The sequence below is a fragment of the Syzygium oleosum genome, unplaced genomic scaffold, assembly GCF_021117445.2.
Source record: "Syzygium oleosum isolate NSW1041296 unplaced genomic scaffold, Sole_v2.1 Sole_v2.34, whole genome shotgun sequence".
Taxonomy (NCBI): domain Eukaryota; kingdom Viridiplantae; phylum Streptophyta; class Magnoliopsida; order Myrtales; family Myrtaceae; genus Syzygium; species Syzygium oleosum.
Genome location: NW_026607518.1, coordinates 1,880,246 through 1,952,334, shown reverse-complemented (window position 1 = coordinate 1,952,334; position 72,089 = coordinate 1,880,246). Strand labels below are relative to the sequence as shown.

The 72,089-nt window shown below is 40.8% G+C and overlaps 4 protein-coding genes across 4 annotated transcripts; 1 reads left to right on the top strand and 3 right to left on the bottom strand.

Annotated features, from left to right (window-relative positions):
- Positions 1-2,541: 2,541 nt before the first annotated feature.
- LOC115664755 (allene oxide synthase 3-like) lies at positions 2,542-4,064 on the bottom strand. The gene has a single exon (XM_030586641.2). The coding sequence runs from the start codon at positions 3,982-3,984 to the stop codon at positions 2,557-2,559; it is 1,428 nt and encodes a 475-aa protein (XP_030442501.2). The 5' UTR covers positions 3,985-4,064; the 3' UTR covers positions 2,542-2,556.
- Positions 4,065-17,287: 13,223 nt separating this feature from the next.
- LOC115669073 (uncharacterized) lies at positions 17,288-17,788 on the top strand. Its single transcript, XM_030590397.2, has one exon. The coding sequence runs from the start codon at positions 17,288-17,290 to the stop codon at positions 17,786-17,788; it is 501 nt and encodes a 166-aa protein (XP_030446257.2).
- Positions 17,789-32,201: 14,413 nt separating this feature from the next.
- Positions 32,202-33,937, bottom strand: LOC115665104 (allene oxide synthase 3-like). The gene has a single exon (XM_030586996.2). The coding sequence runs from the start codon at positions 33,798-33,800 to the stop codon at positions 32,361-32,363; it is 1,440 nt and encodes a 479-aa protein (XP_030442856.1). The 5' UTR covers positions 33,801-33,937; the 3' UTR covers positions 32,202-32,360.
- A 24,313-nt stretch (positions 33,938-58,250) lies between these two features.
- Positions 58,251-59,878, bottom strand: LOC115665275 (allene oxide synthase 3-like). The gene has a single exon (XM_030587145.2). The coding sequence runs from the start codon at positions 59,788-59,790 to the stop codon at positions 58,351-58,353; it is 1,440 nt and encodes a 479-aa protein (XP_030443005.1). The 5' UTR covers positions 59,791-59,878; the 3' UTR covers positions 58,251-58,350.
- Between the last annotated feature and the right edge of the window lie 12,211 nt (positions 59,879-72,089).

The following is a 72,089-nucleotide window of genomic DNA, read 5'->3' as shown; positions in this document are numbered from 1 at the left end:
CGAACTCAAACAACTTACCCAACTCGATCTTCAATATAGCATGCTGAGCAAGCATTTGTTTTACGGAAAATCTTAAGATTTCAAAAATATTTTCCAAAAAATAATTGATTATATCGTTGAGAAAAATTAGTCAATGAAAGTTGCTGCACCTCGAAAAACAAATTGATGTCGAAACTATAATTCGATAGTTGCTGCTCCTCATGAAGGTTGTCCAACCCACTTGTACTTTCTTTTCTTTTCTTTTTTAACATTTCCATTTCTCTCCATGGAAAAAGTTAGAAGGCCTAAATTTTGATTATCCAGAGTCGCCAATTGAAAACGGTGAATCTTGAGGCCAAAAAGCGAACTCAAACAACTTACCCAACTCGATCTTCAATATAGCACGCTAAACGAGCATTTGTTTCACGGAAAATCTAAGATTTGAAAAATATTTTTCAAAAAATAATTGGTTATACCGTTCGGAAAAATTAGTCAATGAAAAATGTTTTCATTATCAACAACAATCTATGACTAATTATTTTTTTGGGTGATGAAAGTATTTTTATTTATTCATTTTTTGTAAGCGATACATGCGATCATTTTTTGAAAAATATTTTTCGAATCTTGAACTTTCCACGAAACAAACGCAACTTACAAGTGTTGTAAAAGATGTTGAACAATTTCATGGGTTAGTACTGGTCCCTCATTGCCAAAAGGCGTGGCATAATTTCGCAATCTTATGGAGTTAGGACTGGTCCCTCATTGGCAAAACGTGCGCAACCCACCTTCTTCCTCCTTTTCACGTGGAATGACAGCAAATCGTTACAAGAATGTGGTCACGACCCTTGTTCACGGTACATTCCCAACATGGCATTTTCCGCAAGTCATTATCGACCTTTTAAATGTTAAATCACGTCTTCTCGATCGAAGTACGGTTCTGTCTTTCACACTACTTCGTGTCATTTAAGAACCTTTTTCTTCATTTCCGAAATCGAATAAGTCTCACAAGTATAGGGTAATTCTTTTTTTTTTCTTGGACCATGTCGGCTACTAACGGATAATTGCGGTCAAAACACATAATGCGGTTGTTGACTGCAAGGTAGCTCCTTTATTTTTTTTTTCGAAAGAAAATTTTATTCATTACTCAAAAAGATACATGAGAAGTAAAGCAAGCCCATAATACTACAAAATAAAGTCAAATTCGGTAAATAAGGAGGATCAACAGAGCACCAGCTAAGCACACACTTGTTTCATAAAAAAACAGATATGTCAAGCAAAATAATCGGTGACCGATAACTAGATTTCGTATCACTGTCAGTTATGAGCGCACGTCGAAATTTTCTTCTCCAATAAGTATAGCGTTTCCAGTTGGCGGTGTGCGCCTAGGTTTGGCTTCCTCTATACAATTGTCGTACAGAGACAACCAAAACAGATTGAATAAACACAATTTTAACTTTCGAAAGAGCGAATCTTCGTAGTTTAACGAGATGCCAGAGCTCCTGCGATCACCATTGAAACTTGAAGCAAAGAATGTGTACACAGACAGAGCATGGGGGTAGCGAATCCCTGTAAATATTATTAAACTCCCAAATCTAAATTAGCAGAGTTCAAACTCTCAGATCTAGAACTAAATCGAGATAAGAGAGCTCTATCTAGATCGAGAAGAACAAAAAAAAGAAAATAACAAAAAAATTCAAACAAAATCAACAAGAGAGAGAGGGGAGGGTTTGAGCTACTCTCCCCCATGGCTGAAGGTTGAAGAAGACGACGGAGAGAAAAGAGAGCGGGAGAGAAAAAGACTTTTTTTGTTATTATATGGCTGCGAGGTAGTTCATTGAGCATAAAATAGCTCTCCTCGGTTAGCATTTGTCATCGCGACGAGTCTAATAATTTTGAAAAGTGATTCCTCAATTGAATGTGGTACGGATACAAAATGTTTTGTCTTCGAATCTTTCCACATCCATTATTTGCCTTTTCGATAGTTGATTTTATGGATTTTTTTAAAGTTTTGTCTCATCTTCGTTTAAGGTAGCATTCTTTTACCTCCTCAAATTATGTATGCCTCTTGTTTCTTTCCCATGATCATCATATGCCCCTTTATCAATTACTTCATGAAGGTTATGTATAAAAATTTGGAAACGTTACCTTCTTCCCGTTGATATGATAATAATTTAAAAGTTCAATACTAGTGCCAATTCGAAAATTTAAGTGTATATATATACTTTCCACTTTACTTTTTTCAAAAAGCATGAAGTCAAGCCAAATTGTTACTTATTAAGCTCACGTCTTAATTACAATAGTTACAAGGAAGATAATGTATTTTGTAGATACATTGTACTATTCCAAAATAATAGATTGAGCTAATCACGACATAAAAAAAGAACATATTTAATCACAATGCTGACGCTTAGTTATCATCGAAAAAAATATCAAAAGACGGTCAATTTATTAAATGGTGACCCAAATTATGTAATTCGAAAAATTGGAAACACTTCCAACAGCTGCGATCTAGTTTTAAAAAAAAACACTGAAAATCACACGTCACAATCATACAATTAAATCATGCTAAGTTCTTTATCAGCAACTTGTGGCCTTGGTCAATGACTTGAACGTCACCGATGAACCCCCGGGCAAGCTCCCGCGCTCCAGGTCGAACGTGTCGTAACGGAGGAACAGCTCCACCAACGTTACCCTGCACACGAGCAGCACCAGATCCTTCCCCGCGCACTGCTTGTTCCCCACCGTCGGATCATCGGTCTCCCGGCCGTTGGACCAGTAGACGTACCTCAGCAGCTTCTCCCCTTCCCCGACGAACCTGTCGCCTACGAACTCCTCCGGGTCGTCGAAGACCCTCGGATCCTTGGTCGCGAACGGCTGGTACCCGAACACCATCTCGCCCTTCTTGATCTCGAAGGCCACGTCGTGGCTCTGGACCACCGTGTCCCGCTTCGCCCTCCCGTACTGGAACGGGACCGGAGGGTCGATCCTGAGGGCTTCGTACACGACCGACTTGGTCAGGCTCATCCTGTCCAGGGCGGCGAGGGTCACCCCGCCTTCCGACTCGACGGTCGACCGGATCTCCCTTGCGAGCCGGCGGTGCAGGTCCTCGCCTCCCGACCCGACCCACTTGATCAAGATGGGCAATGTGGCTTTCATGCCGCCGTAGGCGTTGAACCCGGCAAGGAACACTAGGTTGTGGCATGCCTCGTCTCTATCGATTCCTAGCCTCTCGGCTTCATCCAAAATGGAAGTCGCTTGCTCGCTAAATGCATGGTAAAGCTTCTTGTAAGAAGATTTAATAAGTAGTGGAGGAAGTGGGAAAGTGTGCAAAATGACATCTTCCAAGAAATTTAGGACCATGTTGTTAAACCGTAGGGACAGTAATGGGGCAAGTTGGAGAAATAGCCAGAGGTCGAACATGGTTGCCCCTTTGGCCCCTAGGATCGTGCTCGAGGGCTTTTGGTCACATAATAGCATAAACACAAAGTTGAAGGACATTTTGTCGTTGAGGGAGCTGAAGGAGGCTTTCCCTTTGCTCGACAGTTCGTCCTCTAGGTCGACAAAGAGATCCGACAAGCAGCTCCTGAGGGTCGGGATGAACATGTCGCGCCGAGCCGCGAGAAGGGACAAGAACCAGCGCTTGATGGCGGCGTGCTTGGGCTCGGACGGGTCGAGAAAGGCGCAGGCGCGGTGGCCGCCGGTGAAGGCAGTGGAGGGCATGTATGTGCCATCCAGCACGTTCCTCTTTTCAACCTTTGATGTGTCGAAGAGGACGGGGAAGCTGATCGCGTCGAGGAGGACGACGACATTGGGGTTCGAGGAGATGAACGGGCCGGGCGGCATGTTGGCCCTGAAGACCGTCAACCGGTACTTGCGCATCCGGTCTCGGAAGAACTCATCTCTTCCTTGGAAGTAGAAGTAATCGAGACGATCCCTAATCGCGCCAAAGAATGGGAAACCGTAATCTCCCTGGATTTCTTCCGGTGGAAGTTCCAAATCCGACATGATCGATGCCACGAATTGGAAGACGAATTAGACGAAGACGAAGACGAAGACGAGCAAGACGCAGATATGCACGACCAGACAACTTTAGAGGACTGGGTTTTGGTGAAATTGGGGATAATACGATGGTCCTTGCGAGGCGAAGTTATATAAAGATGTGGTGGTATAATCGACCACGACAACTTAGTGCATTGTACTGGGACAATGGCAAAAGGAACCTTGTTGACTGAAAAGGACAAGTAAACTCACTATGGTAACTATAGTTAATCCGTTTGGTTGTTATCTATAGCAATTTAAACTAATAAGAATCGAATCATGAAATGATACGCTGCAATTTCAGATGAGTCACCTAACGCAGTAATTTAAGAATTAAATACGATTAATTTGTTCATTTCTTGACCAACGATCTGACATGTCAGTTTAGTATCTGATTTTTGTAAGCTAATCTTAAGTTTCATATAGTTTACTCACGAGCGTGAACATCGCGCGGTCCACACCGCATGAAAATCGAGGGGGAAAAATACTGATAAAAAATGATTTCGAAAAGGTGTCTTCCAGTTGATAGATAAAAAAAATTTTCCCAAATTGCTTTCATGATTAAGCAAGAGCAAGCGTTGAACTCGCTTAAAAGATGCCCTAGAGTTGAATCGAATGCCTAGGCGATTGCGACATTGCATCTTATCTAGTGAATAAAGGAAGGATATAGCCATGAGTGATCAATTCATTGTCGAAAGCCTACAAGAGCAACACTTCACGATAAGTGAAGATTTTATGAAACCCCCACCCCATCAGGCCATCAACTCCGAAAGAGCCGACCAATATAGCTCTTTCACGAAAAATAAATGATTTGAAAAATAATTTCTGTAAAATAATTATTTATATCGTTCATAAAAATGAATAAACGAAAACCATTTTATTATTCACGAAAATGTTTAGACATAAATAGCTGTCGATAATGAAAACGCATTCTATTGATTAATTATTTCTAGCGATACAAGCGATCTTTTTAAGGAAAATATTTTTCAAATCATTCATTTTCCGTGAAACAAACAAAGCCTAAGTTTCTTTGCGGGCCATGTTTTACTCCGATCATAATTCATTCGTCGGTTACATGAAATAGTCATCACTCACACCAAACTTAGCTATAATTAAGTGTAAAGGATGTCAATATTTGTGACCTACCAATAAAAAGAAACGATGGACAAACTTAAAAAGTCCAATTCAAAAACTCAAGCCATTAGGTGGATAGAGACTTTATGAATGTAAGACCCATTGAAATCTCGTAGACAAGTGGTGTAGGATACTCTAATACCCCGTCTCACATGGAAACAAAATGGATAACACACATTGAATTAACAAACGAGAAGTCTCACAGCTAAAATAAACGTGAGTCAAAACTTACTTTAGTATCGTGTTAAAAAGTTCAACCCAAAAGTTAAATCCGTTGAGTAAATAGTATGAGATACAAGGCTCATTGAACCCTATACATGAGTAGTGTGAGATACTTTAGCACTCTCTCTTACATACAAACAGTATTGAGAACTAAAGAATCGAGGAGTGTGAGATACTTTAGGTAACTTTTAAAAGACAAACTTTTCTAAAAAAGTATGATTACATCAAAATAATATCGATTTTGCGACTATTATTTTAGTTTTCTAAAATATGTGAAATATAACTTCCGCAAGATTTGTATCGGTTTAGCACCAATGCATTGGTACGAGTCTTAAAGGCAATATAGCAACTTGAAACAAAAGTTCTATGTGGACAGGTAAAAAAAAAAACCAGGGGCCACAAAAATAAGGTATTGTAAAACTTTATATTTCGATTTTTCGTGTTTAAAAACTTTTTAGTGCTACATTCTAATAATATTATTTCATTATTCTAATTAACTTGTCCCCGTAACCGAGTAAATAGTAATGAGCACTAAGAACATGTTAGTTGTGTTTCTCGACTTGGATGAAACCTAAAGGCTAAATTTTTCAAGTTTTAATTGTGTTTCCTGTGAGCTCTTGTCCCTCTTTCAAGAAATTCTGAAAATATGGAACTCTGTATTTAGTCCGTGGACGCAAGAAAAATGTGTTGTCTGGTGAGGTGAAATCATGTGAAAGGAACATCAATCGATTCAATTTGGAAAGTGTTGACGACTACGATTGTACAAGCCCGACATCGTACCATACAGCGTAGATTACCAAAGAGATATTATACATTTTGGGACTTAATGCTAGTTGAGTGGTGAAAGGTGAATTCGTATCGCGCTTGGCAGAGTTTGTCAATCACTGAAGTTGGCTTTTAAGTCGTGCTTTACGTGGTTTATCATGCATAAGTTAATTGAAACAACGCATGAAAAATCAGAACGCAAATACAACATCATGATAAATCATGTAAAGTATTAAAATTTGGAGCAACCAATAAACATATATGAGAAAATGTCCGACACAAAGATGATCTATCATATTAAGATTTTGTCTCTCTAATAGTTTGACACGAGAGATCTGGCTTATGTCACTATATTAAAGCAAAGAAACTAATTTTTCAAATATAGAAAAGTCTTTTGACCAAAAAATAAATAAATATTGAGAAGTCATAATTAATTAATAGAATACTTAAACAATGATTTGGTGGGAGAGGGAGGGCTGATGTCGGGAACCAAGCAAAATGAAATAACAAATAGCCCTAAAACTCTAGAATTACTCAATTTGTAGTAGCTCATATACACACACTCACACACACACAAAGGTTGCTCCACTTTTAAATATATCATTATATATATAAGTAGATGGATTTTCTATTGAGGATATGTCTCGAATTTGAGCCCAAAAGGAAATCATACCCAAGTAAGTAGCCTAGTTTGTTGAGTAGGTTTTCCAGTTTGGATAGTTTCCTAATTTTAACTAGATTTCTTGGTTCAATAAGTTTCCAAAATGGGGTTTCCTACTTTAGATCCAAAGTATTTTATACTTAGGAGGTGGGTTTTGGTTTTTTGCCCATGAGAGAGTAGCAATTGTGCGGCATGCTCATTACATCCTCAAGGAATTGCAAGTGTTTAGAAGCTAATAAATAATTTGGTAAGGTTTGTGAATTCCTTTTTTTTTTTGGTCGAAAGGTTTGTGAATTCAGTAGTGCAACTGAAATGGTGTTTTGTGAGAAATTGTGACGGCTACACATTGTGTGAGTTATTGGATGTTAATTGGGATTTGAAAATACTGAGAGTGTTTGAATGTGGTTGTAATTTTTTATATCGCTTGATCTATTATGGAATTTCGTATTGCTTTCCTCGTGGATTATGTCCCATTGACCGAACCATTTAAATATTGTTGGGAAAACCTCCTATCATATTTTGAAGTTGACAAAATCATCTATTTCTCATTATTATTCGTTAAGTGTAGATTTTGTCTTATTTCACGTAATGTTGATATAAAGGATGCTCTAACGCCTATGATTGGATGGGAAGTACAAAGTGAGAAGATTAATAGAAGCTGGGAGGACCATTGTAGAGGGTGAACAAGCCAGAGAGAACATGAAGTTCATGAAAACTTGGAGGTATCGTGACAAGGTAAACAACTAAGTGAAGTCTTAATCACTACTACGCTAATGAAGACCAAATGGATAGCAGCTTATAAATAAACTATTAACATGAAGCTTGGATATGCTCACGAGAAACTAATAGAAGTAGCTCACTATATCAGCTATGAAGAACTTGTGTTTCTCGTGCTTACGCAATCTGGAGGAGAAGACCTAGATATCCCTTTGGCCAATATCCTTAGTCAAAAGAAAATTAACAGCTAGCTTCAATTCCAGAATGAATATTTAAAGGAAAATCTAATCGATTATTACTCACTTGGTAGAATGGACTATTACCAACTATAATCAACTCTTTTTGGGGAAACCTCACCATTACCAGGAAGATTTGATTATATTGGTAGCCAAACCTCCTGTGATTGAGTTCATCATCTTAAAAGAATAATTGATTCTCTTGACAAATTTTCAACTACTAGTTCGAACATCGAGACTATATATGAGAACCAACGCATGTTGTAGGGATGTACGATGAAAACAGAGCAAGCTACAAACTCGATGTAGTCACATTCTTATAGTGTTGTGAGCGTGAAGTATATTCACTTGTGAGACTTCACGGTTTTTTATACTAATCTGATTTGAAGAGTGTAAAAGAGTTACAACGGTGTTTGAGTATAAATAGAGTGATCTATCAGTTTCAAGTAGAAGCCGTACTTGCTAAGTTGTAACTATTCAAGGAATTACTAGTGGATGTCAGCTTGTTGGTGGTTAATATAGGAGATTGGGCGTAAGCTTGGTTTAAGTCAAACAACTATAAAAATCTGCGTGCATCATTATTTATATCTATAATATTTCTTTATTTTTCTTATAGAAGAATATAGCACATGATATTATCAACTTATTCGTGCATATATCAACCTTGACTTGAATAATTCCACAAAAATATATCAAGTTTCGGAAATAGATTATATTGTCAGTTCCAACAATTGTTATAAGAGCACGTTGCTCATTTTTTAGAGTCCCATATTTCCAGAACATAAAGATATTACATTGTTGCTACGCGCATGAACATCACACGGTCCACAACACATGAAAATCGAGGGGAAAAACATTGGTGGATGATTTCAAAAGGTCCCTTCCACTTGAACTAATAAATTTCGCAAAATGCTTTCATGATTGAGCCAAGAGCAACTATTGAGCGCGCATAAAAGATGCCCTAGAGTTGAATCAAATATTTAGACGATTGTGACACCAGTCTCTTTTCCAATTCTTAAAACACGAGAGAATGATATAGCCCATGAGGGATTTAGTTGAAAGTCTACACGAGCAACACTTTACTAATCAACCAAAACATCATAAAACAACCACCAGGCTACCAACTCCCAAAGAGCTGGCAGTGAATTTATCCAAAAAATTATCTAAAAAGTCATAAACCTATTACACTTTTATCAATTCGGTCTTAAATCATTTAATTGAGTCAATTGAGTTATAAACATTTTCATGTTTTGCTAATTGAGTCAATTCAGCCAATCTTGGCTAGAAATCGCTGATATAGGTGCCGACGGTCCTACATGACACGATTGGCAACCGGTGCTGACGTGAACATTTTTAATAATGTATTTATATTTTTTCAATTTTTTATTAATTCATTCTTTTCTTTTTCCTTTCTTTATTCCTTTTCTTCTCTTTTCCATCTTTCCTTTTTTTCTTTTTTCTCTTCTATCTTTTCTTTTTCTCTCTGTCGGGCATCACTGGGCCTCGTCGATGGCCGGCGGCCTCGCCTAAGGCTGTCCTCCTTGCCTTCTCCATTCCTCAACAGAGAGTAATGTACGCCAACTTCATTCAAATAACATCAAAAACATTCTCCACTCCACCATGACTCCGATGATTAATTTTGCCCGCCATAGGATCGTTGCCACCACTCACCAGCCACCACACACACAACCAAAGCATTGAGCATACAAAATACTATGGGTGAGCATATCGGACTAACCGAACCGGCAATCACCCGGACAAGACCGGACTGGTTGGTTCTAGGCAATTCCAAGGAGTCCCGGTTCAGTCCCAGGTTCCTATTTTTGGAATCGGTGACTGGTCGGTCCGGTTTCCGGTTCCAAGTGGGAATTGGGCCAATCTGATCAAACCGACTATATATATTTTTATTTTTTTATTTATGAAGAAACACCGATTTTATGTCAGATATGTCACTCCTCGGATAGTTTGAGTGTCAATGTTTTCGTTTGAAGCTTTTGGCAACTGCAAAATTCAGGCTTTGTGAGGAAGAGAAAGCATGCATGTCTCTTTTCCCCTCATAACCATCACTTAAATGTCTATATATACATGCGACAAATAAAAGACGAGACAGAATAGTGTCCTGCCTTTTAGTTGTCAAGAGGCTCTTTTATATTGTGGAAAAGGTGGACGCTGACAATGGGAAGAGTGAAAGATTTTCTACCTTGCATGTGCAATTGGGAATAGCTAGGCTTGTTTTGAACACAATTATTATAAAGCACTGCGGAAATGCAAGACAACCAAACTTTATTGATGTCTAGAAGGTGGAATGGTTTGCGGAAACCTATTGAATTTTGCAGTTGCAGAAAAAGCGGAAGGTCCAGTTCGATTCCCGATCCTAGGACCAGCCGGTCCGGTCCTCTATCCCAGAAACTGGGAACCGGTCCTCCCGATCTAGTTCCCGGTTTCGGGATGGGATCGGACCAGACCGGGAACCGATCACCCCTACAAATACAAAGATGGAAAGGAAAGCAAGGTAGAGAGAAAAAAAAGAAGCAGCAAAACTGAGTACACCAACACCAACTTGATTACTCGATTCTGCTCAAGTAGACTCACAAACTATGAGACGCAGTTTTCATGTCGCATATTATGCCAACAATCAGCATGGTTTATTAATTAATTCAAGCAAGACTGCCTGTAACAAGTCGCACACTATTTGTATTAGCATAACATGATTCTCAACTCAAGCATGGAAAAAGAAATATGACTGCCTAAAAGTGCAATGATCAGATCGCATGAGGTTAAGCATTGAACAAAGTAACTATTGAATTCGTTTCATCTATGATCGTGCACTGCGATATCATTCAATCATTTCATCGAACATGTCAAGTCCATTTCCACCAAGGTGTTTATATGCAGAATTAAACCATTGATTCTTCTCAAATCATCACAATATGAAATCATATTATCGAAGCAACCTCAATCGTAATTGATTTTCACATAAACAAAACTATAGCTCTCGGCCTCTGTTTTGCTAAGAATAGAGCATACGGGATTAGATTGAATAGAAGATGATTACCAATGATTATTAATTATCAAACTTGAATAAGCGGTCACAGAAACAGCTTTGTGGACTGAAATCATCGAAAAGGCTAGTGGTGTTCGCGATTCAAGCTCTTCGACAGTGGTAACCAAGAGCAGCGATGAATAGAGGTTTAACGCGTTGCTGTGGAAATGGCAACATTGACGATCGACAGCAGCCAACAGTGTCTAAAAGGTGACGGAGAATGGAAGTCGATGAAGAAGCCTTTGGAAATTCAGGAAAAGATTAAGTAGATTAGTGCGATTGACTAAATGAGAAATCGCAAATAGAAATCAAAGAGAAAGGACTTAGCTTTGATTCCACGACAAGATTAGAGAGCAGAGAATGAAGATCTATAGCTTGATCGAACTTCAGTTACGACGGATGTGAAGAAGATTCAACTGGATATAACTAGTTAGATGGAAGCTGGCACCACCGCAAGGATTTGTCATAGTTTGTGGCAGTAGAGTTGATTCAGCGTTGCTCCATGATGATGATGATGTTGCAGCAGCTGAGATTAGGGATGAGCGCGGTTCTAGGGTAGAACCGGGAACCAGAAAACCGAACCGGAGGGTCTGGTTCGGTTCTAGGTTCCATGGAGAGAGGGTCCGGTTCCCAGTTCCCCATTTTTAGGAACCGGCGATTCCGGTTCCGGTTAGGAACCAAACCAGAACCAGGAACCGAAACCGGAACCAGGAACCGGGATCCCTAAAAGCTAAAAGAGAAATTACATTCCCTAATTCTCAAATCTCATTCTTTCGGTCTTTTCTCTCTTCAGTTTCCTTCACTTCTTCCTTGATCTAGAAGGCGGAGACCGTGAGGAAGGACGAAGGAGCGGCTTACCAGTCGAGTGTCAAACGGAGCTCGGCTCTCTCCTCCTCGTCCTCTTCTCCATCGGTGAATGACTCTCCGAGTCTTCTGGAGGAAGACGAGGGTTTCGTGGGCGTGGTTTTCCCCCAAAATCCGTTGCCCTAATTCAGAGACTCGCCATTTCGCGGGCGTGGTTTTCCCCCAAAATCTGCAACAGCTCGGCGGGGGTCTTGAAGGTGATCTTCCCGGTGAGCTCCTTGGTTCTTTTTGGGATTCGCCTCTGTTTCTAGTCGTTCTTTTGCAGCTGAGATGGTGAGGCAACGATAGTGCAGATTAGGTGACAGTGAGCCTCAATGAAGGAGACAAAGTGTCACACCCAAAAACCATCAAGAATGGGGGATGACACCACCATCCTTCCACCCAACAGATGCAGCCTCAAACACAATTAAAGAACCAACTCCCAAAAGTCCCTGCGATAACGTTCTTGTACTATGACTCCTAATTGAGGAACAAGGAATGGGATGATCAACCACAGTCTAGTGAGTAGTGCATTTCTTCTAAGCAAATCGAGTAGCCACTAAGCATACATATAAGTATAGAGCAATACGAGAAACTCATAATCCAAATTTTTAATGTACAAATAATATCAAATATGAGGTGTTTCATTTCAAAAAAACTTTATATAAATCTAAAATACTTATTTAATCTATCATCACAATTCAAATATTAATGGTCAAGTCCATTGACCAATCTCAATCCAATCACGCGTTAATGGTCAATTCTATTGACCATTCTTAAATCACATGTCAGTGGTCCATCTATTGACCAAACTTGTACTCAAATATCTAACCATGATCACACATAACGTCCCGTGATAAGGCGACCAAGCTCCCCTTATCAAGGTCTCCACGTATATTGCCGGTTACCGACCCACAGGGATATCCTATGTGACATCCTGAAAAATTAGTCCATTTGGGATTTATGAAATACTGGATTTTATGAACGTACTCGTAGTCAGTTCTCGCCCGGAACTGATCATTCCTGGGAATACTAACCATTAGGGAAAGGCTAATAGGGGAATTAAATTCGCGCCACTAAAGAAAATTCGATCGTGAATGGATTTCGACCATTAAATCGCGTAAGTGATATTTTGAGCCACTGTTGGCCGATCCAAGGATAGTTAGGGGTCAGTTCGCCACTGTCCTAGTAGTAGATCGCGGGTGATTCCGTTGGACCACGAAACGACTTGACGAATGATTCTGAAATTATACCGAACGATCGTACCCCTCGGATTAAGTGATTGATCTTCGCGATTTTAATGCAACCGAGGTCGTCACGTACCGAACGGACTTGCACGTGACTCGATTCAGTATAAGTCATGAGTCGATTCTGCGAATTTCCCAGCATGCCGCCCGTTCGCTCGAGAAACGCTCGAGTTGCGTTTAATAGAATTTAATTATGAAATTTTTTGCCCAAATTGGACACCGGAAAATTCAGAAGTCACGCCGGAATGTTAGGACGACGTTACACGTGACACGTATGAATTTTTGGTGCGTTCAACTCCTTCGGAAAAATTCGATTTGGACAAGAAACGGAGGGAAGTGACCATTTTACCCTTGGGAATTAATAAAGGGTTAGTTGTGTGAGAGAAGGGAATTTTGGTAAATTGCCAAAAAGTTGGTCAAAATTGATTTTTAAGCCCTTGACCCCCCTTTCTCTCTCTCCTCTCTCTCTTCTTCCTCCTTCCTCATCGTGAAATTCCCCCTTTTTGGCCGTAACGCCCCCCCCCCCCCCCCCCCACCGTGGACCCATTTTCTCTCTCTCTCTCTCCCTTTGCAGTCGTCGCCGCGCCATCACCGCCGCCGGTCACGCCCGCCGGATCGCCGCTGCTTCACCACCGAGCCTCAAGCCCCCCCCCCCCCCAAGCCGCCGTTCTCTCTCTCCCTCTCGGTCTTTCCCTCTTGGCCGTGAGCCACCAACCACCGCCCAAGCGGCGCCGTCGCCACCCAAGCTGATCGCCGCCACCCGGGAGCTGTACGCCGTCGCCGCCGTCCCCGATTTAGTGCCGCCGCTCTCCGTTCTAGCCGCGATAGTCTAGAACGCGGGTAAGTCGCGCTCTAAACCCAATTTAGGACTTCGGGTATCGACGGGCGATTTTGGGCGAAATCTGTATAAAGTTAGGTGCGGAATTGTATGAATTGGTAGTGGAAATTTTATGGCGGACCTTGGGATTTAATTCGGGCATTAATTATTGGAAATTCAGAAAAATAGGGGCTGCGAATTACTGTTCACGAGCTGTGATTTACTGTTCACTGGGCTGTGATGGTTCGATCGGGACGCAAGTTGGATTTCTAGAACCGAGATTTAATGGTGAGAAAGTCCCGTGAAGGACCGGAATCAATTTGGCGTCGTTTGGCGGGAGAAAAATAGAAATTTATGTGTTTTACGTGTGTTTTAATTATAATTGAGTTGGGATTGTGAAATTTACAATATGCGGGTGCGAAAAATTGGGGTTTATGATTGGAATTGTTTGGCGGGCCTTGAGGATTATTTTTGGAATTTTTGGAGAACAATTTGAGGTGAATTATAAGCTGCGAATTACTGTTCACAAGCTGTGATTTACTGTTCACGGGGCTGTGATGATTTGTTCGGGACACAAGTTGGATTTTTAGAACCGGCATTTAATGGCGAGAAAGTGTCGTGAATGATCGGAATTAATTCGACGCCATTTGGTTGGAGAAAATTGGCAATTTACGTGTTTTGGGCATGTTTGAATTATTCTGGATGGAGTTGATTTAATTGAGTATTTGTTTGTGTGTTATATGAGGTAACTCAAGGATGAAATGAGGATGTTTCGAGGCTGGAGTGAGACTGAATAGAGTGTCGGATGTTGTGGGATGGAATTGGCAAACTTAGAGCTCGATTTAAGGCCAGGTAGTGTCGGTTTGGTGTGTGGTAGTATGGTTAGATTGTGATGTTTAATAGGCTTAGAAATGTCGAAATTATGCCTATGAACGTGGCTGTGATTGTGGGCCCGTGAGCGGCCTTGTGTGTTTATTGAACCGTGATTTGATGGATTGAAATGTGCTTGATTATGAGCACGCGTGGGCCAGATTGAATTAATTGTTGAAATTGACCATGTCGAATGCTGAGTGAGCATGTTTTACGTGTTAATTGATGCGTGCACGGGCCACATGTGATGGGCCAGTTGGGTGTGGTATATGCGTGTCGAGCATGCGCATGAGTAAGAAAGAAATGTGGTGTGGCATGTGATTGTGGAATTTATGTGAAGGTGTGGAATTGCGAGTATTGGGATCGGGCCGAGTATCATAAACTCGGGCCGCGATCATGTAGGTCTGTTGCATTTGGCACAGGCTGAGGCTTGAAAAAGCAAGAATGAGAATCGGTCCGAGGCACGATCAGCTCGGCTGAGACCGGGATTGGACCGAGGCATTATAAGCTCGGGTTTCGATCATGTAGGCCTGTCGCATTTGGCGCGGGCTGAGGAAAGTGTGAATGTGGGATCGGACCAAGGCGTGTGATGCTCGGGGCGCAATCGAGTGTGAATGTGGGATCGGACCGAGGCGTGTGATGCTCGGGGCGCGATCGAGTGTGAATGTGGGATCGGACCGAGGCGTATGATGCTCGGGGCGCGATCGAGTGTGAGTTGGGATCGGGCCTGGGGCGTGTGATGCTCAGGTCGCGATCGGGGCCTGAGGCGTGAACGAGTACGTAGGCCGGAAGTGTGGTGATGATTGGTCGCAGTGTACCTGAGGCGTGTACTTCAACGCGGGTCACTGGCGAGTGTTGTGGAAAATGAATTGTCGCAGTGTACCTGAGGCGTGTACTTCAACACGGGTCACTGGCGAGTGTTGTGGAAAATGAATTGTCGCAGTGTACCTGAGGCGTGTACTTCAACGCGGGTCACTGGCGAGTGTTGTGGAAAATGAATTGTCGCAGTGTACCTGAGGCGTGTACTTCAACGCGCGTCACTGGCGAGTGTTGTGGAAAATGAATTGTCGCAGTGTGCCTGAGGCGTGTACTTCAACGCGGGTCACTGGAGAGTGTTGTGGAAAATGAATTGTCGCAGTGTGCCTGAGGCGTGTACTTCAACGCGGGTCACTGGCGAGTGTTGTGGAAAATGAATTGTCGCAGTGTGCCTGAGGCGTGTACTTCAACGCGGGTCACTGGTAAGGAATATGAAAGAGGAATAAGAATGGAAGGAACACTGGGATGAGAACGATACATGTGCGTGTGTACATCTGACATGATTGAGTTTGAATGTTGTTGTGCGCATCATTGGGCCTGGCAATATTATTTGATGTGCCTGCGGTGTGATGTTTCAGCGTGTGTGAATATATGTGTGTGATTGCGTAATTGTCTGGAGATACGTGATAGCCTAGGTGGGGTTTAGGGGTGTACTTGCTGAGATATAATCTCATGGTTGTGTAAACCAACAATTTTCAAAACCCCGACCTGAGCAGTGAACCCTCCACCACCGCCACCAGTACGTTTTGGAGTACCAGTGCATAGGGAGTATGAGGTAGCTGAGTTTCCGATGGGCGATGGGATGACCTGGATAAGACACACGACGACGTATTTGTAGAAGTACGATTGCCATTGTGGGAAGCGAACGTGTATACACACAGGTATTTTAGGGATGCCGACGGTTCAAGAAAGTTCAGAATCAGACATCGAAGAATCAGACTCAGAGTGGATGCCAAGTAAGGGACGTAGGGGTTAGAAGGTTTGTTGGATAGCTAGGCTTGGGATTGAGAACCATTTTTGCGGGTGAACACCAGGTCATCGACTCCTTTTGATGTTGATAGTTTTAGTAATGTATGCACTGGTAGACTAAGGTTTGTTCTATTGTAAATATGGTGGAATAAGTTTGATCGAGTACTGGAAATGTATATTCTCCCAATTCTCCCCAGTTTACATTTGTCCGGGTATTTATGGTTTCCGTGTGCGCAATTAAATCTCTGACGTTAGGATGAGGTCGGCGATAATTCCTGGGTTGTCGCACAAATCGACCAGAGAAGGATGTCGCGAGCTCAATAGGGTTCGGGGCGTGACATCCCAGTTTGAATTGGTATCAGAGTAAGGACAGCTCGATCTGGACTGGTCGAAGTTTGTAGTGATAAGGAACAGAGATTTGGGGTAGAAATTGGGGAGATCTCAGTGGGTGTAGGGTAGTGTGAGCTACACGTGCCTCCAGATTGTTTGTTGTGATTGTTTGTGTAAGTCAATTGTGTGTGATAATTGAATTACAGGCGCGTCTGGACTTGAGGTAAGTGTTCAGACTCTGATGATGGTGATTTCGTGATTTGTAGTGGGGAATTGCTTGTTGAGTAAACGGATGTGTTAATTCGTTGCTTAGAATTGGATTGAGCTAGTTGGTTTAGATCGCTAATTCCTTAGTGGAATTACAGCAGGTAGCAGAGTGGTAGAATCGTGACGATGAGCAGCGAAGGAAGGGGAATAGGAAGAGTCCCAAGAAGGGGCGCTGGTAGAGGATCCAGGGGTAGAGGACGCGCTCGGGCTAGAGCCATCGAGGATCTTGGAATGGGTGCTGGAGCGATGTAAAATTTAGGACTTGATGCTGGAGTAGCAGCAAACCTCGGTATAGAAGTTAGACCTGTTGTGGACCCCAGAATGGAAACGGTCATGAGGACCCTAGAACGGATTGGAGATATAATAGAACGGCAGACTCAGGAGCGAGCTGCTCCGGTTGCCCAAGCCGTCGAGGCTGTTGCTGTTGCTAATGAGAACCAAGATCAGGGGCAAGTGGTTGTCAATAGACCTATGCATCAGTTGGTGGAGCAGTTTATTAGGTTGAAACAACCTAAGTTTTCTAGAAAAGGTGACCCGGAGGCTGCACCTAGATGGGTAGAGGAGCTCGAGAAGACTTTTGAGGTGCTAGAGTGTACTGATCATGAGAAAGTAACGCTGGCGGTTTACAAGTTGCAGGACAACGCGAGCGATTGGTGGAAGGCCACCAAAGATTGGGTTTTTCCGGAAGGCACAGCTCGGACTTGGGCTGTTTTTACTAAAAAGTTTTATGAAAAATATTTCTCGGCAAGTGCTAGGGAGAAGAAACTAGCAGAGTTTATGAGACTCCGCCAGGGTCAGATGACTGTGGAACGATATGAAACGGAGTCCATTTAACTGGTTGAGAATCCATGGGACAAGGTTCAGAAATCCCGAGACGGACTGAAGTCGGATCTCTGAAACCTAATGATTTCACTGAACATCTGCAATGATGGGGAAGTGTATGAATGAGCTCAAGTGATAGAGCGAGATCAGTTGGAAAGTGCAACTACTTCTGGATAATGATTTGCTCAAATTAAGGATAATCGCCGCCTCGAGAAGAGGCAGATGGCGGGGAAACAGGCGATTCGTCCCACCGGTTAGGAAGGATATTAGAAAGCCAAATCGCCAAACGAGCCGTTTTGAGGCTTGCATCGAAAGTGGGAGTCGGAACAACTAGTTAAACTGGATGGGACTGAATCTGTTGTGCTTGAGTCACGTTTGGTGTGATGATTCCTCGATTGATAAGGTGATGGTGTCGTTAAAGTGTCTTAACTGTGAGATAGTAATCGAGAGTAGAGAAAAGAGTGTCAACTTGACAGTATTGGTCAGGTGCGATTTTGAGTGGGGAATTGAAATGGATTGGCTAATAAGACAGAAGGCCGTTATGGACTGCGACTAAAGGACGATCCAGTTCAACCCAGTTGAACGTCTTAGGTTTGATCTTCAGGAAAATCGAGGAGGAATCTCGATTCCTTGAATGCCCTCGTTTGAGGTGACTAGATATCCGATGATAGTTGTGAAGGATACGAGGTGAATGTGGTTGACTCGACCGTGACGGAATTAAAGTTGAAAGAGTAAACGAGGTGTGTAACCTTTCGAGGTCTTTCCTCAGGAATTGCCGGGTTGCCACTAGAACGGGAAGTGGAATTGTAAAAGGATTGGCCCCGGGATGAAGCTAATTTCGAGGGCGCGGTGTTAAATGTTCTTGTTGAAAATTTAAGGAATTGAAAGTCCAAATGTACGGACTCGTGGATAAAATTTTGTCCGCCCGGTGTGTCTCCATGGAGAGTTCCTGTATTTGGTATGAGGAAAAAGGACAAGACATTGAGATGGTACGTAAATTACCGGCAGCAGGACCAGGCGACAAAAAGGAATGAGTACCCATTATCGAGGATCGATAGTCTGTTCGATTGATTGCAAGGAACTTTAGTGTCCTCTAAGGTTGAATTATGAACGGATGCCACCGGTAAGGAATTCAGAAAGAGAATGTTCCTAAGATTGTGTTACGGATTGGAAATTTTCCGTTAAGGACATGAAAAGAGGATGTAATTACAACTGCTTAACAGACGAGGTATGGGCACTAGACATTCATAGTAATGCCCATTGAGCTAAGGGATGCCTTGCTGCTTCTGTAGACCTAATAAACCGAATGTTCCAAGAATTATGGGATTAGTTCATAACGATCTTCGTTGATGATGAATTGGAAGACTCGAAGAGCTTGGGAACAAGAAGCAAGTCTGACTGAGGTGCTGCGAATCTTGAGAGAACACGCACTCTACGCCAATTATGGCAAGTGCGAATTTTGGCTCAATAGAACAATATTCCCTGGACATATAATCTAAGGGGAAATGGAATTACAGTGAACCCGACTAAGGTTGAGGTGATGATTAAGTGGCCAAGATTTATGCCAATAACGGAGGTTGGCAGTATCTTAGATTTGGCTGATGATCATCGATGTTTTGTGGAAGATTTTCGTCGATAGCCGTGCTATGGGCACGACTGATTGAGAAGGAAATCCGTTTGAATGGAAATGTGACATGATTCCAAGGATGTTGTAGTAGGATCAAAGGGGAGCCGGAGAAAACTCGATTCTATCAGAATAGCAGTTGATAAACTGACTAAGTCAATGCGCTTTCGGACATTGTGAACGGACTTTGAGTCGGACAGATAAGTAGAGTCGTCAGAAAGGTCACCCGATCGGAGACGACGACTTTTAGAGCTTGAGATTGGGAACTAAGTGGCAGCACAAGTGTTCCTCAATGGAAAGATTATCCTAATTTGACAGAAAAGGGAAGTTGAGCCGAGGCATGTCAAATTATTCGATATTCGGGAAAAGATCGGAGATATGATCTAACAAATTGCCTCGTTGCCTAATCTGTCCTAAGTATATGATGTATCTCACGTGACAACGTTGAAGAAGTATGAGCCAAATATGACCCACATTAAGGAGAAACGGACGTGGATGATAAAGTATCGTACGTGGAAAGGGCCGATGAAGCTTGAGGACAGAAAGGATCATGGGCCGCATAATAAGTCAGTCCCAGTGATCCAAGTGTATGGGAGCACCGAAGGACAAAAGGTGCCATTTGGGAAAGCAAAAAGATGATGCAACGTCAATACCCCCAGCTGTTTGAGCAGTAGTAAGATTGTAAATCTTGAGTAGTGGTGGGATTTGTAAATTTCGAGGACGAAATTTTTATAAGGGGGGAAGATTGTGACATCCTGAAAAATTAGTCCATTTGGGATTTATGAAATATTGGATTTTATGAATGTACTCGTAGTCAGTTCTCGCCCGGAACTCATCATTCCTGGGAATGCTAACCATTAGGGAAAGGCTAATAGGGGAATTAAATTCGCGCCACTAAAGAAAATTCAATCGTGAATGGATTTCGACCATTAAATCGCGTAAGTGATATTTTGAGCCACTGTTGGCCGATCCAAGGATAGTTAGGGGTCAGTTCGCCACTGTCCTAGTAGTAGATCGCGGGTGATTCCGTTGGACCACGAAACGACTTGACGAATGATTCTGAAATTATACCGAACGATCGTACCCCTCGGATCAAGTGATTGATCTTCGCGATTTTAATGCAACCGAGGTCGTCACGTACCGAACGGACTTGCACGTGACTCGATTCAGTATCAGTCATGAGTCGATTCTGCGAATTTCCCAGCATGTCGCCCGTTGGCTCGAGAAACGCTCAAGTTGCGTTTAATAAAATTTAATTATGGAATTTTTTGCCCAAATTAGACACCGGAAAATTAGGAAGTCACGCCAGAATGTTAGGACGACGTTGCACGTAACACGTATGAATTTTTGGTGCGCTCAACTCCTTCGGAAAAATTCGATTTGGACAAGAAACGGAGGAAGTGACCATTTTACCCTTGGGAATTAATAAAGGGTTAGTTGTGTGAGAGAAGGGCATTTTGGTAAATTGCCAAAAATTGGTCAAAATTGATTTTTAAGCCCTTGACCCCCTTTCTCTCTCTCCTCTCTCTCTTCTTCCTCCTTCCTCATCGTGAAATTCCCCATTTTTGGCCGTAACACCCCCCCCCCCCCCCCACCGTGGACCCATTTTCTCTCTCTCTCTCTCCCTTTGCAGTCGTCGCCGCGCCATCACCGCCGCCGGTCACGCCCGCCGGATCGCCGCTGCTCCACCGCCGAGCCTCAAGCCCCCCCCCCCCCAGCCGCCGTTCTCTCTCTCCCTCTCGGTCTTTCTCTCTTGGCCGTGAGCCCCCAACCACCGCCCAAGCCGCGCCGTCGCCACCCAAGCCGATCGCCGCCACCCGGGAGCCGTACGCCGTCGCCGCCGTCCCCGATTTAGTGCCGCCGCTCTCCGTTCTAGCCGCGATAGTCTAGAACGCGGGTAAGTCGCGCTCTAAACCCAATTTAGGACTTCGGGTATCGACGGGCGATTTTGGGCGAAATCTGTATAAAGTTAGATGCGGAATTGTATGAATTGGTAGTGAAAATTTTATGGCGGACCTTGGGATTTAATTCGGGCATTAATTATTGGAAATTCAGAAAAATAGGGGCTGCGAATTACTGTTCACGAGCTGTGATTTACTGTTCACGGGCTGTGATGGTCCGATCGGGACGCAAGTTGGATTTCTAGAACCGAGATTTAATGGTGAGAAAGTCCCGTGAAGGACCGGAATCAATTTGGCGTCGTTTGGCGGGAGAAAAATAGAAATTTATGTGTTTTACGTGTGTTTTAATTATAATTGAGTTGGGATGGCGAAATTTACAATATGCGGGTGCGAAAAATTGGGGTTTATGATTGGAATTGTTTGGCGGGCCTTGAGGATTATTTTTGGAATTTTTGGAGAACAATTTGAGGTGAATTATAAGCTGCGAATTACTGTTCACAAGCTGTGATTTACTGTTCACGGGGCTGTGATGATTTGTTCGGGACACAAGTTGGATTTTTAGAACCGGCATTTAATGGCGAGAAAGTGTCGTGAATGATCGGAATTAATTCGACGCCATTTGGTTGGAGAAAATTGGCAATTTACGTGTTTTGGGCATGTTTGAATTATTCTGGATGGGGTTGATTTAATTGAGTATTTGTTTGTGTGTTATATGAGGTAACTCAAGGATGAAATGAGGATGTTTCGAGGCTGGAGTGAGACTGAATAGAGTGTCGGATGTTGTGGGATGGAATTGGCAAACTTAGAGCTCGATTTAAGGCCAGGTAGTGTCGGTTTGGTGTGTGGTAGTATGGTTAGATTGTGATGTTTAATAGGCTTGGAAATGTCGAAATTATGCCTATGAACGTGGCTGTGATTGTGGGCCCGTGAGCGGCCTTGTGTGTTTATTGAACCGTGATTTGATGGATTGAAATGTGCTTGATTATGTGCACGCGTGGGCCAGATTGAATTAATTGTTGAAATTGACCATGTCGAATGCTGAGTGAGCATGTTTTACGTGTTAATTGATGCGTGCACGGGCCACATGTGATGGGCCAGTTGGGTGTGGTATATGCGTGTCGAGCATGCGCATGAGTAAGAAAGAAATGTGGTGTGGCATGTGATTGTAGAATTTATGTGAAGGTGTGGAATTGCGAGTAATGAGATCGGGTCGAGTATCATAAACTCGGGCCGCGATCATGTAGGTCTGTTGCATTTGGCACAGGCTGAGGCTTGAAAAAGCAAGAATGAGAATCGGTCCGAGGCACGATCAGCTCGGCTGAGACCGGGATTGGACCGAGGCATTATAAGCTCGGGTTTCGATCATGTAGGCCTGTCGCATTTGGCGCGGGCTGAGGAAAGTGTGAATGTGGGATCGGACCGAGGGGTGTGATGCTCGGGGCGCGATCGAGTGTGAATGTGGGATCGGACCGAGGCGTATGATGCTCGGGGCGCGATCGAGTGTGAGTTGGGATCGGGCCTGGGGCGTGTGATGCTCAGGTCGCGATCGAGGCCTGAGGCATGAACGAGTACGTAGGCCGGAAGTGTGGTGATGATTGGTAGCAGTGTACCTGAGGCGTGTACTTCAACGCGGGTCACTGGCGAGTGTTGTGGAAAATGAATTGTCGCAGTGTGCCTGAGGCGTGTACTTCAACGCGGGTCACTGGCGAGTGTTGTGGAAAATGAATTGTCGCAGTGTCCCTGAGGCGTGTACTTCAACGCGGGTCACTGGTAAGGAATATGAAAGAGGAATAAGAATGGAAGGAACACTGGGATGAGAACGATACATGTGCGTGTGTACATCTGACATGATTGAGTTTGAATGCTGTTGTGCGCATGATTGAGCCTGGCAATATTATTTGATGTGCCTGCGGTGTGATGTTTCAGCGTGTGTGAATATATGTGTGTGATTGCGTAATTGTCTGGAGATACGTGATAGCCTAGGTGGGGTTTAGGGGTGTACTTGCTGAGATATAATCTCATGGTTGTGTAAACCAACAATTTTCAAAACCCCGACCTGAGCAGTGAACCCTCCACCACCGCCACCAGTACGTTTTGGAGTACCAGTGCATAGGGAGTATGAGGTAGCTGAGTTTCCGATGGGCGATGGGATGACCTGGATAAGACACACGACGACAGTATTTGTAGAAGTAGGATTGCCATTGTGGGAAGCGAACGTGTATACAGCCTGGTATTTTAGGGATGCCGACGGTTCAAGAAAGTTCAGAATCAGACATCGAAGAATCAGACTCAGAGTGGATGCCAAGTAAGGGACGTAGGGGTTAGAAGGTTTGTTGGATAGCCAGGCTTGGGATTGAGAACCATTTTTGCGGGTGAACACCAGGTCATCGACTCCTTTTGATGTTGATAGTTTTAGTAATGTATGCACTGGTAGACTAAGGTTTGTTCTATTGTAAATATGGTGGAATAAGTTTGATCGAGTACTGGAAATGTATATTCTCCCAATTCTCCCCAGTTTACATTTGTCCGGGTATTTATGGTTTCCGTGTGCGCAATTAAATCTCTGATGTTAGGATGAGGTCGGCGATAATTCCTGGGTTGTCGCACAAATCGACCAGAGGAGGATGTCGCGAGCTCAATAGGGTTCGGGGCGTGACATCCTAAGCTGGTATGCATACCCATAAGCCCCTTAATGGGCTCACAGCGATATTGAGCACTAACACAAACTCACAACATCATCCTTCACAATTCACAAACCAATTCGGAATCAAATTACAAAACGGTTTCATGAACCAAACATATAACTTTCTCAACTCCGTTTATCAAATAAAATATATTGCACAATGCATTTCTCATACTATTTCGGAATCCATTTTACAAACCCATAACATTTCGAAACGGCTTTCAAAAAAACATTTCTCAAACCATTCGCAAATAATCAAAAAGTATTAAATGCCCAATACAACATTTTATGCAACAAACATGCTTTTTCATAACTCATAATATATCGAATCTCAATAGCTTTCAAGAAATGATTTTAGAAATTCATAGAAGAATAGCACCACTCACCTATGATGCCCAAAAATACCAAAAAACAAAGCTCATTCGAACCAACGATCTCGTAATATTATCAATTAAACGAGAATCGACGTTAAAATCAAGTAAAACACTACCTCCACTACGAAATGACTATACTAAGCTTAAAAGCTAACGAAACAACTCCTACGTGATAACAAATCACTCACTCAAAGCGATTGAGCGATTATGTAAACCTAAACGCAAGCGGATCTCACACACAAAACGCTAAAATTCACACTCTGACCAAACCATTGCTCTAAACCGACTTCAGTCAAACCCCCATGGCTCTACAACGCCATAATTCACCATTTCCATGAAATCCCATAGATCAACAACTCAAAAATCGGATTTCGCAGTTCGAATTTCACAGAACTTCAAAGTTAAGCCCTAATTCTGGAAATTTATCCGATTGGACGAACAAAGGAAGCGAGCACTTACCGGGCATTACGAATCAGAGTTGAATTCACTTGGCAAGATCCCCATAGCGTGTACGCGCAAGACCCCTTTCTTTTATTTCCCTTCCTTTCTCCTTCCTTTCTCTTTCTTTTCCCTTTCTCGCGCGCGTCTCTCGTCCGTCGGCCTCTTCTTTTCCTTCTACAATGGGCTGAATGTCCTTTCGTTTCTTTCCTTTTTTCATTTTTATCTTTTTTCTCGTGCGCCCCACCCTTTGACAAGTCAAAATATTACACAAAGTGGTCGCCGATTTTCACGGAAGAGGAAGCGTCGTCGAGCCGAGGGATGAAAAAAGTTTTGTATTTTTTTTTTTTGTTAAAGATATTTCGTCATGACCACCTCCCTTCGAGCAACGCTACTGAACGGTTTTATAGGTGGTTTACCGAGAGAGAGTGATTACGATTCCGTTTCGTTCAAGCCCGGGTGACGCGTGTTTACCGCTCGGTTTCTCCCGCTCAGTGATGAAGAGAGATAGGCTTCTGGGTAAGTGGTATTTTTTGGATGAGCCTGCGTCTGAATTTTCATTGAGCCCAACATGACCTGTTTCAAGTATGAACTGAGATTTTTGCTGATCTGGGCCATGTGAGATGGGTTGGTTTCAAGGGTCTTGGTAGGCCTTTTACCAAAGAATCCGAATTTGTCTCTCTATTTGCTCTCTTTCTTTTTATTTTAGTTTCTTTATCTCCTTTTTCTTATTTCTTTTTTTTGCTTCTTATTTATCTATTTATTATTTTACGTTAACAAAGAAAAATGCAGGTTCACTTTGTCGGTGAAATTCGGGTGTCAACAACGGGCATCAAATTTGGTCCCATAGGTTTAGACTAACATGAATTTTCTAAGGAATTGAGCATGGAAAACTTCAATCTGTCTTCAGCTAAACCTAATTCCTAAGAATTTTCATCTAGACTTATGAAAGGAAGCACTATTGGCCCCTTTCACTTTGGAGGAGGTTAGGCAGGCTGTTTTTGAAATATCCCCAAGAATGAATGGTTTAAACGGCCTCTTCTACCAGCTCACTAGGACATCCAATTTGACATCTTTCAGATGGTCAAGGAATTCTTCGATTCGGGCACGCTGCTCGACCTAAAACTCTACTGGACCCACATTGCTTTAGTTCCCAAAGTCCAAAACCTAGAAAATATGAGCCAATTTAGATTAATCAGTCTATGCAAGGTCAGTTACAAAATTGGTACAAGGGTCTTGGCAAACCGGCTAAACCCTTCGTTCCTCGAACTAATTGCAACCAAGCAAAGTGCTTTCGTGAGCGGACATCAAATCCTGGACAATATCCTGACACTACAAAAAAAAAAAGTTTAGCCATGGAAAATTAGCGACGAAAAATTTTTCGTCACTAATTTCCGACGGAATTTGCGATGAAAACTAAACTCGTCGCTAATTTGCGATTAAAAATATTTGTCACTAATTTGCCACGGAATTTGTGATGAAAAAAAAATTCGTCGCTAATTTGCGACGAAAAAAAAATTATCGCTAAAAGAGAAGGAAAAGAAAGAGAAGAAGAGGAGAAGCCGAGGCCGAGAAAGGTACAAAAGATCATTGGAAATGCTTATGCTTCTTGCCGTATCTTGGCGGGGTGGCCAGAACCGGTCGCAGCCATGATGGGGTTCCGTCAGTTGCCAGATCTAAGGCGAATCTGAGCCTCGCTATCTTCCAACACCCCTAATCTCTTCTTTTTTCCCCCCCCTTTTTCCCAGATGTGATTACACGAGTTGTTCTTGTGTTTTACTGTGACAAAAAGGTGAGTTCTTTTATAGCCCTTTTCTTCTATGAGGTGTAGTTGGCTTTTGATTTTGCAACTGCCAAATTTCTAGCTTCATTCGATAGAAACTACCACGGATTGGTTTCGCACCAAGAAGCAGGGCCACTAGCGTCAGGAAAAAAGACTACTTGTTTCGAGTTTTTCGTCGCCCAAAGACAGATTGACGGCGGCCAAGGGAATGATCCCCCGAGAGGGAGCCTAGCCATGGCGAGGCCGCCGAGCGAGATTTTGAATGAGAGTGAGCTGCCCATGGTCGCAGATGAATCGGTCGGCCAAGGTCGTCCGGGGAAGAATAAGGGAAAAAAAATTAGCAACGAATTTTATCACGAAAAATTAGAGACGAATTTTATAATGAATATATTTCGTCGCAATTTAGCGACGAAAATTGAAATTTTTCGTCGCTAATTTTTTGCGACGCTTAACCGCGACTAAAATTTTTCGTCGCAAATTCGTTTAACGACGAATTTTTCCATTTTTTCGTGACAAAATTCGTCGCTAAAACCTACTTTTTTTGTAGTGTGATAGTTCAAGAAGTCCTTCACCAGCTCTGAATCAGAAAAGGAAGAGGAAGTTCCGGGCAATTTTAAAACTTTACATGAAGAAAGCATAGGACAGGGTAGAATGGGACTTCTTGAGAGCTTCTATACTTGAGATGGGTTTCAGCGAAGAGCAGGTGGCATTGATAATGAGGTGCATTTCTTCCGTCTCCTTCAACGTTAAGTTCAAGGAAGTGACCTTACCATACTTCCAACCAACCCGGCTAGCAACAAGTGAACATGGTTGGATTGGAGGGCTTTTGGCGACAATTTAAGGGAGCACCGGCCACGGTGAGAGGAGCTGGTCGAAGCAAGAAGCAAGGCCACTAGCATCAGGAATAAATTGGTTAGGGCCGACAATTGACCGGACAAGGGGATGATCGAGAGGGAGCCTGGAGAGAGAGAGAGAGAGAGAGAGAGAGAGAGAGAGAGAGAGAGAGATTTTGAATGAGAGTGTAATTGTGAGCAGATGTGGTCGGCCAAGGTGTATAGAGGAAATTCCATCAATTTTAGCCTTACATGTCATCATTAAATTGGCATAAATGCAAAAGGTTTAGGACTTTTTTGGCATTTTTTCTCATCAGAGGAGCTGGACGCCACAAGAAGCAAGGCCACTAGCGTCAGGAATAAATTGGTTAGGGCCGACAATTGACCGGACAAGGGGATGATCGAGAGGGAGCCTGGAGAGAGAGAGAGAGAGAGAGAGAGAGAGAGATTTTGAATGGGAGTGTAATTGTGAACAGATGTGGCCGGCCAAGGTGTATAGAGGAGGGAAGCATTTAAATTCCATCAATCTTAGCCTTACATGTCATCATTTAATCTAATGGCTAAGTTTATTTGCTTAATGGGTAAGCAAAGATCTAATTGGCTCTTGCTGGAACACATAGATGAGTGACATAGCACCTTGGGTGATTAAGATTGAATGGGCAATGAAGGCCAAGATTTGATCACACAAGGATTTGGTGACGTAGCACCTTGGGTGGTTAAGATTGAATGGGCAATGAAGGCCAAGATTTGATCACACAAGGAAATGTCAATTATGTCTAAAAAAGGAATTAAAGGGTCAAAATCTTTGGTTTGACCAAAAAGTCAACTCTCGCTCGTTTTTGTAAAAACTGAAAACTTAAAGTCTGACTATGCATGTAAGGATAAAATTGACGTCTTTCTATGATTTTCACAAATTTTATGAAATTTTGACCAAGAGTTGATTAACCTAAAAGTGATCTTTGACTTATTAAGAAAACAACATCCGAGTATAAATGAAATGAATTGGAATTAGAGAGACACCAAAATGATTCTATTTGGCTGAGAAATGGGCCCTATCGTGATCAGGGATCCTAAGTCTCAAGTTTTACCTTTATCAGACTTGTTGGAAAATATTCAGGTATCAATACTTTTCCTTATTTTTTAATTCAATTTCCATGTAGATCAATTTATTATATTTATGTTTAACTTCCACCATGACTATTGGTGATAATATCTCTATATTTATACTATACCAAGTATCAATGAAATTAGTGTGCTTCATTGCCTCGATTCTATGTTCTTCTCTGAAGAGGTGCTTGGAGAAGAATAAGGAAATAAAAAAAAAAGAAAAGAAAGGAAGAAAAAAGAAAGATAGAAAATTAGAACACAAACACATCTCACCTATACAAAATTTATTTTATCGATGTGCCATCCTCTTCAGTTGGTAGTAAATTTTAGATACAAATTTTTCATCTTAAATTGACAATTTAAATCCACATGATCAAAAATAAATTTTGGGGTCAAATGCCTTGATTTAGGAACAAAGGTTAATTAAGTCTAGTCTTCAAAAGAATAGATAACATTTCTTATTGCAGATTTGTCTCTCTATAAACATACCATGGTAAAATTTATAAATTTGTTATTGCAGATTTTCACCTCTCTACTTCCACGAAAGTTGGAGAGCATCAAAGTGGCTTATTAAACATAGATACTTGGCTCTTAGACTTTTCATAACATGTTCACCTATATGTAGACATTTATTTCACCAATGTTTCATCCAAAGTGAAACATGTTGACTCCCAGAGTTGGTGCAGTACCTCGGTGCTAGTGCCCTTAGCTTATAAAAATAAGGGTTAATAACACGTAAAACCCTAAATTAATACATTTATTACAATTTTACCGCAAACTAATTTTTGACCACCAAAAATCCTAAATTGGGAGACATGTGATAAATTTACCAAAAACTAATTTTTTGACCAAAAAAAAAATCTAAACTGGTATTTATGACAAATTTACTCTCCGTTAAATTGGATTAATTCCACGAAAAATCACAAACTGATACACCTATGACAAATGGAGGGTAAAACCCAAAACTGGTATACCCGTGAAATGTCACGTGTTATCCAACTCATAAATTTGATGATAAATTTAAACGGAAACTAACAAAGGGTAAAATTGTCACAGATGTACCAGTTTTGAGTTATTTGAGGTCAAAAATAGTTTGGGGTAAATTTACCACAGATGTACCAGTTTGGGCTTTTCTATGATATTAACCCTAAAAATACAGTGAAACATGATGTTTTAACTAACTCAACATTTCTAAATGAAGTTTGACAAAAAAAAAACATTTCTAAATAAAGTTTAACTAGTTTGTTTAGATGAAAATAATTGCATGAGAAACCAAACTAGTGGAGATCGCTCATATTGGACATAAGAGAGTTAGAAGCACAAGAGATCATGTTAGCTCCTCAAATTATTCGTGATACAAAGCTTCTTGAGAACGCTTCATATGGCCATGATGGGTTATCTTGCAATTTTGACCACACCGAGATGAAATTTATAAATAGCATAACTCTCACTTTATAAGCGCACGCAACTGAACCTTCGTTGAATTCATAATTCTCAAACCTGATTCTACAGCCTTGAAGTTGAAGTTGAGCGCTGATGCTTAGGCGACAGTAGTTCTTTGACAATTGCTCTGCGTCGCGTAAGCAAAGTGTCACCACGATCTGGATGAGTAAGTATCACGTCGCGTGCTCCACGGCCGTACACGTCTTGCCGATCTGTTTCCAAAGTCTTGACAACCAATACTGTAGGATCTTAGACTTTGTTGACCTTCCCATATTGCTGTTGGATTAAATTATAACCTCCTATTCAATAACTGCCCACTTCATCCGCTCTTATCAATTACAACCACCACAAGCTTTAGCACATGTTTGAACACTGACATGGACTAAGCAACAAGTTGGGCGGCGCGTGAAGTTTTATATATTATTATTCGCAATGGATGACGATCCATATTTACCACTTGTCTGTATTAAAATATCGCAGACGTTCCTTCTTTAAGTTAAAAAAAAATCAAATTGTGTGTGTCGCCAGATTTGTGAAAGGAATTTGGGATTACTCTTATTTTATAATTTTGTATACCTCAGGACTCTTATCATTTGACTTTTATATAAAGAGAAGGGATAATGATATAAATGGTCCCTGAATTTTGACCTAATATGTAATGTGATTTATGAACTTTTAATTTGTTCAATGTGATCTTTAAAATTTATTTTAATGTCCAATGTCCTCCCTAAAATTTTAATTAGTTCAATGCTTTCCCTAAACTTTGAGTGTATATTCAATCTAGTTCCTGAACTATTTGAAAATGTTCAATATTGTCCATGAACTTAACTTAATGAAAGGACAACATTGAATATTTTCATATAATCTAAAGACTAAATTGAACATGTATCAAAAGTTCAGGGACTATATCAAACAAATTTAAAGTTCAGGAACGATATTGCACATTAGGCTAAAGTTCATGAACCACATTGAGCAAAGTAAAAGTTCAAGGACTATATTATATATTGGGCTAAAATTTAGAGATCATTTATGTCATTTTCCCTAAAGAAAAATATATGAAACGTTTCAAAGAATTTAATAAGGGTCAATGGTGAATGATTAATATGGTTGCCATGATTTTTTTTTTTTTTTGGGTCGAAAGATAGTTGCCATGATTAGCCGAAGATATCTTGTACCCTCGAAAAAAAACAAACAAACAGATAGACGGATAAACTAAGCATCTTCTATAATAGGCTTGATCTCGAAAGTACTGAAATTATATATTTTGTTGATAGGCAAATCCTTTCAAACAAAATTAGCCGACCACGAAATCCTCTGATTTGTCAATTTAAGCCCTTGTTAGCTTATTAAATTCTGAAATAGGCCTTGTTTTATGCTTACAGTTTATATCGGATCTTAGGATGCATTTGTTTCATGGAAAACTCAATGATAAGGAAACTAGTTTTTCGGAAAGTATTTTCCAAGAATATGATTAGTTTTCTTTTGTTTGGTGACCCATGATAGAAATCGTTTTCTAATATTTGGATTTCAGTGGAAAATGATTTCAATCTCATAACTTTATTTTCAAGCAAAAAAAAATTGAATTTTTAATAATTTTATTATTATTTTTAAAAAAAAATTAATAATTTTTTAATTTTTTAATTTTCTTTTTTCTCTTTTCTTTTCTTTCCTTTTCTTTTTCCTCCTTCCTCCATCGCGATCGGCTAGTGATGGCCACAAGCCGGTGAGCTCGAGCTCGAGCTCGCCTAGATCGGCCGAGCCTCGAGCTCGCCGGACATGGTGATGTTGGGCCTCGCTCAAGGCCGGTGAGCTTGAGCTTGCTAGATCCAGGTGAGACTCGAGCTTGCCGGCCTCGGGTGAGGCCCGACATCGCCGCGGCTAGGTTGGCGAGGTTGGCAAGGCTCTAGCTCGCCGGAATTTGGCAAGCTCAGCCTCGCGTAAGGCCGGCTGGTAGGTAGAAGGAAAAATAAAGAGAAAGAAAAGAAAAAGAAAAAAGAAAAGAAAATATAAAATATTGACATATTCAAAATGAGCAATTTTAAAAGTATTTTCATCTTCTTAGATTAGGGAATTCATTTTCCTAATTTTATACATAAATGTTTTCCTAACGGAAAAGTATTTTCGGTGAACCAAATGGGTAAAAGTTCGAAAAATAGATTTTCAAAAAACACTTTTCCTCAAACAAACGTACCCTTACATTCTTTGTAATTTGCCACCTAATAATACAACAATTGACATGTTCAGCCAAAGCATTTTATTGAGTAAAGGGGATAAACCAATCGATGCAGCAATCACCAGAATTTATTCCACCAGCAAACCAATCGAAACAATTAAATCACGACCTGGTCCTAGTAGATAATTTCACAAAAACTATGAGAGAGCTAGATATGATTGAGACTCAACTACTCGTGGCCTTCGACATTGACGTGAACGTCACCGTCGACCCAAGCGTCGACGTCCCGGCCTCGACCGTGAACGTGTCGTAGCGGAGGAAGAACTCCACGAGCATGACCCTGCTCAAGAGCACCACCAGGTTCTTGGCAGGGCACTGCTTATTCCCCACGGTCGGATCATCGATCTCGCGCCCGTTTGACCAGTACACGTACTTCAACAGCTTCTCGCCTTCTTCCCCGACGAACCTGTCGCCCACGAACTCCTCTGGCCTTTCGAACACCCTCGGATCCTTGGTTGCAAACGGCTGATATCCAAATATCATCTCGCCCTTCTTGATCTCGAAGGCTGCATCGTGGTTGTGGATCACCATATCCTCCTTGGCATGGCCATACTGGAACGCAACCGGAGGCTCGATTCTCAGCGCTTCCCAGACAACCGACTTGGTCAAGCTCATCTTCTCCAAGGCGGCGATTGTGACCCCGCCTTCCGACCTAACAACAGTCCTGATTTCCTCCGCAAGCTGTCGCTGCAACTCTTCTCCGGCGAGTCCGACCCACCTGATCAACGCTGGCAACGTGGTTTTCATGCCCCCATAGGAATTGAAGCACATCAGGAACACAAGGTTATGGCAAGCTTCGTCTCTTTTGATTCCCAAACTCTCAGCTTCGTCCAATATCGATTTTGCGTACTCATTGAACACCTTGTAGAATTTCTTGTATTCGCATTTGAGCAACAACGAAGGCAATGGGAAAGTGTGTAGGACTATGTCTTCCAAAAAGTTTAGTATCTTTGGTAACCCTAGGGTAATCAACGGTGCAAGTTGGAAAAACAACCACGAGTCAAAGAATTTCGTTGCTTTGTCGGTCGTGAGGATCGTGCTAGATGGATTTTGGTCGCAGAATAGGTTGGCCAAGAAGTTGAAGGACATTTTGTTGCAATAGTCGTCGAATGGTGCTTTGCCTTTGCTAGAGAACTCATCTTCTAGGTCAATGAAGAGCTGTGATAGGGAACTCCTATAGAGTGGAATGAACTTATCATGACGCTTCGCAAGGGTCGACAGAATTAAGCCTTTCAAGAGGGCGTGTTTGGGCTCAGGGGGGTCGAGGTAGGCGCAGACGCGGTATCCGCCCGTGTAGTCGGTCGAGGGCATGTAGGTCCCGGTGAACACGTCCTTCTTTTCGACCTTGGATGTGTCAAAGAGGACCGGGAAGCTGACAGCATCAAGGAGCACGATGACCTTAGGGTTCCGGGCCATGAAAGGGCCCGGAACCATGTTGGACCGGAAGACCGTCGACTGGTACTTCTCCATCCGGGTCCGGAAGAACTTGTCTGTCCCCTCATGGTAGAAGTAGGCAAGCCGGTCTTTTATGGCGCCGAAGAAGGGCAAGCCATAACCTCCGGGGATTGCTATTAGAGGAAGATTTGATGAAGAAGGCGAAGACATCGTTGGCTAAAAAATTAAGAAGGGAATTTGTTCAAGTGTTGGGTTTCAAAGAACAAAAAGGGAGAGAACAACTGAAATTCACAAAATCAGCACAATATCAAGTTTTTTTTCAATGCATCATCACATGAAACCAACCGCCGGTTATAAATATAGAGCTTTTGAATGTGTCCATGGAGACTGTCGACGCCATATCCTGAGCCATCACGTGATTAAGACGCAACATGTTTGAAACGTTTGTTCTTTTATTCCACACGTGCGCGGCGATTACTTTCTTGAAGAACAGCTTAATCCTGACCCTCGGTCTAATTTCATTCTTACCCACCTTCCTTGGTTTGTTTCTTGATTTTGATGGGTCGAAACCAAGAAAACTGTTCCTGAATACCGCCTGTCTGAATGATTTATCGCAGGCACGTTAAAAATGATGACTAAGATGCATAATCTTCCTGTTGAATTTTCTTCAGTAGATAGATTGGTCAGCCACGCACTTTCTTTAAACCTCGGGCAATAAGTCTCAAGATTCGCTCGTGAAACCCCACCACCAATTCTTTATTATTCGATCATGATCAATAATTGCGAACGAATAGGTGGTGGTAAGCATATCCACGTGATTAATTTGTACAATTATCATTATTTCCGGTATCTCGCGTATAGCCCACGAGGCATAGAGAGCCAATGGAACAATTATTAGGTGGCTAGATTATCGGTCGCATTTTTTTTTGTTTTGGGATACGAACATTAGTCAAACCGCTCTCTAAAATTATGATTGATTTCACCCGAAAACGTTGAATGCTTTAGCAAGTACACCTAACAAAGGTTTCGTGAGCAATGAAATCAAATGGCCCGACAAGAGATTTGACCGCAAGATGAGTCGAAAGAAGAGACAACCATTGTTTCCAACATTGCTACGATTGACCGGTCCAATCTTGGATAAGGATGATAGCTTGCACAAGGGCAGCTCTCGATGCCCCCCTTTATATTTAATTTTTGTTTATATATGTTGAAAGAAAATTTCAAATGAGCTCTAGGTTAAACTTCTTTCTCAATTTATAAAAAAATATTATCTATTTTTTTGACACGTCACGCTGATGTATTTGTCTTTCAATTCGGTGTTGTTGACCATTCTTTTTTAGGGTTGATTCAAGGATACATCGTCCTCATCACGGAGCCTTCACAGAGAAGACTACTGTAATCGTAGTTGGCATGTTTAGGTTTCAATTTAGCACGTAGAGAGTTCACAGCGAGCAAGCGCAAAGGCAGAAAGAGTGGGAAATAGGATAACCTCTCAATACTCGATCACGAATAGATAGAAGTTTGCTTCTCGATTACAGCCACCCCGCTTTGACCCCGCTTAGGGGGGACCAAACAGGAACGGGAGGGATCCATCGAAACTTCCAAAATGAGTTTTGGCTACATGTCATTCAGAGGTTCGTAAATGGTCAAATTCTTTGTCATAACATGACAATGTTCATTCTCTGTTTTCTTTTCTTTATTAATGCCAACTATTAATATCGATAAATCTAATAGCAATTTGTTTAAAACTTTACTTAATGTTTAAACAATCTAAGATGCAAGCATATGATATTTAATAAGAAAAGTATTTCTAGGAGGGAAACAAGTATAACGATCTTTTGGGCAAATTTTTAAGTGTCAACATGCAATAGATAAATATTGCCCCAATTTCTGCGTCCCTTTAGCATTGTCGGGGGGCAATTAGGAAAGTGACGGGTGCTTTATCGACCGACGTTGCTTTTAGTTCTGGGCGATAGTAGCTATCTCGCCTAAAATGATACAAGAAAGCCTAAATTAATGGGTCTTAAAGTCACGACACGAGGCTGGCTAAGGTCGCGAAGTCGAGAGGTGATCAGTGGGCATGTTCGAGCCTGCACCTAGGTCAAATCTTAAGGTCGGGCCTAAATTTATTTACCAAGCTCGCCAATCATAAAACTTTTATGTACCAAAACTATTGGGCGTCGGGCCGGACTTGGATAGGGCTAATCGGGTTGATCCGGAGCTTCTCATTGAATGCCCTGTCAAAGCCTGCCTAAGTTGTCTTCGGGCCCTTATGGCTCGGATCGGTCCTAGGCAGGCCCGTGAGCTACTATGATAAAGAAGAAGCGACCCTCGCCGGCCAAAGACGGAAAATCGCCAAAAAGGGCCGAGGCCCAATGTGGAGATGTGGCAGTCCGAAGGAACACCCAACTAAGAAGAGGTGAAATCCAAGCTCCCAAGGCATATAAATTGGTAAAAGGTCACCTAAAAAAGATACCTTAAGAAAATCGAACTTGGGTTCCAAATGGGTTTTTCGTACATGAAAGGTTCTTCGATCAGAGATAAGCAAGGCCTAGTAATCTTCTCGGTCCGATCGCATTCGATGCATGAACAAATGTCACCAAAAACTGAAAATGAGAACTTGACAGTTTACAATGTAAAAATAACTCGACAGGATTTTCCATGTGCACTGAATTTCCAAATAGAGAATCCTAATTCTACCTAAAGGGCCATGTTAGGCAAAAATTTGGCTATCATGCTTTCACAGTGAACACATTTCACTCTAACTTCTGTTTAACTCCAAAGCTTGGTATTACACAATCGTTAATTACTAACATTGTTAACATAAATTTCCCACTATAAAACGCTAAAATTCTAAATTGAGTTCCCTTTGAGGCTGAGGAGAACAAAAGTTTTGCTCGCTTATATAGTTAGGATTTTAGGATTTTGTGTATGAGTGTTCCAAAAATATTGAATTATTTTTAGTTAAGTATGCTTAATAAGTGTTACGAGTTCTCTAAACAATGATTCAGCCCATGTTGAGCAGGCGCTCATCGGTCGTCGACACGACCCATTTACGAGATAATTATAGCAAGAGACCTCTCTCACAGAGCATAGAGATAGGCATCTCCACAGCACTTGGTCGATAAGACCAAAACCTTTGTTGAAAGTCAAGTAGATGCGAAAGGAACCTTCAATACAATTACCAAAGAAGGCCAATAACACATACTTCATATACCTCCCTATTCAAAAACAGATACCCCATACTAGGGAATATACAAAGTGACGACCTTATAATACATCTTCGTTCTTGTTGCACTCTCTTCTTCGTCTCTTCCTTCTCCAGGTCATCACCATGGCACGAACCGGTCCATGAGCAAGCACACAGTGGCCTCCGAAATCGTGCTCTCGGCCGGAACCTCTCTCCTCCTCTCTTCCTTCTTGGCCAGCGACAACTTCTTCGGTTCGGCTTCGGCTGATTCTTCGCGTTCTTGGCCGGACTTCGATTTGGACCGGAGTAACTTCTTGATGGCAACCTTTTCTCCGAGCTTGGCAAGCTCAGACTCCCATATCTCTACTAATGCAGACATACTCTTGACCCTTCTTCTTTGTGGGACAAATTTGTTTCCTTTTTTGGTGGGAGTTTATATGCGGAATTGCCGTGGAACGAGGAGAGAAATGATAGGGTTTTTTATAGAGAGGACGGGAAGACATGGTTTGAATGTGGTGTGGCTTTGAGGCATTTAGGGTTTTTTCAGGAAACAGATGGAACAGAGTCAGTGAATCGGTGTGTGGACAAGCACACAAGATACGACCACAGAATAGAATATTAGGATATTCTACGGTACTGGCTGTGGATATCTCATTGGGGGCAATACTCTTGTGTAGTTACTCATACCATGAGAATGTATATATGCCTTCTGATTCCAGACCCATGAGGTCTATCATATTTGATTCGTACTCGATGCAATCTCACGGGTTCACGTGCACATAAGAAACTAGAAAAAATTACAAAAAAAGTCTTAAACTAATTATAATTGTGCCAATTTAATTCTTTTTTTTTTTGCTAGCCTCTTGTACGGTTCTTGGATGCAAAACTTTTAACAATATGTTAAAAAAGAGCCAGGTTCATATCCAAAATGACCTTCGGCCTTCAAATCCTTATTTAGTTCAGTTTGAGGTGTTCATTCTTTATGGTGACTGACTGAAAAGTACTTATGGCACACTTATGCTTCTTTCTCTAATGCTAACTTGAGTATAATGTCATCTACAAAATGATGAGCACGCAATCGTCTATGCTCAGTTTGATTTGGAATATAGTTTCTCTTTGTCGAGTTATTTTTGGTCGCTTAGATCACTACAAAAAAACTGGATTTTTGCCACGAAAATTTGCGACGAAAAAATTTTCGTTGCAAATTTGCGACAAATTTTCCAACGAAAAGTAAAATTCGTTGGAAATTTCCAACAAAAAATTTTTCGTCGTAAAATTCGTTGGAAATTTCCAACGAACTATATTTCGTCGCAAAATTCGTTGGAAATTTCCAACGAAAAAATTTTCATTGGAAAATTAGTTGGAAATTTCCAACTAAACAAAATTCGTTGGAAAATTCGTTGTAAATTTCCAACGAATTTTTTCCGTTAGAAATTTCCAACGAATTTTCCAACGAATTACAAAAAAACCCGGTATCGTTCGGCATTTTTTATATTCGTTGGAAAATTTGTTGGAAAATTCCAACGAATTTTCCAACGAATTTCAATTTTCCGGGCAATTATTTCAGTTTGTGCAATTTTCGTTGGAAAATTCGTTGGAAATTTCCAACGAATTTTCCAACGAATTTCAATTTTCGGGCAATTATTTCATTGTATACAATTTTCGTTGGAAATTTCGTTGGAAATTTCCAACGAATTTTCCAACGAATTACAAAAAAACCGATACCGTTCGGCATTTTTAAAATTCGTTGGAAAATTCGTTGGAAATTTCCAACGAATTTTCCAACGAATTTCAATTTTTGGGCAATTATTTCATTGTATACAATTTTCGTTGGAAAATTAGTTGAAATTTCCAACGAAAAAAATTAGTTGGAAATTTCCAACGAATTTTCCAACATTAATTAAAAAACCGTACCGTTCGGCATTTTTAAAATTCGTTGGAAAATTCGTTTGAAATTTCCAACGAATTTTCCAACGAATTTCAATTTTCCGAGCAATTATTTCAGTTTATACAATTTTCGTTGGAAAATTCGTTGGAAATTTCCAACGAATTTTTTTTCGTTGGAAATTTCCAACGAATTTTTTTTCTTTGGAAATTTCCGGGCAATTATTTTAGTGTCTCTCTCTCCCTCTGCTCCGCCATGGCCGTCTCCTTCATCTCCTTCCCCCCCCAAGCCTCCCTTCTCCGAGTCCCTCTCTCTCTCTCTGCTCTCCTTCGCCTTCCACCTTCTCCTCGCCGCCTCCCCCGCCGCCCTCCTCCTCCTCCGACTCGGCCTCCGGTGCCATGGACACCAAGATCGGCATCCAGGTCATCCGCGACGTCGGCTCCGTCCCCGAAGGCGTCGCTGCGGCCATCCAGGGCCAGGCCCCCGCGGCGGTCGGCGCTCCCGACGCCACCATGGGCCGCCCCCGACGCCCCCGACGCCTCGTCGCCGGCGAGGGCCGAGCTCGCCCAGATCTGGGCGAGCTCGAGCTCGTCGCCAGCGAGGGCCGAGCTCACCCAGATCTGGGCGAGCTCGAGCTCGCCGGCCATGGCGAGCTCGGCCCTCGCCATGGCCGGCGAGGCCGCCACCCATCCCGCCTCACCGCCACCGTCCAACCGACCTCGATCTCTCTCTTCCTTTCTCGGCCGCGTGAGCCGCTTGGAACCGCCGCCGCGGCCCGCGGCCTCGCCGGCCATGGCGAGGGCCGAGCTCGCCATGGCCGGCGAGCTCGAGCTCGCCCAGATCTGGGTGAGCTCGGCCCTCGCCGGCGACGAGCTCGAGCTCGCCCGATCCGGGTGAGCTCGGCCCCTCGCCGGCGACGAGCTCGAGCTCGCCCGGATCCGGGAGCTCGGCCTCGCCGCGGCGAGGGCCATTTTTCGGCCAAAAAAAATTTTTGAAATTGAAATTTTTCGACCAAAAAAAAAAATTTGATGGAAAAAAACTTTCCACGATTTTTCGATCAAAAAAATTTGTAATTTCCAACGAAAAAATTGTTTGAAAAAAAATTCATTTCCAACGAATTTAGTCACGAGTTTTCCAACGAAATTTCCAACGAAAATATTTTCGTCGCAAATTTCCAACGAAAATTAAAATTTTTCGTCAGAAAATTTTCCAACGACCTATTACCAACGAAATTTTTTTCGTTGGAAAATTCGTTGGAAATTCGTTTTCCAACGAATTTTCCATAATTTTTCGTTGGAAATTTCGTCGGAAAAAATCAGTTTTTTGTAGTGGATGAACATGGCAATGGTGTTGTTGTTTTTGATTTGACGATTCTTATCTAGACCGAATCGAATGAGTATGGTTGGATGTAAGGGATAGCATCATTCTCACCTCATTCCAACTCATATTCAGTTAGGCTCACTTAAAACGAGTAATAATTATGCTTCAAATTGTATATTTCAACTGTAAGCATTGACCTCTTAAAATGAAATGGGAGACATTGTCGATGTTAATCGTCCGTTCTCATTCTTTTGGCTAATTAAATTAATTGTGGAGGATTTTCTCCTCCTTTCTGGTCCCCAAGATGGCGCAAGGACAAACGAAAGGGAAAAGTCCGCGTGGTCATGGGCCAAGCTATGCATAATTAACATCATCAGGACCGTTAAACTGATCTTGTTCACGTGGCTCAAAACCCATCTCATCCATCCACCCTTGGCTGAAAATCAACAAGCGATAGAGACGCAGGAAGCTTCCAACTATTGGGCTGCTTTATCACCATGCGGCCACTTGTTTCCTCCTTTATTGCACATGGATTTCTGAAGGTCTTCTTTTACTTGCCCACCGGGCGTTCTAGGTTTTGCCATAAAAACCTACGATCATAAGGTAGAGATTATACAAAAATGGCGCACTTGGTAAGATTGGTGTGTGAATTTCTCATTCAGGAATCGGAGTACACTTGTTCAAATTGTTGAGAAAAATCCCTAATGAGTTTTGAGGAATGACAAAACTATATGTTACTTACCAGAATTACACTTAAGTTGTTTAATGCAGGTAAATGCTGAGTTATCAGACTTAATCGATGAAAGGACTTTGTCATCAAACTCAAAATTACTTGTCTGATTCAATGAGTGTTATTTTTGGCAAGTTTATGCAGGATAATCAAATTGATATTTCAAGATATTCAACTTAGCAATCACAAGATTATTCCTTAAACATGAAGAACTACACTTATGAAAACCTTGATTTGATTGTATGGGCAATCAAATCACTCGGAGATAATGGTTCTTCTTCTAACGGCTATGCATTTTCTTTTAGGAAGTTTATTCAACGGTTTAATTTGGAGATCAGTCCTCTAAAGATTTTCCAACAGATAGATTGGAAGTAGAGGAGTATAAAAGGAGTGCAAACATCGTACAAGAAAATTGAACCAGAATCGAGAATTCCAAAGTCTGAATAGAGCTTCAATCTTACACTTTTGTGATTACTATTTTCCACGTTGTGATTTTAGAAAGAAAATTACTTGAGTGAAGAGTGTACGTGATAGTGTAGCCTATCATCTGAGAAGCACTGCTCTTGCAATCTTCTGGTGATTCAATAGTGAAATACAGCCAATAAGCCGCCAGCGTAAAGAGTGGACGTAGGCTCGATAAAGCCGAACCACTATAAAGATCTATGTGCAGTATTTTCTATCCCTAAACTTTTATTTATTATTACTAACATTATACTGCATACATATCTGTTAAACAAGTTTGTCAGAACATCATCTTAGTCACCAGACACAATCATCTGACGATAACTTATATACAAGTGTGTCATACGCATCTATCTGATATTAATCATATGAGTTGTTGATCTCGACTATATTCATTCTGCACGTTTAAATCATTCAATTTGGTAAAATCACATATTCATCCCCCTCTAAGTGATAGCACTAGCCGTAACAATTGATATCAAAGCCTAATGCTTATTTTTCTTTGAAATGTTATTTTACTTCTGTGCTAACGATTCTTGATGGCTAGTAATGCTGAGTCAGGTCACAACAACAGACCACCTTATTTCAATGGGACTGAATACAGTGTTTGGGAAAACAAGATGAAGACATTCATCTTAGGAATAGATCAAGACATATGGGACATCGTTGAACATGGAATCATTCCAAACGAAACAAAATCCCCAGAAACTTCAAAAGGGCAAAATGAGACACCTTCTTCCGAAGGAATTAGAGAGCAAATCAGACCTCAAGCTTTACCTCTCTCAGCCAAGGAAATTTCCAGAAGAATCCATCTGGATGTAAAGATCAGAACGGCCATATACAATTGTCTAGCAAGTGTTGAATACAAACGAATTGCAAATCTCAAAACTGCGAAAGAAATTTGGGATCTTCTCAAGCTTATCCATGAAGGAACAGAAAGAGTCAAGGAAACAAATCTCAACATTCTCCTTGGATAGTACGAGTCCTTCACTCAGAAACCAAATGAAACAATTTCTGAGATGCAGAGCAGATTCACTGAGATCGTAAATGGGCTTGAATTCCAAAACAATCCTATCTCATAACCTATGAAGGTGAACAAATTGTTGAGAGCTCTTTCAAAAGAGTGGAACAACATCAAATTTTCTATTTGAGAAACTTGGGGGATCATACCACTCACGGTGGACGAACATATCAGAATTCTTCAATCCTATGAAATTGAAAAGTTCTTAGAAATTGAAGAACCCAAAGGTAAAAAGTCTATTGCTCTAAAAATTAACATTGATTCTGATGACAGATACGGATTCAGATAAAGATGAAGATGAAGAGTTGGCTCTAATGGTCAAGAAACTGAGAAAGATGGCAAAGAAGGTAAAGACAAATAAGTCAAAAAAGAATTCAAGAATTCTGAGCCATCAAAAGCCAAGAAGTTAAACTTTAAGAAGAGATCAAGTGCCAAAGATGAAGAAAACAAAGATGTGATATGTTTACACTACAAAAAGAACGGACACATAAAACTCAAATGTCCTTTTCTCAAGAAGAACAAAGGAAAATATGGACGATATAAGAAAGCTTTCAAAGCTGAAACATGGAGTGATTCAGAGTATAATGAAAGCAAACAAGATTTTGCCAATGTTTGTTTGATGGCAAATTCAGACTCAAAATCACGTTCTGATGAAGAAGATGAAGTAAGTAATTCTAATATTCATGAAGTAGTTGCAAATTATATTGATGAGTTAATCTCTATTAATAAAACTGCCTTAAAAAAGATTTCTGTATTGAAGAAGGAGATTGTTTCTCTAAAAGGTGCAACTCAAAACAAGGATATTGATGAGTCAATTGATTCTTTAAAAAAGGAAAACAATCTTTTAAAACAGCAAGATATTTTGCAAAAGGATAAGATTGATTCATTGCAAAAAGAGTTTAATCTTATCAAGGAGAATAAAGATTCTCTTAAAATGGAAAATGATTTACTGAAAAAAGAAATTTTTGATATGAAAAATATTTCTAAGGAAAGTTTTGATCGCATCTCTAATGAAAAAGAACTTTTGAAAAATGAAATTTCTAATATAACCAAGAAATTCTCAATGGGTTCGAAAAATCTTCAACATATTCTGTCAATTCAAGTTCCTTATTATAATAAATAAGGTCTGGGTTTTGAGAAAAATACTGAATTGAAAAATACTTTTCCGAATGTCAAAGAAAGACTAAAGAAAAGACCTTCTAAATTTGCTTATAAAAATCATTTTCAAAAGCAGTTTGTAAAATTCAATGGTCAAACTTCCCAAAAAATGTTCAAATTGCGGTGATTCAAATCACTTTAAGAGTGACTATCCTAAGGTTTGGAGACCTATTCAGAGAGATATTTTGAGAATGACTGATCTTAACCAAAATTGACCAAAATTGACCCAAGAAAATATGGATACCAAAGGAAAAGTGAGTTACTTATCTTTTGCAGGTACCAAAGAATAGAAAAACAAGTGGTACCTTGACAGTGATTGCTCAAGACACATGATCGGAGATCCTTTGAAATTCATTAAGTTAGAAAGAATTAAAGGAGAAAGTGTATTATTTGGAGGCAACAACAAAGGAAAATAATTGGCAAGGGAACTGTCAGAATCGATAATCTCATCATCAATGAAGTCTCACTTGTTAAAGGTTTGAATTTCAATGTAATTAGCATTAGTCAATTATGTGATATTGGTTACAGAATTACTTTCCAAGAAAACAAATGCTTTGGGATAAGTAAAGACAACAAGCAATCATTTACGGGTCGAAGACATGGAAACATCTACCTACTAGACACAAAGTCTAATGGCTTGCAATCTCTCGTTTCCATAAAAGAAAAATCTGATCAGTGGCATAGGAAGCTCGAACACGTCAATGTCAAGTTAATTTCCAAAATAGCTTCAAAGAAACTTGTCAAAGGATTGCCAGAACGAAATTTTAAAAGCACAGAATTATGTTCAGCTTGCTTTAAAGGTAAGCAGGTAAGAAGTTCATTTATCAATAAATTATGTCAGCACTAACCGAGCTTTGCAGTTGCTTCATATGGACATTTTCGGACCTACTCAAACTCTAAGTCTTAGAGAACATGGCATAGCATCTGATGAATTGACGGCAAGTGAAGATGATCAGAATCAAAGATCTGATAAAGCTCAGGAATCATCAAACCAACAAGATAATAAAGAATCATCAAATCTCAATGATGAAAACGATGAAAGATTCAACAGAAACTGGAAGCAAAAATCTAGTCATCCTAAAGATCTCATTATTGGAAATTTAGATGAAGGAATTAAAATCAGAGCAAAGATAAAAGAAGTCATAAATACGCTAGCTCTCATATCTGAAGTTGAACCAAAGAATATTGAAGATGCATTGAAAGATTAAAGCTGGATTAAAGCTATACAAGAGGAACTTTTACAATTCCAGATCAATCGAGTATGGGAACTTGTTTCTAGACCTAAAAATCATTCAGTTATTAGAATAAAATGGGTATTTCGAAATAAACTAGATGATTAAGGAAAAGCCGTCAGAAACAAAGCAAGACTTGTGGCCAAAGGATATTCACAAGAGGAAGGAATAGATTACGATGAAACCTATGCTCCGGTGGCCAGGTTAGAAGCAATAAGAATTTTACTAGCTTATGCTTATTTCTGTGATTTTAAACTATTTCATATGGATGTCAAAAGCGCATTCTTAAATGGCTACATCAAAGAGGAAGTATATGTAGAACAATCTCCGGGTTTTGAAGATCCTTACAAGTCTGATCAAGTATATACTCTCAAGAAAGCATTATACGGTCTCAAACAAGCACCACGTGCTTGGTATGAAAGACTAAACAGCTTTCTGGAACAAAATGGATTCACAAAAGGTAATGTAGACACTACCCTATTGATCAAAAGAAAAGGTAAAGATATTTTAATTGTTCAAATCTATGTAGACGATATCATTTTTGGTTCTACAGATGAAAAATTGTGTAAGAATTTCTCTAAAATGATGCAAAGTGAATTTGAAATGAGCATGATGGGTGAGTTAACTTTCTTCCTTGGATTACAAATTAAACAAACCAAAAATGGCACATTTCTTTGTCAAGAAAAGTATGCCAAGGAAATTACGAAAAAGTTTTTTTTTTTTGGTAAAGTAAGAATTTTATATACTTTTCAAAGCGAGTCATACATAGAAAATAGTCGTACACAAAAACCTCACACTTGAGGCGACATAACAAGTGTCCCGACAGGTACAAAGGTGTAACGACTCAAACAAGGGCTACAAGAAATAGCAAAGGCATTACATTGGCCAACCGAAACAGGGACCAGCAAGCTACATACAAAGTAATGAAAAGATTAGTCAAAAATGGAAGAGGAGATGCCCCATTCTTCTATAACGAAAAAGTTTGGTTTGGTAAATTGCAAAAAGATAGATACTCCAATGTCATATTCCATTAAACTAGACAATGATGAAAAAGGAAAATCAATAGATAAAAAAATTATATAGAAGTATGATTAGTTCTCTTTTATATTTAACTGCTTCACGACTAGATATTCTGTACAGTGTTTGTTTGTGTGCAAGATTTCATTCAGAACCAAAAGAATCTCATATTACTGTAGTCAAAAGAATTATCAAATATGTTAGCACAAATCCTACACTTGGGTTGTGGTATCCAAAGAGATCAAATTTTACTCTTATTGGATATTCTGATGCTGATTAAGCTAGTTGCAAGATAGACAGGAAGAGCACTTCAAGAACGTATCAATTGTTAGGACACATACTTGTTCCATGGTATTCAAAGAAGCAACAAACTGTAACTCTTTCAACGGCAGAAGTAGAATACGTCTCACTTGGTAGTTGTTGTGCTCAAATCCTTTGGATGAAACAACAATTGAGAGACTTCAACATCAAAGACTCAACTGTGGAGATCAAGTGTGGCAATATTAGCGCCATTAATCTGACCAAGAATCCTATTTTGAACTCAAGAGCTAAGCATATCGATATTAAACATCATGTCATTCGTGATCATATTTTAAATGAAGATGGCTATGTGCAATTCATTGATACTAAACAGCAATTAGCTGACCTTTTTACAAAACCTTTAGAAAAGAAAAGTTTTGAGCTTATTAGAGATAAACTAAATATCATTAACTCACTTTATTGAGCTATGTAGAATAAACTCTTATTGCATCTAATGACTTATTTGATCAAGCATATATTTGAAGTATCCGATTTTCGCATGCAACTCATCTTATAAAATGTATGTAAATCTCATATATTTTGAATATCATGATTGTTTGAAATTAGTTATCTTAATTGATACCGTTTTAGAATTATAATCCCAAAATTTTCGGAATATAATTTCCGAAATTTCCCATAACTGTCAATTGATAGTTTCCAAAAAGGGTTTTATAAAAACCGATATATTGCACTCCTCGATTTAAAACCTTTTCTTCATCTCTCTTGCTGTCACTCTTTCCGAACATACATTCTTCTCTCTAAAACCCTAAAGATCTCCAAACACACGTTTTACCCTAAAAGATCTCATCTTTTTCTTCCGAAACCTAAAAATCTCTTCCATGGCGCTAAAATCGACCACTGAATCAAAGAACGGAATCAAGGGTTCTAGACGATCAAACCGAATCGCGGGAATGTTCACTACAGCAGAAAAAGATGGAAAAGCAGAGAAAATCGATATCTTTGACTCGGGCTCTAAGAAAGAGTCGTCTGCAGGTAATAAATCTCCACGTATCCCTATTTAAGAACGTGATCATTTTGTTATGGCAAGACAACTAATAAAAACCATTACAGTACTTCGAGAAAATCAGAGTGACCAGAGTACTGTAAATACAGTGTGTAAAACATTAGGTTTTCTGTCTGAACGTGAAGTTGTGGAGGAATATGATAAGGGTATGAGGCTTGGAAGATCACCTGTTGCTGAAAAAGGGATAGTTCTTAAAGAAACTTCTAATGCTCAGGAAAACCCTGTGACTGTGAAGAAAGGAGTTTCTCGAAAAGAAAAAGAGAAAGTAGGAGAACATTCGAATGTTGGAAGAGATGAATTCGTTGGTAAGGAAGAACTGCAGACTTTCGAGAAAAGCAAGAACACTGACACTAGGAAGGAAGATAATAATGAGAAACGGGGAAAGAACAGCATTGGTGCCAAAAGTTGTATACGGAGGCCACTTTGGTGCCAAAAGTTTCATTTGGATCACTTAAGTGTCAAAAGTTTACGCCGGCGATCATTTAAGTGTCAAATCGGAGAAAAAACGATCACTTAAGTGCCAACGGCGAGAAATTCCGATCAAATTTAATACGTGGCTTTTATATTTAAATTTTAATGACACATGGCATTTCCATGTGTATAATTCAATTTTTTAAATATTTTTTTTTTATTTTTTTCTTTCTTTTCTTTTTTCTTTTCTTTCTTTTCTTTTTTCATTTCTGTCTTCTTCTTCTTCTACCATGGCCGGTGGCTGGAGGCTAGCTACCAGCCATGGCTAGCCCTCGCCGGGCGTCGCCTTCCTCCAGGCGAGACCCGGCGAGCGCAGGCCGGTGGCCTCGGCGAGGGCCGGCCTCGCCGGGGCTCGCCTTGCCCGGGAGGGTCGAGGTCGCTGGGCGGGGCGAGCCCCCGGTGAGGCTCGCCTCGCCGGATCCGGTGAGGTCGGCCCTCGCCGAGGCCACGGCTGCCTCGGTGGGCGTCGCCTTCCTCCGGGCGAGGCCTCGGCGAGGCCGCCGTGGCCCCTCGGCGAGGCCGACCTCGCCGGATACGGGCGAGGCGAGCCCTCGCCGAGGCCATGGCGGCCTCGCCGGGCCTCGCCGGAGGAAGGCGACGCCCGGCGAGGCCGGCCATCGGAAATAAGAAGAAAGAAAAGAAAAAACGAAAAGAAACGAAAAAAGAAAGAAAAGGAAAAAAATGAAAAGAAAGAAAAGGAAAAAAAAAAGAAAAGAAATACCACATCAGCCTCCAGTGAGCCACATCAGCCTCCGGCGAGCCACATCAGCTTGAGAAATTAATAAAAAAAATGCCACATCGGATTTCCGACAAAGTGACACTTAAGTGACCGTTTTTCACAACTTTTAGCACTTAAGTGATCCGATTGAAACTTTTGGCATCAAAGTGGCCTCCGTACACAACTTTTGGCACCAATGCTGTTCTTTCCCCAATGAGAAACTATTTGCTGAGTTTGTGCCCATTTCTGGAATTCCTCCTGATGACAAGAAAAGTGACAGCTTGTTTAGAAACAAAACTCATCAAGTTGCTTATAACTCTCTCCTAACCAGAGGAATAATGAATAATAGAGTTGTAGACTTCAACTTCTTTGAAAATTTCAATATCAAGATTCAGAGTCTGATTGAAAATCTTGATTTTCAAAGAATGTGCTCTCTCTCACAAAGTTTACTCTAAACTCATGGCTTACTTTTATTCAAACCTGTCATTCACTTCTCCTGCTGAAATTGAGTACTTTGTTTATCAACAAGATTACAAATTAACAGCCTTTGATCTCTCTGCCATTCTAGGAGCAAAACACACAGAATTTTCTTTTATTCCTATCACTTCTGATTTGGTATATCGATCTCCGTCTGGTTACTCATCTTTCATCAGAGGCTCTACATCTCATGTATCTCACACTTTTTTTCCTCTAAATTCCATTGTCCTATACAAAATCATCATCAATTGCTCAGACCCAAAGGATCTTCCAAAACTAATGTCTCTTGATATGAGGCAAAGTTGATTTGGGCAATTCAAACCACTTTTCCCATTTCTCTATCCCATATGATTCTTCTTCAAATATATAGAACTGTCAAAAAGAGTAAAGGCCAATTCCCTTATAGAGCTTTGATCACCACTATCTTTGAATATTTGAAAATCTTCATTCCTGCAAAACTCAAAGGTAAACCTCTTCAAACTATGACTGTTGGAGAACTCATGATGACTAAGATGAGATACAGATTTGATGGTGAAAATTGGAAGGTTAAGAAAGGTAAGATTATTCCTGCCGAAATGATGAATGCACAGAACAAGGGCTCTGTTAACATTTTTCACGAGTCTGATGAGGAGGAATCAATTGAACCTTTAGTAAGAAAGAGGAAAGTGCATCTGACAGTTTCCAGAACTGACAGACCAGCCAAAAGAACTCAAGCCGTGGCCAGTGATTCTAATGAGATGGAAATATCCGATGAACAATCTGCTGAACAATCTTAAGCTGATGATAGGAGCCTTGAGGAGTCAAGGTTTATGCAATGGCTAATTTTTCAAGATGCCAAGCATAAAGTCCGTGCAGACAAACATGCTACCACTCAGCTTGAAATTCAGAGACTGCGAGATGAGGAGGAACACTCGATGAAATCACTAAGTGACATCATCAACAAAATAGTCATGGAAAATCAGCAAGAACACATGGCTACTGCAGAGAAAAAAGCTGAGGAAAGACCCTCTAAGAGACAGAGGGAGTTTGAACATGACCATGAAGCTGAAATGCATAAGGAGTTTGAGCAAGAAAATGCTCACAATGATGAGAAAAGTAGCAGTAATCTAGCTGAAATGCATAAGAAGTTTGAGGAAGAAAATGCTCAAGATGTTGAGGACAATGACTTTAATATGCCTGACATATAGGAGGACCATAATCAAATGCACAAGAGGCAGCTCCTTCAGAAGCAAGTTCTGTAGATTTTCCTCTTGAAGGAGATGATTGTGAAAACAGTCCATCTGAAGCTCAACAGAGAGGCAAAAGAAAGGAAGCGGCATTTGTTGACATTCAGACTACTCGCACTCCTTCTAGATACAATATCTCCTCATCCATGTCAGACCATGCAGCGATTACCGATCTAAGGTGGAGACAAGCTGCAATTCAAAATGAAGTCAGAAAACTCCGCAATGAACTTAAAGAAGGAATTCAGGAGACCAAGGACTTGATGGAAGCAAGATTCAACAATCCGAAAACTCAAGTAAGAACTGATGTACAAATTGCAACAATTCAAACTGCAAATCTTGAAGGACATATTCATCAGCTCTCATCACATATTGAACAACTTTTGAATCAACTTTCTAGGCAAAAGAACACTACAAGTGCCATAACTTGTGTACGGCACTCACTTTGGTGCCATAAGTTTTTTTTGGATCACTTCAGTGCTAAAATTTTTGAAAAACGATCACTTAAGTGCCAACTCCGGTGTCGTACACAACTTTTCGCCGGAAATCCGACGTGGCATTTTTTTTATTAATTTCTGAAGCTGACGTGGCTCGCCGGAGATTGGCACTTAAGTGACCGTTTTTTAAAAATTTTAGCACTTAAATGATCGTTTTTAAAAAAATTTAGCACTTACGTTATCGTTTTTCAAAAATTTTAGCACTGAAGTGATCCAAAAAAAACTTATGACACTTAAGTGATCGTTTTTCCTCCGACTTGGCACCAAAATGATCCGAAAAAAAGTTATGACACCAAAGTGATCTCCGTACACAACTTATGGCACTTATAGTGTCCTTTTGCCCAACTTTCTAGCTTTAGTCTTGTCCAAGTGTCTTTTCTATTTGCACCTTTTGGAATCTCTTCATCTTAACCATCAGGACCCTTAGCCCCTCCGGCAAATCAGCCAAACTAATCACATATCTTCCCAACTTTTAATTTCTGAGCTATTTGTTTCAACTTTCCGTATTGGTTTTTGTTAAATGTTTGACTTGGTGTGAACTTTGAATATTAACATATGATTCGACAATGGTTGTTCGACTTACTTTTACTGCATTTTTATTGATTATGCTATCTATCCTTTCTTCTGATGTCAAAAAGGGGGACAAGTATTATAGCGGCAGAAGATGTGAATGCAAGTATGGAAGCGGCAGAATATGAGCTTAACAATGCTTTATATATGCTAAGCATATGCTTCAAAACATGAATATTGATTTCAGAGCTTAACAATGCTTTATATATGCTTCGAAAGTTATATCATCTGAATAGACTATTTACATCACATATAGATAGTTTTGTCATCATAAAAAAAATGGGGAGAATGTTGAGAAAAATCCCTAATAAGTTTTGAGATTTGACAAAACTATCTGTTACTGACCAGAATTACATTTAAGTTATTTGATGCAGGTAAATGCTGAATCATCAAACTTAGTCGATGAAAGGACTTTGTCATCAAGCTCAAAATTACTCGTCAGATTCAATGTGTGTTATTTTTGGCAAGTTTATGTAGGATAATCAAATTGATATTTCAAGACATTCAAATTGGCAATCACAAGATTGTTCCTTAAACACGAAGAACTACACTTATGGAAACCTTGATTTAATTATATGGATGATCAAATCACTCGGAGATAATGGTTCTTCTTCTAACGGCTATGCATTTTCTTTAGGGAAGTTTCTCCAATGGTTTAATTTGGAGATCAGTCCTCTGAAGATTTTCCAACAGATAAATTGGAAGTAGAGGAGTATAAAAGGAGTGCAAACATCATATAAGAAAATTGAACCAGAATCGAGAATTCCAAAGTCTGAATAGAGCTTCGATCTTACACACTTGTGATTACTGTTTTTTATGTTGTGATTTTAGAAAGAAAATTACTTGAGTAAAGAGTGTACGTGATAATGTAGTCTATTATCTGAGAAATAATGCTCTTGTAATTTTCTGGTGATTCAATAGTGAAATACAGCCAACAGGCTGCCAGCGTGGAGAGTGGACGTAGGCTCGATAAAGTCGAACCACTATAAAAATCTGTGTGCGGTATTCTCTATCCCTAAACTTTTATTTATTATTGCTGACATTATACTGCATACATATCTATCAAACAAGTTCGTCAGAACGTCATCTTAGTCATTAGACACAATCATCTGATGACAACTTATATACAAGTTTGTCATACGCATCTATCTAATATTAATCATATGAGTTGTTGATCTCAACTATATTCATTATGCACGTTTAAATCATTCAATTTGGTAAAATCACCTATTCACCCTCATCTAGATGATAGCACTAGCCGTAACACAAATTACACAAGGTGCATGCAAACTGCTCTAGGTTGAAATCATTGCATAAACCCAAAACTCTGTACTTGACTCGTACGACAGGGTTCGCATGGTGTTTCGAAAACCTCTAGATGGCCAGGCTTTTGTGTTCATCCCTGGAAATAAATAAAAAAAAGAAAATCAATTCGTCGCCGGTGCATGAATAATTTTCTCGGATGATAGAAAGGCCAGTGCTTAACACGTACACATTAATCGAATAGACATTCACTAATCTTCCATGACGATATTTCATTAGTACAACATGTGTGAGAACACAAGCGATCACCACATCCTCATTTAAACTTTCCACGAGAATGAGAAAATATTCAGTGATATGAAATGTGGCACACATTTATCTAATTGGATTCATTCACTATTTGACATGTGTCAATTGAATTAAAATTAAATAAAAGCAAAATTTCTGACCACCTGCTGGATGGGATCATTAATGGGGAGTAGCTTTTTAGGAAAATTTTAAACACCCGCCCAAAACCTGTCTTTAACCTTCGTTCACAACTTCAGAAGAAACCTTCATTTTTTTTTTCTCTCAGATCTTATGTTTCGGGCCAGAAAAAACCTTCTTCCTTTTACTTTTTATTTTTCAGCTCTTGCGTTGCAGACCGCCGCTTAACCCCGCGCATAGATGACCCCCATTTTCACTTTGAAGGTCGCCATTTCTATGACCTCCATTTTCGCTTTGAAGACCGCCGCTCAACCACCATGCTTCAAAGACCGTCGCTCGACCACCACGCTTCGAAGACCTCCATTTTCACGTAGATGACCGCTACCTCGAAGATCTCCTTTTTTTCTTCGAAGCCCGATGCTCAATCACCATGCTTCGAAGACCTCCATTTTCGCTTTGAAGGCCAACGCTGCTTAGAACTTTTGGATACAGGGTAGCCTAAAGAGAAAAATGGCTTCCATCACAGCTCGTTGAACCCTAACTTAGCTCCTTATTTCTCCATTCCTCTCCTCCATTTTCACTTGGAAGAACTGAGTTTTGTTCCCAGTCCAAGCTGAGTTTGTTCTGCTTATTTGTTTATATGTTTTTTTTTATTTAAACTCATGGCCGAGAGCAAATTTGCTACGGCCAAGAAGACAATGGTTCTCAAGACAATTGAATGGCTGTTCTCAAGACGATATTAAATTGAAGGCATTTGAAACATTCCCTTAACTTATTGAATTGAAGATTTTTTGTTTTTGGTAACATTTCAGTATAACGACAGTGGAAGTTGCGAGATAAGTACGGGAGATTCAAACACTGGAAAAATCTAAACTTGGATGCAGGATATGTGAAAGTCAGTTTCGCGATTTTTGCCTTCAATTAACTTGATTCATGTGACATTCCGAAATTTTGGCCATTTGAAATTTATAAAATAGCTGATTTTATTAATGTGCTTGTAGGCAGTTTCGACCGAAACTGATCATTCCTGGGATACTAACCTATTGGGAAAGGCTAATGAGGGATTTAAATTCGTACGACTAGAGGAATTTGATCGCGAATTGACTTTCGACCATAAAATCGTCGAGGTGACATTTTGAGCCAGTGTAGGCCGATCTTAGGATAGTGATGGGCCGATTCGTTATTATCATACACGTGGATCACGGGTGATTCCGTTTGACCCCGAAATGAATTGACGAATGATCCAAAACCTATTCCGAACGATCGTACTCATCGGAACTAGTGATCGATCTTCGTGATTTTATTGACAACCGAAGTCGTTACGGTCTGAATAAATTGCACGTGACTCGATTTAGTATCAGTCACGGGTCGATTATGCGAATTTCGCTGAAAGCCGCCCGTTAGTCAGAGATATGCACAAATTACATTATATAGAATTCAATTATTAAATTTAGACCAAATTGGGCATCGGAAAATTAGGAAGTCACGACAGAATGTTAGGACGACGTTGCGGTTGTAACATGCAATTTTTGGATGTGCCCGAATCTTTCAGAAAAATTCAATTTGGGCAAGAAAATGAGAAAGTGACCATTTTACCCCTAAGGATTTCTAAAGGGTTAGTTTTATGGGCAAATGGCATTTTGGTCATTTTGCCCTCAAATTTGGAAGAGACACAAATGCCCTTGGATATTTTTAAAGCAAGATTCAATTCGGACCGTTGATTTCAAGATTCGATCGAATCTAGACCATCGGATCAAAATTTTGAGAGAAGGGTATTTTGGTCATTTCTCACTTGGGTCAAACTTGGGCATGAAGTTTTGACCAAAGTCTTAACCTCTCTCTCTCCTCTCTCTCCTCCCATTCGGTCCCCTCCTCCACCTCCCCTCCCCTCCCCTCCGATCACTCTCTCTCTCTCTCCCGCCGGATCGCCGCCGCACCGCCGCCTCACCGCCTCACCCCCCTCCTCCGTGACTCTCTCTCTTTCGGTCTCTTTTGGCCGTGAGCCTCACCGGCCCAAGCCGTGAGCCGCCGCCAACCACCCAAGCCACCGCCGCTGCCGCTTGCCGTACACTGTCACCACCGCAAGCTGCAGTTAGATCTCGGGTTTTGCCGCCGCTTTCGCTCTAACCGTGATAGTTTAGAGCTCGGTAAGTCGCGGCCTAAACTTTATCTAGTATATTGGGTTGTTTCGGGCCGAGTTAGACACGGTTTGTTATGGTTTTACGGGCGAAGTTGATTTGCGGGGCCTAGGAATGAATTCGGGGAGTTTTGACGGAAATTTTAGAGGCCGATCAATGCTGTGATTGCTTGTTCAGTATGCTGTGTGGTACTGTTTGGGACGCGGTTTGTACTGTTAGGTCCGGCTCGGAATTCTATGCAAGTGTTGTGAAGAACCGGAAGTGTGATATTGTGATTTTGGGTGCGGAAAAGACTGTTTGCTGGCTGTGATGTGCCGTGTGATGTGCTGTGGGTTGCTGTTTGGTGCGAGGCTGGTACCGTTAGGTCCGTCTCGAAATTTTGTGAAAGTCCCGTGAAGGACTGAAATTGATTTGAAAACGTTTGGGCGTGGAAAAATGCAGATTTGTGCGTGATTGCGTGTTTGTGGTGTGACTATGATGTTGGGTGCAATTGTGTGCACAAAAATTCATACGAATGTGTGAAATTGTGAGAACGGGATCGGACCGAGGCATTATAAGCTCGGGTCGCGATCATGTAGGTCAGTCGCATTTGGTGCTGGCTGAGGAATGAGAATATGGAAAATGAGATCGACTCGAGGCACGATCAGCTCGAGTGAGATTGGGATCAGGCCGAGACATTCTAAAACTCGGGTCGCGATCACGTAGGCCTGTCGCATTTGGCGCGGGCTGAGGAAAGTGTGAAAGTGGGATCGGACCGAGGCGTGTGATGCTCGGGGCGCGATCGAGTGGGCCGAGGCGTGTTTACGCGGGCCGGGAAAATGGTTGAGGAAATGTGGGTACGATGAGTGGGTTGGAAACGTGGCATGATCGATGTGTACATTGATATGCGGACAGTCGTGTGTTGTGGCATGTGTGTGAGAATTGATTGTTTGTGAGTGTGGACTAATGTGTAGGTTGCGTGTGCCGTGAGTCCAGGTATGTTTAATTTTGTGGATGATGATGGGTGAATTGATTGGTTGCGTGTCTATAAGTGTTTGGAATAACGTGGTAGCCTAGGTAGGGTTTAGGTTGCAACTTATTGAGAAGTATCTCATGGTTGTATCAACCAAACCATTTCAGAGCCTCCGCCTGAGCCATGAACATATTGAGGCCGACTCGGAGCCATCGGGTGAACAGACAGCTGAGGAGGATTCAGGTGGTGATGCCGAGGACAGTGAGTCAGAGTGGACACCTCCGAGAGAGCATAGGGACTAGTTCTGGGAAAGAGGTAATAGTTTGAGAGTGCCCCATTTTTGGATAATGCTGATCTAGGATGCTGATCATTTTTGTATTTTGGAAGTTAATAGTTACTGGTTCGGTGTGCTTGTAAATAATAATGGATATTGTAAATCTTTGGAAGTGTAATGTGTGTGTGTGCATATATATATATATATATATATATATATATATATATATATATATATATATATATATGTTGGCGGTTCGGCGATCTAGCTATTCCTGGTAGTCTCCAATTTTATTGTCTGGGATTTTATAATTGTTTCCGCCGCGAATCAACTCTGATGGGAACTTTGGGTCGACGACGTGTTCCTGGGACGTCGCACTGATTCGATCGAGATAGAGGGAAGTCACGGGCTCGATGGGGTTCGGGGCGTGACAATTCAAAGCGTGCATAGTTGGAAGCTTGAAGAGTAACAATTACATCTGCAACTTCAGCAGATGGAAAACCATGCTCATGTTCAGTTTATATATTGCCAAAGATTCGTGACCTCTAGCCTAGGACTCTAGTAGCTTGTTGCTCACTATGCAACTCTTTGTTTTCAACGACCAATCAACCTGATGCTGTTCATTTATCACCGACCCTCTTGCAATATACCTGCTCTTCTCAAACGCCACTAATCCATACTAGATGTTGGAATTTCTCAGTATGCTCTGTGCAAGATTAGGCAAAAGGAAAGGAAGAGAGAATCAACATGTTTTCTTATCCATTACCATATTGGGAGATCCAGCTGGCTCTCTTCCGTGAAATGCAGTCAGATAAATTACAGAAGGAAAACTCTCAAAAGCTCATTACGCAAAGTTCATAAAGGAAAGAGAGAAATTACGATCCAGGGGAATTTCATGGAACAACGAAGTCGTTGGTGTTTGGACACCGACTTTTTCATAATTGTTATTATATTCAACGCGTGTTATTTGGAAAACCAACTCAATTGATGGGTTCTAAGCTCAATCACAAATGAATATTCAAACAAAATTTTCTAGCACTGAACAAAAAAATTCTAGGTACCAAACAAATGTGAGACTGTATTACATGCGCATCACTATAATCCAATCAAACTAATTCCAAGCTACTGAGTGAGAGGCACATTGGAGCTCAATATCGAGCTCACCCCGCTCGACATTCTGCAATCTCAAAGTTAGGAGGTCTTCGAAGCGCGGCGGTCTTCAAAGCAAAAAAGGAGGTCTTCGAATCGTGGTGGTTGAGCATCGGGCTTCGAAGCAAAAATGGAGATCTTCGAGGCAGCGGTCTTCTAAGTGAAAATGGAGGTCTTCGAAGTGTGGTGGTTGAGTATCGGGCTTCAAAGCAAAAATGGAGATCTTCGAGGCAGCGGTCTTCTAAGTGAAAATGGAGGTCTTCGAAGCGTGGTGGTCGAGCGACGGTCTTTGAAGCGTGGTGGTCGAGCGGCGGTCTTCAAAGCGAAAATGGAGGTCATAGAAGCGGCGACCTTCAAAGCGAAAATGGAGGTCATCTAAGCATGGGGTTGAGCGGCGGTCTGCAACGTAAGAGATGAAAAAAAAAAAAGGGGGAAGAAGGTTTTTTCTGGTCTGAAACGTAAGATCTGAGAGAAAGAAAAAATGAAGGTTTCTTTTGAAGTTGTGAACGAAGGTTGAAGACAGGTTTTGGGCAGGTGCTTAAAATTTTCCTAAAAAGCTACTCCCTATTAATGATCCCATCTTGGAGGTGGTCACAAATTTTACTTTTATTTAATTTTAATTCAATTGACACGTGTCAAATGATGAATGAATTCAATTAGATAAATGCGCGCCACATCAACATATGACGTGGTACTTTCATGCCACTGAATATTTTCTCTTTTGAATGTTTGCAAACAATTATTAGCATGGTATCACGTCTATTTTAGCTCTTGGCTCTATTCACACTTGGGGAAGCCATGTACAAATATCTTGGAAACGAGAGATCGCCAATTCCTCTAGAAACAAAGGAAATATCTGCACTTGCTCGTGAAGAGATCGATGAAGCTGAAAAGTTGCTAAAAGTCAAGGGTGTGGAGCCAGCTGAAAAGTTGCAAAAGGAGTTGGATATGAGCCGTATATCTTGGTAGTATGTTAGCAAAAATATCTTTAGTCAGAGAAAGTCCACGAGAGAACAAAGAGAGAGATGTACAGAGTTGTGTATGTAAAGAGTTGGATATGAACCATATACGTTGAAGTATGCTTTGCCTTTGCCACCTAATAATACAACTATTGACATGTTCAGCCAAAACATTTTATTAAGTAAAGAGGACAAACCAATCAATGAAACAATCACAAGAATTTATTCCCCAAGAAAACCAACCGAACCAATTAAATCACGACCTGGTCCTAGTAGATAATTTCACGAAAACTATGATTGAGAATCAGCTACTCGTGGCCTTCGACATTGACGTGAACGTTGCCGTCGACCCAAGCGGCAAAGTCCCGGCCTCGACCGTGAATGTGTCGTAACGGAGGAAGAACTCCACGAGCATGACCCTGCTCAAGAGCACCACCAAGTTCTTGGCAGGGCACTGCTTGTTCCCCACGGTCGGGTCATCGATCTCGCGCCCGTTCGACCAGTACACGTACTTCAACAGCTGCTCGCCTTCTTCCCCGACGAACCTGTCGCCCACGAACTCCTCTGGCCTTTCGAACACCCTTGGATCCTTGGTTGCAAACGGCTGATATCCAAATATCATCTCGCCCTTCTTGATCTCGAAGGCCGCATCGTGGTTGTGGATCACCATATCCTCCTTGGCATGGCCATACTGGAACGCAACCGGAGGCTCGATTCTTAGCGCTTCCCAGACGACGGACTTGGTCAAGCTCATCTTCTCCAATGCGGCGATTGTGACCCCGCCTTCCGATCTAACAACAGTCCTGATTTCCTCCGCAAGCTGTCGGTGCAATTCTTCTCCGGCGAGTCCGACCCACTTGATCAAAGCTGGCAACGTGGTTTTCATGCCCCCATAAGAATTGAAGCACACCAGGAACACAAGGTTGTGGCAAGCTTCGTCTCTTTTGATTCCCAAACTCTCAGCTTCGTCCAATATCGATTTTGCGTACTCATTGAACACCTTGTAGAATTTCTTGTAATCGCATTTGAGCAACAACGAAGGCAATGGGAATGTGTGTAGGACTATGTCTTCCAAAAAGTTTAGTATCTTTGGTAACCCTAGGGTAATCAACGGTGCAAGTTGGAAAAACAACCACGAGTCAAAGAATTTCGTTGCTTTGTCGGTCGTGAGGATCGTGCTAGACGGATTTTGGTCGCAGAATAGGTTGGCCAAGAAGTTGAAGGACATTTTGTTGCAATAGTCGTTGAAGTATGCTTTGCCTTTGCTGGAGAACTCATCTTCTAGGTCAATGAAGAGCTGTGATAGGGAACTCCTATAGAGTGGAATGAACTTATCATGACGCTTCGCAAGGGTCGACAGAAATAAGCCTTTCAAAATGGCGTGTTTGGGCTCAGAGGGGTCGAGGTAGGCGCACACGCGGTATCCGCCCGTGTAGTCAGTCGAGGGCATGTAGGTCGCGACGAACACGTCCTTCTTTTCGACCTTGGACGTGTCAAAGAGGACCGGGAAGCTGACGGCATCGAGGAGCACGACGACCTTAGGGTTCCGGGCCATGAAAGGGCCCGGAACCATGTTGGACCGGAAGACCGTCGACTGGTACTTCTCCATCCTGGTCCGGAAGAACTCGTCCGTCCCCTCGTGGTAGAAGTAGTCAAGCCGGTCTTTTATGACACCGAAGAAGGGCAAGCCATAACCTCCGGGGATTGCTACTAGAGGAAGATTTGATGAAGAAGGCGGAGACATCGTTGGCTTAAAAATGAAGAGGGAATTTGTTCAAGTGTCGGGTTTCAAAGAACAATAAGGGAGAGAACAACTGAAATTGACAAAATCAGCGCAGTTATCAAATTTTTTGCAATGCATCATCACATGAAACCGCCGGTTATAAATATAGAGCTTTTGAATGTGTCCATGGAGATTGTCAACGCCAATTTCCGAGCCATCACGTGATTAAGACGCAACATGTTTGACACGTTTGCTTTTTCATTCCACACTCAGCGCGGCGATTACATTCTTGAAGCCAAGCTTAGACCTGACCCTCGGTGTTATTATCTTAGCAAAATGACAAAATTGATCCCTGAATTTCGACTCAATGTGTAATGTCATCCCTCAACTTTTAATTTATTCAATGTGATCCATAAACTTTAACCTAATGTGTAATGTAATTTCTGAACTTTTAATTCGTTCAAAGTGGCTCCTTAAATTTTGGTACATGTTCAATTTAGTCTCTCAATTATTAAAAATGTTCAATGTAGTATCTTTTGATTCGTTCAAAGTAATCCCTAGACTTTTGGTACATATTCAATGTAGTCCCTGAACTATATGAAAATGTTCAATGTAGTCCTCTAGGATTACTTTGAACGAATTAAAAGTTCAAGGACCATATTACATATTGGGTCAAAATTCATGGATTATTTGTATCATTATTCCTATTATAATTCTTACCGACTTTTCTTGATTTTGATGGGTCGAAACCAAGAAAACTGTTCCCGAATGCCGCCTGTCCGAATGATTCCTCGCTGGCATGTTAAATATGACGAATAAGACGCATGATTGTCTCGTTGAATGTTCTTCAGTAGATAGATAGGTCAACCACGCACTTTTTTAAACCTCAAGCAATAATCCCACCACCGATTCTTTATTATTTGATCCGTGATCAATAATTGCGAACGAATTGGTGGTAAGCATGTCCACATGATTAATTTGTAACAATTATCAATATATCCGGCATCTCGCGTATAACCAGCGAGGCATAGAGAGTCAATCGAACGATTATTAGGTGGATAGACTATCGGTCGCATTTTTTTGGGGGGGGGGGGGGGGCCGGGTGTGGGATAAGAACATTAGTTACACCACTCTCTAAAAATATGATTGATTTTACCCGAAAACGTTGAATGCTTTAGCAAGTACACCTGACAAAGGTTTCGTGCGCAATGAAATCAAATGTCCGACAAGAGATTTGACCGCAAGATGAGTCGAAAGAGACAAACATTGTTTCCAACATTGCTACGATTGACCGGTCCCAATCTTGGATAAGGATGATAGCTTGCCAAAGGGCAGCTCTCGATGCCCCCCTTTATATTTTATTTTTGTTTATATATGTTGGAAGAAAATTTCAAATGAGCTCTAGGTTAAACTTCTTTCTCAATTAATGAAAAAATATTATCTATTTTTTGACACGTCACGTCGATGTATTTGTCTCTCTCAATTTGGTGTTGTTTTTTTTTTTTTTTGATCGGAATTTGGTGTTGTTGACCATGCTTTTTTCGGGTTGATTTAAGGATACATCATCCACATCATGGAGCCTTCGCAGAGAAGATTACTATAATCGTAGTTTGCGTGTTTAGGTTTCAATTTAGCACGTAGAGAGTTCACAGCGAGCATGTGCAAAGGCAGAAAGAGTGGGAAATAGGATAACCTCTTAATACTCAATCGCGAATAGATAGAAGTTTGCTTCTCGATTACAGCCACCCCGCTGTGACCCCGCTTTGAGGGGACTAAACAGGAACGAGAGGAATCCATCGAAACTTCCGAAATAAGTTTAGACTACGTGTCATTCGGAGGTTCGTAAATGGTCAAATTCTTTATCATGACATGATAATGTTCATTCTCCGTTTTCTTTTCTTTATTAATGCCAACTATAAATCTCAATAAATCTAATCGCAATTTGTTAAAAACTTTACTTAATGTTTAAACAATCTAAGATGCAAGCATATGATATTTAATAAGCAAAGAATTTCTGGGAGGGAAACAAGTATAACGACCTTTGGGCAAATTTTTAAGTGTCAACATGCAATAGATAAATATTGCCCCAATTTCTGCGTCCCTTTAGCATTGTCAAGGGGCAATTAGGAAAGTGGCGGGTGCTTTATCGACCGACGTTGCTTTTAGTTCTGAGCGATAGTAGCTATCTCGCCTAAAATGATTAAGAAAGCCTAAACTGATGGGTCTTAAAGTCATGACACAGGAGGCTGGCTAAGGTCACGAAGTCGAGAGGTGATCAGTGGGCATGTTCGAGCCCGCACCTAGGTCAAATCTTAAGGTCGGGCCTAAATTTATTTACCAAGCTCGCCAATCATAAAGCTTTTATGTACCAAAACTATTGGGCGTCGGGCCGGACTTGGATATGGCTAATCGGGTTGATCCGGAGCTTCTCATTGAATGCCCTTGTCAAAGCCTGCCAAAGTTGTCTTCGGGCCCTTATGGCTTGGATCGGTCCTAGGCAGGCCCGTGAGCTACTATGATAAAGAAGAAGCGACCCTCGCCGGCCAAAGACAGAAAATCGCCAAAAAGGGCCGAGGCCCAATGTGGAGATGTGGCAGTCCAAAGGAACACCCAACTAAGAAGAGGTGAAATCCAAGCTCCCAAGGCATATAAATTGGTAAAAGGTCACCTAAAAAAGATACCTTGAGAAACTCGAACTTGGATTCCAAATGGGTTTTTTGTACATGAAAGGTTCTTCGATCAGAGATAAGCACGGCCTAGTAATCTTCTCTGTCCGATCGCATTTGATGCATGAACAAATGTCACCAAAAACTGAAAATGAGAACTTGACAGTTTACAATGTAAAAATAGCTCGACAGGATTTTCCATGTGCACTGAATTTCCAAATAGAGAATCCTAATTCTACCTAAAGGGCCATGGTCCAAGTCAGAAAACACATAGTCCTATTAGGCAAAAATTTGGCTGTCATGCTTTCACAGTGAACACATTTCACTCTAACTTCTGTTTAACTCCAAAGCTTGGTATTACACAATCGTTAATTACTAACATTGTTAGCATAAATTTCCCACTATAAAACGCTAAAATTCTAAATTGAGTTCCCTTTGAGGCTGAGGAGAACAAAAGTTTTGCTTGCTTATATATAGTTAGGATTTTAGGATTTTGTGTATGATTGTCCCAAAAATATTGAATTATTTTTAATTAAGTATGCTTAATAAGTGTTACAAGTTCTCTAAACAACGATTCAGCCCATGTTGAGCAGGCGCTCATCGGTCGTCGACACGACCCATTTACGAGATAATTATAGCAAGAGACCTCTCTCACAGAGCATAGAGATAGGCATCTCCACAGCACTTGGTCGAGAAGACCAAAACCTTCGTTGAAAGTCAAGTAGATGCGAAAGGAACCTTCACTACAATTACCAAAGAAGGCCAATCACACATACTTCATATACCTCCCTATTCAAGAAAAGATACCCCATACTAGGGAATATACAAAGTGACGACCTTATAATACATCTTCGTTCTTGTTGCACTCTCTTCTTCGTCTCTTCCTTCTCCAGGTCATCACCATGGCACGAACCGGTCCATGAGCAAGCACACAGTGGCCTCCGAAATCGTGCTCTCGGCTGGAACCTCTCTCCTCCTCTCTTCCTTCTTGGCCAGCGACAACTTCTTCGGTTCGGCTTCGGCTGATTCTTCGCGTTCTTGGCCGGACTTCGATTTGGACCGGAGTAACTTCTTGATGGCAACCTTTTCTCCGAGCTTGGCAAGCTCAGACTCCCATATCTCTACTAATGCAGACATACTCTTGACCCTTCTTCTTTGTGGGACAAATTTGTTTCTTTTTTTGGTGGGAGTTTATATGCGGAATTGCTGTGGAACGAGGAGAGAAATGATAGGGGGTTTTTATAGAGAGGACGGGAAGACATGGTTTGAATGTGGCGTGGCTTTGAGGTATTTAGGGTTTTTTCAGGAAACAGGTGGGAGAGAGTCAGTGAATCGGTGTGTGGACAAGCACACAAGATACGACCACAGAATAGAATATTAGGATATTCTACGGTACTGGCTGTGGATATCTCATTGGGGGCAATACTCTTGTGTAGTTACTCATACCATGAGAATGTATATATGCCTTCTGATTCCAGACCCATGAGGTCTATCATATTTGATTCGTACTCGATGCAATCTCACGGGTTCACGTGCACACAAGAAACTAGAAAAAATTACAAAAAAAGTCTTAAACTAATTATAATTGTGCCAATTTAATTCTTTTTTTTTTTTTTGCTAGCCTCTTGTACGGTTCTTGGATGCAAAACTTTTAACAATATGTTAAAAAAGAGACAGGTTCATATCCAAAATGACCTTCGGCCTTCAAATCCTTATTTAGTTCAGTTTGAGGTGTTCATTCTTTATGGTGACTGACTGAAAAGTACTTATGGCACACTTATGCTTCTTTCTCTAATGCTAACTTGAGTATAATGTCATCTACAAAATGATGAGCACGCAATCGTCTATGCTCTGTTTGATTTGGAATATAGTTTCTCTTTGTCGGGTTATTTTTTGTCGCTTAGATGAACATGGCAATGGTGTTGTTGTTTTTTATTTGACGATTCTTATCTAGACCGAATCGAATGAGTATGGTTGGATGTAAGGGATAGCATCATTCTCACCTCATTCCAACTCATATTCAGTTAGGCTCACTTAAAACGAGTAATAATTATGCTTCAAATTGTATATTTCAACTGTAAGCATTGACCTCTTAAAATGAAATGGGAGACATTGTCGATGTTAATCGTCCGTTCTCATTCTTTTGGCTAATTAAATTAATTGTGGAGGATTTTCTCCTCCTTTTTGGTCCCCAAGATGGCGCAAGGACAAACGAAAGGGAAAAGTCCGCGTAATCATGGGCCAAGCTATGCATAATTAACATCATCAGGACCGTTAAACTGATCTTGTTCACGTGGCTCAAAACCCTTCTCATCCATCCACCCTTGGCTGAAAATCAACAAGCGATAGAGACGCAGGAAGCTTCCAACTATTGGGCTGCTTTATCACCATGCGGCCACTTGTTTTCTCCTTTATTGCACACGGATTTCTGAAGGTCTTCTTTTACTTGCCCACCGGGCGTTCTAGGTTTTGCCAAAAAAAACCTACGATCATAAGGTAGAGACTATACAAAAATGGCGCACTTGGTAAGATTGTTGTGTGAATTTCTCATTCAGGAATCGGAGTACACTTGTTCAAATTACACAAGCTGCATGCAAACTGCTCTAGGTTGAAATCACTGCACAAACCCAAAACTCTGTACTTGACTCGTACGGCAGGGTTTCGCATGGTGTTTCGAAAACCTCTAGATGGCCAGGCTTTTGTGCTCGTCCCAAGAAATCAATAAAAAAAGAAAATCAATTCGTCACTGGTGCATGAATAATTTTCTCGGATGATAGAAAGGCCAGTGCTTAACACGTACACATTTAATCGAATAGAAATTTAGTAATCTTCCATGAGGATATTTCAACAGTACACACGTGTGAGAACACAAGTCATCACCACATCCTTGTTTAAGCTTTCAACGAAAAGGAGAAAATATTTAGTGGGATGAAAGCGTCACGTACGTGACTCATTTATCTAGTTGGATCCATTCACCGTTTAACTTGTGTAAGTTGAATTAAAATTAAAGAAAAGCAAAATTTCTGACCACCTGCTGGATGGGATTATTAATGGGGAGCAGCTTTTTAGGAAAATTTTAAACACCCGCCCAAAACTTGTCTTTAACCTTCGTTTACAACTTCAAAAGAAACCTTTATTTTTTCTTTCTCTTAGATCTTACGTTTCAGACCAGAAAAAATCTTCTTCCCCTTTTTTTTTTTTCAGCTCTTACGTTGCAGACCGCCTGTCCGAATGATTCCTCGCTGGCATGTTAAATATGACGAATAAGACGCATGATCGTCTCGTTGAATGTTCTTCAGTTGTGGAGGATTTTCTCCTCCTTTTTGGTCCCCAAGACGGTGCAAGGACAAACGAAAGGGAAAAGTCCGCGTGGTCATGGGCCAAGCTATGCATAATTACCATCATCAGGACCGTTAAACTGATCTTGTTCACGTGGCTCAAAACCCATCTCATCCATCCCCCCTTCGCTAAAAATCAACAAGCGATAGAGATGCAAGAAGCTTCCAACCATTGGGCTTCCCTATCACCATGCGGCCACTTGTTTTCTCCTCTATTGCACCCAGATTTCTGAAGGTCTTCTTTAACTTGCCCACAAGTCAAAGATTAGTTTAAACCCCAAAAATGACGCAGTTGGCAAGAGAAGTAAGTGAATTTCTCATTCGGGAATTGGAGTACACTTGTTCAAATTACATAAGTTGCATGCAAATTGCTCTGGGTCGGGATCACTGCACAGACCCAAAACCCTGAACTTGACTTGTACGGCAGGATTTTCGCATGGTGTTTTGAAAACCTCTAGATGGCCAGGCTTTTGCGTTCATGCCCTAGATATCAAAAGAAAATCAATCCGTTGCCTGTGCATGAATAATTTTCTCCGATGATAGAAAGGCCGGTGCTCAACACGTGCACAGTTAAATGAATAGAAATTTAAAAATCTTCCATGAGGATATTTCAACAGTACAGCACCTGTAAGAACACAAGCGAGCACTACATAAATCCTCGTTTGAGCTTTCCACTAAAACTGTTTGCAAACAATTATTAGCATGGTATCATGTCTATTTTAGCTCTTGGCTCTATTCACACTTGGGGAAACCATGTAGAAATATCTTGGAAACAAGAGATCACACTCTGCCAATTTCTGTAGAAACAAAGGAAATATCTGCACTTGCTCACGATGAGTTGGATGAAGTCGAACAGTTGCTAAAAGTCAAGGGTGTGGAGCCAGCTGAAAAGTTGCAAAAAAGAGTTAGATATGAATCATATATCTTGGCAGTATGTTAGCAAAAATATCTTAGTCAGAGCAAGTCCACAAGGGAACAAAGAGAAAGATGTACAGGATTGTGTATGATTAGGAGATATTTTTCATGATGTTTGTGGGCCTCTCGTCAAGAAATTCATTTGTGTAAACTTTGCTTGATCAAGACCGGCCCAGAGAAGGCAACAGTAGATTTGAGGCTCGAGTCGGTCCTCCGATTATCTTTTTTTTTTTTAATGTTTTTGGTAAGTATTAGTCGCGAAGAGACACCTTTCGACAGGATTATTTGGTAAAACCAAAAGCGACACGAACATGATATGCATAAGTCTTATAGCCTAATCACCAAAAATAACGTATTTTTAAATGACACGAGTGCTGAACTCGAATGTAACAAGCGAACACAAATAGTCAGTCCTAGTCTTGAGTTAGATATAAGGGCTGGACACTTGGAACTGAGTGTAATTAGTGTTAGGCTGCGAATGACAACCATTCTGTTTCGGAAATTAATTTATGGCCAGAAATTGATTTTTCTATTTCTATTCCTAGAGGAGTTTTTGAGCAAAAAAACAGGTTTGATAACGACACAAAATTTATGTTCCAGAAACAGAAATTTGTTTGATAACAACACAAAATTTCTTCCTCTCGTGTGGCCGGCGAGTGGATGGCGGGCGGTGGACGGTGGTGGCGAACGGCGGGTGGCGAATGGCTGGTGGCAGACGGCGGGGGGAGGCGACGGTAGGAGGAGGCCGGTCAGAGGCTGGAGAAATTCATTGTCTTATTATTCTCTACGTGAACATTCTGTGCCATCCTTCTTACCACATTTTGTTTGGAGCCGTCGTACTTTTTCGTAATCAGCCTCTTCCAAGGATACATTTGTGTAATATCGAAGCTTAATTTGATTTTGCAGTCATATGTTGCATTTTTCCTTCATTTTGGTTGAGTATATTTGCAAAACATGCATCATCTAAAGATGATTTTCAGAAAAGTACTAACCTCTTTTTGTTTCTCCTCATGGAACTAACTAGGTCGAAGCTACGTTCCTCCTTGACAATTCTATTTAATACATCGTGAATGAACACATGTAAATTTGAAAGTGGATCTAAATATGTAAATGCCCGCCATAACAGCTGCTGACGTGCTTTGTTACACCACCTAATATTTTATGGTCCCCTTATATTCTCTTCTTATTTTTTTGATAAGTGCTAAGCTGGCACAAAAACCAGAGTAATAAGAAAAAACTAATTATTAGCAAAAATAATTTGAGAGGACACGAATAGACGCGCATTGACACTATTATTTGATAAATCCAAAAGTGACACAAATTTAATATACATGAATATCATAGCCTAATTAACGAACATAAAGTATTCTTAAATAACACGACTATAAAACTTGAATATGACCCATGAATCCCAAATTGCCAGCCCTAATTCTCACTTAGACATAAGGGCAGGACACTTGGACACTCGAATATGACTTATCTCATTCGGTCCTTTTCTTTGGCTATAAAATAGGATATGTGAAAGTGTAATTGATCTTGCCTTGTTTGTGCTTTATCAGTTTGCTAAAGAAGATAGTTTGTGAAATTCATCTTGATTTTGATAGGAGTTTTCATCTTTACTCGCAGATAATAAACAAATCCGTCAACAGGCCACTATTTATTCTTTACACCTTCACAATCTCTGCGGTTTTTCCTACCACGTACCCTGCACTTTCTGCTGCTTTTTCACATTTGCCTTGTTGAAAGTCAGATAATTGTAAAAGGAACCGTCAATACAATTACAAAAGAAGGCCAATATATACAAAAAGATCACCTAATGCTCGAGAATATACAAGGTGACGACGATGTAATACATCTTCATTCTATCTTTGTATCTTCCTTCTCCGGAGTCATCACCAAGGCACAAACCGGTCCATGAGCAAGCACACGGCGGCCTCCGAAATGGTGCTCTCCGTCGGAACCTCTCTCATTGTCTCTTCCTTCTTGGCCAGCGACAACTTCCTCGGTCCGGGTTCGGCTGATTCTCCGTGTTCTTGCTCGGGCTTCGACTTCGATCGGAGTAGCTTCTCGACCGCAACCTTTTCTCTGAGCTTGGCTAGCTCAGACTCCCAGATCTCTACCAATGCAGACATAGTCTTGACCCTTCTACTTTGCCAAACAAATTTCTTTCTTTTTTCTTTTTTGGGTGGGACGTATATATGGAATCGCTGTGGAATGAGGTGAGAAATGATGGGGTTTTTATAAAGTGGAGAAGACAAGGCTTGGATGTGGCTTGGTTTTGACTTTTGAGGTATTTAGGGTTTTTTTAAGGAAAAAGGTGGGAGAGAGTCGGTGAATCAGTGTGTGGACAAGCACACAGGATAAGGCCGCAGAATAGAATATTAGGATATTCTATTAGGGCTAATACGACGAAAAATCTTAAATCGATACATTCGTGATAAATTTATCTCAAATTAATTTTTTGATCATAAAAAATCTCAAACTGGTACACCTATAATAAATTTATCGTCAGTTTATTTCCATTAAATTTTACTATCAAATTGCTTTGTTAAATGATACGCGGCAGTTGATGGATATACCGATTTTATATTTTACCCTCCGTTTGTCACAGGTGTACCGATTTGTGATTTTTTGTGGTATTAATCCAATTTAACGGAAACTAGTAGAGAATAAATTTATTACAAATGTACCAGTTTAGAGTTTTTGGTGATCAAAAAATTAATTTTGGATAAATTTGTCACTAGTGTATCAGTTTGAGATTTTTTATGGTCAAAAAATTAATTTTGAATAAATTTGTCACAAGTATACAAGTTTGAGGTTTTTATATTAACCCTATTCTATAATACTGGCTGTGCATATCCGGGGCAATGTTCTGGTGTAGTTACTTGTACCATGAGAATGTACATAGTTTCTCTTGTCGTGTTATTTTTGCTCCCCTTAAATGAACACGGTGAAAGTACTGCTGCCCTCGATCTGACGATTCTCGCTCGCCCCATTTTCGAATGTGTGGCAGCTGGTCGTGACTTATTTCCACGCGATTTGGCACGGTCGTTCTTCTACCTTACGAAAGATCGGTTTCTTCTACAACAGGTCGGCTGTCGGGCGTAAGGATCATATTCCGAATTCATTCCGGTTCATATTCAGCGGTGCCGAGGTGACGGGCTCGCCTAAGGACGGGCAACAACAATATCTCAAACCGAACGTTTCGACCGTGGTCATGGGCCAAGCGATGCATAATTCACATCATCATGACCGTTAAATTGATGTAGTTTCACGTATGTGGAACTCATCTCATCCGTCCCCCACAATGGTTGAAAATGGCATAGAGAAAACCATAGAAAACAAAAAAGGAATGAGGTGGCTTCATTCTGTGGCACGGGATGATGATGGTGACTAAATTTTCAATGACCCGGTACTTTGGCACGACAAATAGAGATTGCGAGAAGCTTCAAATCCTTGGGCTGCTCTGTCACCATGCCGCCGCTTGATTTCATCTTAATTACGTACGGTCAATTGAATATTTATGCTTAAAATAAGGTCTAATCAATTAGGGTTTGTTTTATGGGCTAATATCACGAAAAACCCCAAACTAATACACATGTGACGAATTTACCCCAAATTGATACACCTATGATAAATTTACCCTTCGTTAGTTTCCATTAAATTTTAACGTTAAATTGGATGACACGGACAGTTGACAGGTGTATTAGTTTGAGGTTTTACTCTTCGTTTGTCACAGGTGTACCGGTTTGTGATTTTTCGTGGTATTAATCTAATTTAACGGAAACTAACGAAGAGTAAATTTGTCACAAATGTACCAATTTAGGGTTTTTTGTGGTCAAAAAATTAGTTTTGAGTAAATTTGTCACATGTATACCAATTTGGGGTTTTTGGTAGTTAAAAAATTAATTTGGAATAATTTATCAAGAACGTACCAGTTTAGGGTTTTTCGTGGTATTAACCCTTGTTTGTTTAAGTGAAAAAAATTTCCTCGACTCAATTTTTCGGACTTTCACGCTTTTGGTTTATTGATAATGGTTAAAGAAAATATTCATATTTAAAATAAGGAAAATGAATTCTCTAATCTGAAAAAGGGACAACATTTTCTTTGGAAATGATTTTAATTAAAAGTATTTTCCTTTATCATGAAATTTTCTCCGAAACAAACAGAGTCCCTTTTAGCCCGAATTTAATTAATTTAATCCCAAAGGTGGTGCTAGTTGCTCGGGATAATCAAAGATTCTCTCGTTCACCGAAGCACGCTTGTACAAATCTCAAGAGTTGTTTGTAAACTATCTTTGGTCAAGATATTGCACAGGCCCAAACCCCTTTACTTAAATCATTATGTGGAGTTCACAGGGTGTTCCAATAGCCTCTTAAGTAATCGGGACTTTGCGCTCATGCCCCCCAACGCGTCAGTATAATTTTCTCGGATGATAGAAGGGCCGGTGATTAACATGTCTGCAGTCAATTGAATAGAAATTTCGATAGTCATGCACGGGTCGAAGTCCTAAGAAGTAAGAACACAAAGTGATCATCACATCCTCGTTTGCGCTTTTTCACTTAAAAGTGTTTGTAAACAATCGTTCGTAAGGGCATCATGTCTATTTTCGCTCTTGGCTCTATTCACACCTGAAAAAACCGCCTAGAAATATCTTGGAAACGAGAGATGAAACTTTGCCGATTAACGCGGAGAGAAGGAAATATCTGCACTTGCTCGTGAAGATATCTTATAGTCAGAAAAGTTCATAAGAGAAGGAAGAAGTGGATCTGAAAAAGAGTTTAGGGAAATGTTTACTGAAAGTCCTAAAACTTATTAAATTGGTACAATTAAATCATTCCATTAACTCCTTCCAACTTGACTAATGAAAAATGTTGACGTGGCTTTTTTTTAATATTTTTTTATTTCTTACGTGATGACGATGTGGCTAAAACGACGTCGTTTTGGTCAAAATATATTTTTTAATACAAATTTTATTTAGATTAAATTAAAAAAAGAGAGAGGGGAAGAACTAGACGGCGAGGGCGATGGTGAGGCAACGGGGGCGAGGGCTGAAAAGCCCTAGCCGCCTATTTCTTCCTTCTTTTTTTATTTTAATTTCAGCTTATTTTTTAATTTAATTTAAATAAAATTTGTATTGAAAATCATAGTTGGATCAAAACGACGTTGTTTTAACCTTATGTTTCCGTCATAGCTAAGTAGGGAAGATAAAATATTTAAAAGAGTCACGTCAGCATTTTCTATTGTTAGACGGAATTAATGAATTATGATGATGAGATATCCGTGGTCATGGGTTTTAATATTTTTTTTTATGATGTTTTGTGGGCCTCGAGGCCGTATCTGTAGCTGTGGGCATAGCTTTCGTTGTTGGGTCTCGCGTCCAGAAATTCGTTTGTGTAA

Coding starts and splice junctions, on each gene's coding strand:
- LOC115664755 (XM_030586641.2), bottom strand. CDS start 3,984: ATGTCGGATTTGGAACTTCCACCGGAAGAAATCCAGGGAGATTACGGT.
- LOC115669073 (XM_030590397.2), top strand. CDS start 17,288: ATGAGGACCCTAGAACGGATTGGAGATATAATAGAACGGCAGACTCAG.
- LOC115665104 (XM_030586996.2), bottom strand. CDS start 33,800: ATGTCTTCGCCTTCTTCATCAAATCTTCCTCTAATAGCAATCCCCGGA.
- LOC115665275 (XM_030587145.2), bottom strand. CDS start 59,790: ATGTCTCCGCCTTCTTCATCAAATCTTCCTCTAGTAGCAATCCCCGGA.